The sequence below is a fragment of the Benincasa hispida genome, chromosome 9 (genome assembly GCF_027475165.1).
Source record: "Benincasa hispida cultivar pf3 chromosome 9, pf3_genome.v1.1, whole genome shotgun sequence".
In the NCBI taxonomy this organism is placed as follows: domain Eukaryota; kingdom Viridiplantae; phylum Streptophyta; class Magnoliopsida; order Cucurbitales; family Cucurbitaceae; genus Benincasa; species Benincasa hispida.
Window position 1 is genome coordinate 83,738,441 of NC_143486.1, and position 62,195 is coordinate 83,800,635.

General features: G+C 33.4%; 2 protein-coding genes and 1 long non-coding RNA gene across 3 annotated transcripts; 1 reads left to right on the forward strand and 2 right to left on the reverse strand.

The window, feature by feature from the left end:
- Positions 1-15,007: 15,007 nt before the first annotated feature.
- On the forward strand, positions 15,008-21,566 carry LOC120085496 (Pseudouridine synthase family protein). Its single transcript, XM_039041499.2, has 15 exons — positions 15,008-15,454; positions 16,609-16,922; positions 17,559-17,679; positions 17,836-17,956; positions 19,068-19,168; positions 19,556-19,627; positions 19,721-19,789; positions 19,879-19,959; positions 20,038-20,157; positions 20,239-20,313; positions 20,441-20,521; positions 20,693-20,766; positions 20,859-20,919; positions 20,998-21,053; positions 21,165-21,566. Exons 1-15 carry the CDS (start codon positions 15,296-15,298, stop codon positions 21,247-21,249), a joined length of 1,590 nt encoding a protein of 529 aa, XP_038897427.1. The 5' UTR covers positions 15,008-15,295; the 3' UTR covers positions 21,250-21,566.
- A 294-nt stretch (positions 21,567-21,860) lies between these two features.
- LOC120085495 (Prolyl oligopeptidase family protein) lies at positions 21,861-26,992 on the reverse strand. Its single transcript, XM_039041498.2, has 12 exons — positions 26,592-26,992; positions 26,184-26,403; positions 25,875-26,075; positions 25,705-25,775; positions 25,256-25,418; positions 23,994-24,587; positions 23,416-23,796; positions 23,239-23,314; positions 23,103-23,166; positions 22,607-22,742; positions 22,218-22,331; positions 21,861-22,123 (listed from the first exon to the last, which is right to left on the reverse strand). The coding sequence occupies exons 1-12, from the start codon at positions 26,870-26,872 to the stop codon at positions 22,058-22,060; spliced, it is 2,367 nt and encodes a 788-aa protein (XP_038897426.1). The 5' UTR covers positions 26,873-26,992; the 3' UTR covers positions 21,861-22,057.
- Positions 26,993-56,650: 29,658 nt separating this feature from the next.
- LOC120087341 (uncharacterized) lies at positions 56,651-58,392 on the reverse strand. The gene is made up of 3 exons (XR_016532513.1): positions 57,712-58,392; positions 57,588-57,618; positions 56,651-56,953 (listed from the first exon to the last, which is right to left on the reverse strand). It is a non-coding gene; the product is annotated as an uncharacterized LOC120087341 (long non-coding RNA).
- Positions 58,393-62,195: the final 3,803 nt, after the last annotated feature.

The following is a 62,195-nucleotide window of genomic DNA, read 5'->3' on the forward strand; positions in this document are numbered from 1 at the left end:
GAAAAAAGTCTTCAACCCAACCCAACCCTTAAAATTCGGGTTGAGTTGGGTTGGGTTATCGGGTTAGAACTTATTTTTTTAATTAAAATATGTAAATTTATTTACAACATATGACTAATAAGTAAAATCTCATAAAACTCAAATATTAAATACCAGATATCTATGATATTTATTACAAATTTTGAATAAAAACAAACATCATCACAATTCTAAAAAAATATATTAAAATTCACAATCAATCAATCCAAAGTAATTGAACTTTAAATTAAGAAAAATATACGTATAGTTCAGGTTGAGTTGGGTCAATTAGATTTTTTTTACGACCCAATCTAACCCTAAAAAAATGGAAAAAGTTTAACCCGACCCAATCCAAAAACAAAATTAACTTAATCCAACCTTTATATTTTGGGTTAATATTCTGAATTGTTCGAATTGTCCGATCATTTCAACACCTATATTGTAGTACCGATTACAATATCAATAATTTAATCTTTATGGATGAGAAGGCAATACGTCGACGTTTTACATTACCTCAGGAATATGGATTGGAAACACGATTCTCTTTGTTAGAGAGGTAAATAATACCCAAAAAAAAAAAAAGGAAAAACAAGGAAACTCACGCCATGAAGAAAAAGAAGAAGAATGTCCAAAAAGATGAGTTACCAAATCTATTATAAATTGGTTGAAAAATATTCCAACTCCTCCAAAGGACGTCTGCCATCTGTACCAATTCTTTTATTCTTTTTTTGTATTATTTTGTGCCCACAACAGAGGGCCACTGTGTATAAAATGAGAGGGTGATTATACCCAATATACAACAAGAAATACAAGGAAAAATTCATCCTAAAACCCCCTAAATAGTCATTCTTCAACTTGGTATCAGAGCTCCATGGCCAACACCACCCCTGCCGAAAGTTCTTCCTCCATTGAACCAGTGAAGTTCAGTACACCACCACTAAACCAACTATTCAATCAGCTTACCACCACAAAACTTGAACGAGGCAACTTTATGCTGTGGAAAACTCTAGCCCTACCCATTCTACGCAACTACAAACTCGAAGGACATCTCTCGAGGCAGATCCCTTGTCCTCCCATGTTCGTCCAAACAGCCACGATCAACAACGCCTCTGAAGCCACCTCCAGCTCTCAGGTGGTCAATGATGATAATGTAAGTCTATCAGTAGAGAGATGCCTAAATCCCCAATATGAAGCGTGGTTGGTCGTCGACCAACTACTGCTAGGATGGCTATACAACTCAATGGCTCCAGACGTTGCGGTCCAACTCATGGGATACGAGAATGCAAAATAACTTTGGGAAGCCATCCAAGAGTTGCTTGGTGTTCAATCTAAAGCTGAAAAAGACTACCTACGACAAGTTTTCCAGCAGACAAGAAAAGGAAGTTAGAAGATAAGTGAGTATTTGAAGCTAATGAAACTGCACTCCGACAACCTGGCTTAGATGGGAAGCCCTGTTTCAACCAGAGCATTGATCTCTCAAGTTCTTCTTGACCTTAACAAAGAATATAACCCGGTAGTCGTGGGGATACAAGGTAAACCAGGTATTTCTTGGTTAGATATGCAATCTGAACTTCTTTCATATGAAAAACGTTTAAAACATCATAACTCTGTCAAACTACATAGCTCCTTTGCCCAGAATCCCTCTGTCAATATAGCTTTCAATAGGCACACAAATGGAGCAAAGCCACAGTTCAATCCCGCATACAACACAAGTCGGCAATAACGAAACAATCCAAAAGGTAATAGTCCAAACCACAACCCATTCAATGGGTAAAATAGAGGTCAAGGACGAAACAATAACACAAGTCGACCAACTTGTCAAGTTTGTGGAAAATACAGTCATTCTGCCTTGGTCTGCTATCATCGGTTTGATAAGGAGTTTTCTCAGAACCCCGGTCAAGGCAGAGACAATCACGGATCATCTAGTCCCAATAACAATACCACTGTTGTATTCACGACCTCACAGGTTTCCAACCCCTTCATGGCTACACCAAACTACAACAACATCAACAATCCCACTAAGTATGGAGGTAATGAACTGGTTATTGTAGGAAATGGTGAAAAACTACATATCTCTCACACTGGTCAATCTTACTTGTCTGACGGACGAAATGAATTTATACTGAATGATGTACTATTTGTGCCTAACATTGCAAAGAACTTGATTAGTATATCCAAACTAGCTCATGACATTGTTGTACTTATTGAATTTCACACTGATTGTTGTATCATAAAGGACAAGGCTACGGGAAAAACACTGTTGAAAGGGGAGCTTGACAAAGGGTTGTATCGGCTGAAAAGAGCTGGCGTACTAAACGGCAATACAAAGAGAGGAGGACCGACTCAGTAAAAAAATAATCACCAGCTACACTTATTCTATTAGGAATCAGGATAAATGTAGTTGAGTCGAGAGCTACTTGGCACAGAAGACTAGGACACCCGTCAACTAAGACATTAGACTATATCATCAAAGAATGTAATCTACCTTTCAAATCTAATGAAGAAAATGAATTTTGTGACTCATGTCAACTAGGAAAAGTAAGTGCTCTGTAATTTCCAAACTTAAATCTCGAGCATCAAACAAATTTGAACTAGTACACATGGATGTATGGGGACCAGCCTCAGTCGCCTCAACTGACGGATATCGGTACTACATACTATTCTTGGATGACCACAGTAGATATGTATGGATATATCCCATGAGACAAAAGAGTGACACATTGTCTGCCTTCAATCACTTCACTCAACTCATCAATACTCAATTTAAGTCAGGGATAAAAACACTCCAGTCGGACAATGGAAAAGAATATGATAGAATTCATCGCATTTGTGAATCAAAAGGTATATTACTATGGAAGTCTTGCCCATACACCTCTGCACAGAATGGCCGAGTAAAACGCAAGCATCGACATATAGTCAAAACTGGACTCACGCTACTTGCACAAGCATTTATGCCTCTGTCATTTTGGTGGGAGGTGTTCTCCATAGTAGCTTACCTGATCAATGGCATGCCTACAACCGTTCTGCAAGGTAAATCACCCTTCAATGTAATGTTTGTCACTAACATTGATCTCTTCAATCTAAAAACATTCGAATGTGTTTGCTTTCCATATCTACGGCTATACCACAGTCACAAATTTCAACTACACTCAGAGAAATGCGTGTACATTAGACCCATCTCACACCATAAAGGATACAGATGCCTAAGTCCATCGAGCCGAGTCTATACCAGTCGACATGTGAAGTTTAATGAGAACGATTTTCCATTTGCATCCCCATCGTTTACCAAGATCGCCCAGACGACAGACCCTACAATCGTAGAGCTCCCATTGCTTACCAAGATCATCTAGACGACAGACCCCACGATCGCAGAGCTCCTATCGCTTACAAGGATCGCCCAGACGATAGACCCCATGATTGCAGAGTCCCGATCGTTTACCAAGATCGCCCAGGCGATAGACCCCATAATAGTTGAATCAATAGTTCCGAGCTTGCAGACAGTGCTTAACAACCTACCTCAGCCAAGGCCGACATCACAAATGAATCCTACACCTATGCCATTATCCGACCAAGCTCAAAATACTCACAACAACACACCACCTCCAGTCCATACACACTCCCATAATCCAATCCCAAATTTCTCCTCGTCTTGAGTACCGAACAGGTCTCACCATGTCCCACGAATCAAAACAGCCCAGACCAACATACAGCTCCACTATACCAACTATGTCATATCCTCTAGACAACTTGTCCTTGGCTAACTCACCACAAACTGCAGTCACCTCTCGCCCCTCAGTTGTTCCAACTCACCTCATGATAACCAGAGCAAAGGCTAGTATATTAAAACCCAAAGCCTAGATGACAAGCAAAGCCACTGACTGGTCTCAAATAAAGCCCACACGGATCCAAATTGCCATCGCAACCCCTCAATGGAATAATGCTATGGATGTGGAATACTCTGCCCTCATGAAAAATAAGACTTGGACGTTGGTCCCGCCTTCTCCGTCATACAATATAGTTGGCAACAAGTGGATATTTCGATTAAAACGAAATATGGATGGTTCGATACAACGATACAAAGCCCGACTCGTAGCAAAGGACTTTCATCAGCACCATGGCGTGGACTTCTTTGAGACATTCAACTCTGTAGTGAAATCATCAATGATTCGGGTAGTAATAAGTGTTAATGTATCACAAAGCTAGTCCCTCAGACAACTTGACTTCAACAACGCGTTCTTAAATGGCAAGTTGACAGAGGATATATATATGTGTCAGCCTCCTGGATATGTCAGTTCTCAACATCCAGACTATGTCTGCAAACTTGATAAGGCCATCTATGACCTAAAACAAGCTCCATGAGCGTGGAACACTACACTAAGTTCCGTCCTAACACAAAGGGGATTCTATCAGCTCGGACACTTCATTATTTATTTATTGATCGATGACGTCAGTAATCTTTCTACTTGTCTATGTGGATGATATCATCATCACAGGTAACAATCCCAAACTAATTGAACAACTAATCGAAACTCTTGATGTTCAGTTTGCACTAAAGTACTTGGGGAAACTCCACTACTTCCTAGACATACAAGTCCACTACACTGAGTCTGGTCTACTGATAAATCAATCCAAATATGTGGATGACTTACTGCATAAGCTGAACATGTCTGATGTGAAGCCAATGCCCTCACCCTGTGTACAAGGCAGAAAATTATCCAAGACCGATGGACAACCACTCTCCGATCCATATATCTATCGAAGCACAATAGGCGCTCTTCAGTACCTAACACACACGCCCTGACATCACGTATGTCGTCAACCAACTTAGTCAGTTCCTCCAAACACCAACTGAGATACACTAGCAGACTGCTAAACGAGTGCTTCATTATGTTAGCGGCACCAAACACTTTGGTATTTTCTTCCAACCAAGCCCGAACTTAACCATATCCACCTACTCAAACGTTGATTGGGCCTTCAACCTCGATGACATAAAATTTGTTGATGACTACTGCACATTTGTTGGAAACAACATTGTCTCGTGGTCGTCAAAGAAACAGACCGTAGTCGCACGGTCAAGTACAGAGTCCGAATACAAGGCACTGACACATGCCACATCCGAAGTCCTATGGCTTCAGCAGCTACTCTGTGAGATGGGCTTAAAGACAAATGACCGACCGGTCATATGGCGTGATAACCTAGGCGCATGAGCATTAGCAGCCAATTCGGTCTTTCATTCTTGGACTAAAAACGTCGAAATAGACAGTCATTTTGTTTGCAACCACGTTCTAAAAGGAGAGATTGCCATACGCTATGTTCCATCAGGAGATCAACTTGCAGATTGTCTCACTAAACCACTCAACAACTCTCAATTCTACACTTTAAGATCCAAACTAGGAGTACTTGAAGTATCCTCCAGTTTGCGGGGGGATGTTAGTGTTGGGTTTTATGTCCTAAAAACTCGCAGTTTGTAAAATAATAAACATTTTCTATTATCAATATACTTGTTATTGATCTCATAAATTGTATGAAAGTTTAAATCCAATAAACTAAGTTAATTTAAACATTTTCTATTATCGATATACTCGTTGGAGCCCATGATCTATAGGTCTGCGAGGTCCCCCTACTAGCTCGTAACGGACTAGCTCCAGAATAGCGTGATAAGTTAATTTGAATCGTTCAAATTAGAATTAAGGGAATTAGTGATTATATAAGATATAATTATATGTTTAATTTTAATATTAAACGGAATAGTAGAATTCATATATTTAAATATGATTTAAATTAAAGATGGATATGTTAAAATTAATTTAATATTTGATATTAAATTAATTAATTTTTTTCATTTTTTAAAAAGCAAATAGATTTTATAAAATCAAATTTTGATTTTAGATAAAATTGAAAAAGTAAAAAAAAAAGGCATAAATTGGAGAAAAAAAGGGGTTTTTCCATTATCCATCACCTAAGTAGCTCACACATGAAGCAATATCTAGGCCTTGTCTTCTCCAAGCATGAGCTGCAACTCATGCAACTCTTCTCTTTGCATGTTGATCTGCAATATAATGAAGAGATTGGAGTGAAAATCGGGCATGCAATCAATAGAGATTTTGAGAGAAAATTGGGTTTGAAGAAAGAGTTCTTCAGCTAGTTTTCTGCAGTGAGCATTTCTCCTTCTATCCTTGATTCAAGCTTGTTTTAAGTCACACAACTCAATGTAGAGCACCAAGAAAATAGTGGGGAAGATCTTGAGGTGGTCTACAACAAGATTTGGAGAAGATAGCAGCTGGTGAAAGAGCTTTGAAAAAGTTCTACAAGAGGTATGTCTTGAAACTCAGTTGTTTCTGCAAAAACATGCTTTATATTATGCCAAAAGTAGTGAATTTAAGTGTTTAGATGATCCTTGTGCTTCCTTTGCTGTTGATACAATCCTACAATTGGTATCAGAGCATAAAAAGCATTCAATTCGGTTTAGTTTTGGTTTGGTGGGTGTTTTATATGAGAAATATGAAACTGGTACACTGATATGGTTTTCTGAGTTTTGGCTATTTAATTCTCTTTAATTTCTCATTTAAATGTGTAATTGGCTTTTGTTTGATGAGCTTTTATGTGTTAGCAAGAGTCTGTAATTTATTTAGAGTCATTAGAGTTGAAATAAAGCTGTAAATCGAAGAAACAAGTGAAGAGGCCGAGTTGCAGTTCCAGAAAATCAGCCTCTATTCTTATCATCGTCGAGCTTTAGTAGTAGCTAAACAATCCATGCATTAGACGATGTGAAAAAATGCTAGACGATCGTATAGCAATGGGCGCTGGTCGTTGTGATGTTGAACGCTAGACAATCGTGTACCTGCAGGAGCTAAACTATGCATTCAATTTGCTATACAATAGCACTAAGCGATCGTTTAGCTTTGGCGTGGGAACTAAATGATACGTTGAATTTACTATACAATAGTGCTATGCGATCGTTTAGCAACGATGCACGCTAAGCGATGCAATGAAGTGCTACACGATAACGTTGAGTGATCGTTTAGATGTGGAGCTAAGCGATCGTGTAGACAAAGTGCTAAGCGATGTGTTGAATTTTCTATGCGATAGAACTAAACAATCGCTTACCTACGATGCTGAATGACGCGATGATATTCTATACGATGAAGCTAAGCGATCTTTTAGCTACGACGGATACTATACGATGAAGCGCTAGACGATGGTGTTAAGCGATGCGATGAAGAGCTATACGATAGCCCTGTGCGATCGCTTACTAGGATCGTTTACCTCTATGCGGCAGCTAAGCGATGCATCAAGTTGCTATGCGATAGCATTACGCGATCGCATACCTCTATGCGGCAACTAAGCGATACGTTAGTTGTTATGCGATAGCACTACGCGATCACATACCTTTGTGCGGCAGCTAGGCGATGCGTTGAATGCTATGCGATGGCATTAAATGATCGTTTGCCTTTTGCGCGCGCTAAACGATCGGCTTCATGTGTTAGACGATGGAGCTAAGCGATCGTGTAGTAAATTGTCCATGCTAAATGATGGATTTGAGCGATAGTGTAAGACACTAAGCGATTGTGTAGCTTCCTTCGGCATTAGATGATGAAACTATGCGATAGAAGGAAAATACTACACGATCGTGTAGCTTTGCTAAACGATCAAGCATTTACTAAATGATCAGGCAAAATGCAAGATGATGGTCGTCATTGCTAAACGATGAGACTTAGCGAAATGTTGAACATGAGCAAGGGCTTTCGGTTCGACCAGTTCTCTTGTGGTCTAATCCGGTTCAGCATTGAATGGTTCTTGGCTGGTCCGATTCAAACTTGGTTGGTCTGGTTCAGACGGTTCAGGTTCCAGTTTAAGCTACTTGAGTTCGTTTTGGAGCGGTTCAAGCGGTTCGGAAGCTATTTTATAATAATTAGGTTTTGTTTGCTTGTTTTTGCCAAAACTAAAAACCATATCAGTCTGTATTTTTATTTATGCATTTGATATATGTTATAATTAAATAAATCCTGTATGTGCATATAGTATGCCATTTAGATTTAAAATCTCACCATAGGAAGCATGTTACATGCATTAAAAGTATGTTATAATTGTTATAATACATAGTATGTATGTTAGGGTTTTTCGTATTTAATATAAATGTTATATTAAATTTGGATGTCTCATGTATGTTATGGATGAATAGCATGTCTAAAGGTTTATAAGTTGTTATAAAATTGGGTTAGACATTTAAAATCCATAAACAACAGTTGCATGCTCATGTAGGTTGACCACCTATTTTAATTGTTAAAACTTATAAAACCTAGGTTACAAACTCAACTGGTATATAATCCTGTTTAAGTCTAGGGGTACTTAAGTTGACGGTTTACGGAACACCTCCTACCTGGGGATTATGACCAAATTATTGAGCGTTGGTAATCGGTTTTATGAGCATACGTGAGTGATGTGAGATAATAAAATGGTTTATCATCTAGACATCATAGGTTAAAATCCAATTATAAGAGTTATACTTGGATAAACTACATAGACTTAGGATTGTTTTATTAGCCGAAAAGAACCTAAGTATAAATATACCCAAATAGAACACTTCAGTGGCAGTTTAATAACTTCTATATGATAGAGTTATTAGAAAACTTCAGTGGGAGATTAATAACATATATGATACGTTATTTTTAGCTCTCACGTCTCTAAGAGTTTACAATCCAGATTTAAGCAGTACTTCGTGTCACCCTAGGAGTGACCTCCCTTTGGAAAGTATTTTTTAGCTTAAATCTAGATTTCGGTGAATAAGAGGAAGTTGTTCAAATATAAGTCTATTATACGATAAATAGATTTCAACTACCACGTCACCACATAGTTTACACCGTGAAATTCATATACGCTTCGTGTCACCCTGGGAGTGATCTCCCTTCGGAGAGTGTTTTGTATGAATCAATATGAAGGTAAATGGAGGAAGTAATTCATAGTAAGTGGGTGAAGGATATGTGTCAATATATCCTACGATCTCCTCCATTAGTCTGAACCATGAGATTCTTATGTTGTGCCTGCTGGTTAGCTTTAAGCGGCCCTTTGCTAGTCGTTTAGCGACGGCTATCCCTACGGAGGGTTGTAACATAGGATTCGGAACAACACAGGCTTCAACAAAATGAATAGGGTTTTATAGTTCCGTCTTGGATATTGTCTTATATTTTGGAGGTAAGTTCATACCGTTTTATAAGATCTGAAAAAGGCGGGTCACACTTACAAGAATTACTAAGTTGTTAGTAGAGATCTTGACCGAAAATGATAACTAAACGACTATAGGAATAAGAGTTATTTCAGAGATAGTGTTTGGTCAAAATTGTTTGTTTTAGTGAAGGAGTATATGATTGCCCCTCGGTAGCACATATTCTGACTCACTAAAATATCGTTGCAAATAAATAATGGTTATGGGTACATTATTACTTTTTGCTAAAACTTGATTTTGGATTTAGTTACAATTTGCTAATTAGAATTTGTTTGAATTTTATCAGCATGTCGAATTCTAGAATACTCACTTCTGACTTATATAACAGTAAAATCAAATCAACAAACAAATTACTAGCGGTTGATTATACCAACAGAGTTTTAACAGAGGATTGTTCTCTATCTCCCAACTCATATGAAATTATGAATTATGTAGATGAGAATGCACAATTCGAACAAGAAGATAAATATGATCTACTTATTATCGAAGCATGTTTAGTGGAAAACGAGAAAATCTGGATAATTGATTCAGATGTAGCTAATCACGTATGTACTATCTCACAGGAAACAAGTTCCTGGAGGCAGTTGACAGAAGGTGAAACAATCTTTAAGGTAGGGACCAGGGAGATTGTTTCAGCTAAAGCAGTGGGAGATATGAAGTTATTTATAGGATATAAGTACATTTATTTGAAAAATAAATATTATATTTCTTCTATGAAAAGGAATCTAATATTTGTCTCTTGTTTGCTAGAACAAAATTATAAAGTTTATTTCGAAAATGGTGAATTATTCATCAAAATGGGAAATAAATAGATTTACTCTGCAAAATTAGAAAATAACTTGTCCATGTTAAAACCAACTAAGGTCAAAGCTGTTTTGAACATAGAGATGTTTAAAATTACCTGGACTCATAAGAAAAGGAAGATTTCTCCAAATGTCTATCTTTGGCACTTGAGACTGGGTCACATAAATCTCAACATGATTGAGAGATTGGTTAAGAACGGTCTTTTAAACAAGTTGGAAGACAGTTCATTACCATCATGTGATTCCTGTCTTAAGGGTAAAATGACAAAAAGATCTTTTTCTGGAAAAGGTTTTAAAGCTAAAGAAACCCTAGAGCTGATTCACTCAGATCTTTGTGGGCCTCTAAATGTTAGAGCAAGAGGAGGGTTTGAATATTTCATCAGTTTTATAAATGATTATTCAAGGTATGGGCATGTTTACCCAATGCACCAAAAGTCTGAAACTTTTGAAAAGTTCAAAGAGTATAAGGTTAAGGTTGAAAACCAATTAGGTAAAAAGATTAAAATGATTCGATCGAATCGAGGTGGTGAGTATATGGACATAGAATTCCAGAACTATTTGATAGAACATGGAATTCAGTCTCAACTCACAGCTCCTGGTACACCTCAGCAGAACGGTGTGGCAGAGAGGAGAAACAGAACCTTGTTGGACATGGTTTATTCCATGATGAGTTACGCTCAGTTACCAAATTCTTTTTGGGGACATGCAGTTGAGACTGCGGTATATATTTTGAACATGGTTCCCTCGAAAAGTGTTTCTGAAACACCTTACGAGCTCTGAAAAGGACATAGAGGAAATCTATATTACTTCAGGATTTGGGGTTGTCCAGCACATGTGTTAGTGCAAAATCCTAAAAAGTTGGAACATCGTTCAAAAGTGTGCCTATTTGTAGGCTACCCAAAGGAAACAAGAGGTGGTCTCTTTTATAATCATCAGGAAGATAAAGTATTTGTATCGACAAATGCAACCTTCCTAGAGGAAGATTATATAAAAAAACCATCAACCTCGCAGTAATCTAGTAATAGAAGAAATGTCCAGAGAAACGACAAACGTATCAACAAGAGTTGTTGATCGAGCAGGTCCATCAACAAGAGTTGTTGATAAAACTGATACTTCACATCCTTCTCAAGAGTTGAGAATGCCTCGTCGTAGTGGGAGGATTGTGCAATAACCTAACCGGTACATGAGTTTAACTGAAACTCAAGTCATCATACCAGATGATGGTTTAGAGGATCTGTTGTCTTTTAATCAAGTAATAAATGATGTGGACAATGACCAATGGATTAAAGCCATGGACCTTGAAATGGAATCTATGTATTTCTATTCTGTCTGGGATCTTGTAGATCAACCTGAAGGGGTAAAACCCATCGGTTGTAAGTGCATTTACAAGAGAAAACGAGACCAAACTGGTAAGGTACAGACCTACAAAGCTAGACTTGTGGCAAAAGGGTTTACCCAAAGAGAGGGGTTAGATTTTAAAGAAACCTTCTCTCCAGTTGCCATGATAAAGTCTATTAGAATACTCTTGTCCATAGCCACATTTTATGATTATGAAATATGGCAAATGGATGCCAAGACAGCTTTTTTGAATGACTATCTTGAAGAGAGTATCTATATGTCTCAACTAGAAGGGTTCATACAGTAAGGTCAAGAGCAAAATGTTTACAAGCTTAATTGATCCATTTATGGATTAAAACAAGCTTCTATATCCTAGAATATGAGATTTGACGTTGCGATCAAATCTTATGGCTTTGAACAAAATATTGATGAACCTTGTGTATACAAGAAAATCGTCAACAAAACTATCGCTTTTTTTGGTGTTGTATGTTGATGATATTCTACTCATTGAGAATGAGGTAGAATATCTAATTGACATTAAGAGATGGTTGACTTCACAATTCCAAATGAAAGATTTGGGAGAAGCACAGTATGTTCTTGGAATCCAAATAGTTCGGAATCGCAAGAACAGAACATTAGTTTTATCTCAAGCATCTTATATAGACAAGTTGTTGTCTAGGTATAAAATGCAAAATTCCAATAAAGAATCTTTACCTTTCAGGCATGAAATTCACCTATCTAAGGAACAAAGTCCTAAAACACCTCAAGAAGTTGAGGAGATGAATCGAAATCCATATGCATCTGCAGTTGGGAGTTTGATGTATGCAATGTTGTGTACTCGTCCCGATATATGTTATGTCGTAGGAATTGTCAGCAGATTTCAGTCCAACCTGGTCATGACCATTGGACTACTGTTAAAAATATTCTTAAGTATTTTCGGAGAACGAGAGATTATATGCTCGTGTATGGTCTTAAGGATCTGATTCTTACTGAATACACTGATTCTGACTTTCAGACCGATATTGATTCAAGGAAATCAACTCCGGGGTCAGTATTCACTCTGAATGGAGGAGTAGTTGTGTGGAGGAGCATCAAGTAGAGTTGTATTGCAGACTCTATAATGAAAGCTGAGTAAGTAGTTGCTAGCAAAGCAACAAAAGAAGCAGTATGACTCATAAAGTTCTTGACAGATCTGGAAGTAGTTCCTAATATGCACCCGCCTGTCACTCTCTATTGTGATAACAGTGGAGCAGTTGCAAATTCAAAGGAACCATGAAGCCATAAAAGGGGAAAGCATATCAAACGGGAGTACCATCTCATCGGGGAGATTGTACACAGAGGAGACATCATTGTCACTCAGATTGCTTCCGAAGACAATTTATCCGATCCATTTACGAAGGCCCTCTCGGCTAAAGTGTTCGAGAGTCACCTAGTAGGACTAGGTCTACGAGTTTTGTATCACTAGGGCAAGTGGGAGAATTTATGGGTATTCTAATGCCCTAGTTTATTGTATTTGTATATTTTATTCTCTCCATGTAAACTCAACATTGTATATATTTGTATATATTGATCCACCGGAGTTTTAGTTCAAGTGGGAGTATTGTTGGATTTTTTGTCTTAAAAACTCACAGTTTGTAAAATAATAAACATTTTCTATTATCAATATACTTGTTATTGATCTCATAAATTTTATGAAAGTCTAAATCCAATAAACTAAAACCCTTGACTATTGTATGAGTACTTAAACTTTATGTGGAGACATAAGAGTGGATCGGGTTTGAGTAAATAGTCAAAATGATCTATGGTACATGAATGAGGTTAGGTATCTTATTTTAGTAACACCATTGGATGCGGCCTACTTTGTAATTGTTACAAAGAGTTGTAAAGTGCTACATACGATGTGATCCTAATTCATACATGTTATGACATAAGGAGTGGGGGCGTCCTATGCAATGAGTTTGCATAAGATCAGGACCAAGAAATAAGTCACTCTTACTTTATAACGTTGTTTACTATTTAAGACTAACTATTTCACCTAAATGACCTAGGTAACTCGATCTTAATCCTCAGCCAACTATGAACTCCTATTTATTCGGGATTGCCCTTAGATTTGCATAGTTGAAGGTTGGCTCAACAGCGCCGGCTCAATAAGACTCTCACTTCAAGGGTAAGACCGAATAGATAGCTGGGGACATAGGGTGCAAGATGGAGTTCACGCCTACTCGATTTAGGGATAGGAGAAAGGTTGTTCTCTCAAGTACTGAATCCAGGTCTTGAACAAGGGGCCATACCCTCTCACTGGGTTGAGAGAGTTCGGTTTAGTGATTGGATCACAAACCAGTTGTTCATTAGAGGATCAGTAGGGACTTGAGGAATAAGACGTAATCTCGAGGGTAAAATAGATATTTGACCTAGCCGTTATTACGAACCACATGTAAAGGGTCGACTTGCTAATTATGGTTAAATAATGTGGATATAATATATCTATAGTGAGGGGAGTGCAACTATCGGTTTTAGTGGAGTGACTCATTAGTTAACGAATGAGGATTAATTTGGTCTAATGAGTTTAGCTAATTAATCTCAGATCGTTGGAGCCCATGATCTGTAGGTCCACGAGGTCTCCTACTAGCTCGTAACGGACTAGCTCTAGAATAACGTGATAAGTTAATTTGAATCGTTCAAATTAGAATTAAGGGAATTAGTAATTATATAGATATAATTATATGTTTAATTTTAGAATTAAACGGAATATGAGAATTTATATATTTAAATATGATTAAATATATAAAGATTGATATGTGTTAAAATTAATTTAATATTTGATATTAAATTGATTAAGTTTTATTTAATAATTAATTTATGAAATTAATTAATTTTTTCATTTTTTAAAAATCAAAATAGATTTTATAAAATAAATTTTGATTTTAGATAAAATTGGAAAAGTAAATACAAAAAACACACAAAATGGAAAAAAGAATTTTTCCATTATCCATCACCTAAGTAGTTCACACATGAAGCAATATCTTGGCCTTGTCTTCTCCAAGCATGAGTTGCAACTCATGCAACTCTTCTGTTGATCTGCAATATAATGAAGAGATTGGAGTGAAAATCGGGCATGCAATCAATAAAGATTTTGAGAGAAAATTGGGTTTGAAGAAAGAGTTCTTCAACTAGTTTTCTGTAGTGAACATTTCTTTCTACCCTTGATTCAAGTTTGTTTTGAGTCCCACAACTCAACGTAGAGCACCAAAAGAATAATAGGGAAGATCTTGAGGTGATCTACAACAAGATTTGGAGAAGATAGCAGGGAGCTTTGAAACTCACTTGTTTCTAAAAAACATGCTTTCTATTATTCTAAAATTAGTTAATTTGAATGCTTAGATGATCCTTGTGCTTGCGTAAAAACGAAAAAACAAAGAAAACCACGCCATGAAGGAAAAGAGGAAGAATGTCCAAAAAGATGAATCACCAAATATCTTATAAATTGGTTGTATTTCAACTCTTTCAAAGGGCGTATGTCATCTGTACCAATTCTATTATTTTCTCTTGTATTATTTTGTGCCCACAACAGAGGGCCACTCCACTGTATATAAAATGAGGGGTGATTATACCCAATATAACAGCAAAAAATACTAGGGAAAATTCATCCCAAAAATCCTTAAATAGTCATTCTTCAACTCTCTTCTCTCGATGTCACGGAGTAGCCGAGTACGAGATGGAAGTGATCTAACGATCGAGAATGAAGCGTACTGGCTACTGCGTACCGAACGTGCAAAGTAAAAACTACATATAAACTTCCCTTCCCTTCCCTTGCCGCTAATGAACTGAAAGCTTACTAAACTAAAACTTCGGCGGACGATTCTCTCTCTCTCTCTCTCTCTCTCTGCACAGAGTTGCTTTCTGGAGTTCTTCTATGGCCAACGAACAGGACGTAGTTCAAGCTGATCCTGAGGCCACACCACTTACTTCCGCCACTCAAGAAGCCATTTCTCCCAATGATGAACCGCAACTGCTTAACCATGCCCTCCCGCAGATGCCTTCTCACGCCACGATAGACCTGTTGTCGATTGGTGTACGTTTTCTTGTCTCTGAACCTTCGATTTCGTACTCTAGATTGCCGTCGTTACGAATGCGATCAATTACTCTCACTTCATATCATCTTAGTTTGCAGTTTCGAGCTAATTCTAGTCGTGTTTGAATGTGCTTGTTTATTTTGTCGATATCCTTGATTTTTCATTCTCTTCAACCTAAAATCTCCAGAGCTAAGAATAACCGTCGTTAGGAATGTTATCGACGAAACGATCACTTCATAACTTGATAACTTGCAGTTTGGAGGAAGTTTCTGGTTGCGTTTGAACTTTCAATGTGCTTCTATATTCAGTCGCTATTCTTAATTTTTCATCGCAACCTAAAAATTTCATAGTTAATTAGGAAATGCGATCGATTTAACTTTCGCTTCATAAATTGACAGATTGTAATTTGGAGGAAATTCCTGAATGTGCTATTTCATTCGATCGCCAACCTCAATTTTTTCCTCACTTGAACCTAGGATTTTATAGCGGAATAACTGACGATAGGAAGGCGATTAATATGACGATCATTACCTTTACCTTATATCTTGATAGCCTGTAGTTGGAGGAAATTGCCTTTGTGTTGAATGTGCTCTTTTATTCGATCGTTGTTCTTGATTTTTTACCTCACCGAGTTAGGGCTATTTATTATTGTGGCATCTTTAACAAGATTAGTCGTCTTTTATGTTTCCAAATTTCAGATTTCTGTGTTCTGTTTTTTCTATTTATACAGTAAATGCGTGCAAGTTGATTTTCTAGCTTTTTAAGGCTCCGGTTTTATATATACTTTCGCTTCCCATTTACCTATATGCAGTTTTACAAGTTCTAATAATAATAATAATAAGAAGAAGAAGAAGAAGAAGAAGAAGAAGAAGAAGAAGTAAGATGAAGATGATGAGGAAAAAAGAAGTAGATCGGCAGCAGCATTCTTTTTCTTTTTTTCCTTTTTAATAACTTTATTTTATTTTGTTGGTGCCTAATAATGGCCTGCAGCTGATCAGCATCTATTATTTTCTAGGATGCATTTGGCGGTGTTTTTGCTTTTATATTGGCATGTTTATATTGTTTCAAGCAATAATATTGGCATGTATTGGAATTGCATCAATGGTACTGTTCGGGATAGCCAGATGATGTTTGATCATTACCTTCCTTGCAGGTATGCATCCCCTGCATCATTCGTCTATCTGGCATTGAAAGGCACAATTATTCCTTTTCACTGTCAGTACCAATCTTAGGTTCTGATAAGGAGGCAATTGACGCTGACAATGATAGAAGCACTTGCTCACTATGTTTAGGTGTTTTACAGTTCAGTTACATTGATGACAAAGGCAACTACATAAAATTTAAAGGAGCTGATGATTTAGCTGTCTCGATTTCCGAGATGGTAAAGAAAGAGGGCCATCAGATTGATAGCTTTTCTCTTGAGGTGTCAGTTCCTTCGATCATTCTGGAGAATGAGAAGCGTGTATGGTAGGAATCTCTTGGTTACATATTTTTGTGTGTGTGTGTGTGTTTTAAATAATAATATAAATTTCGTTGGTATTCATTTTTGTTTATGGTTTTTGTATTCTAAACAGAAACTCTAGTTAACTTTTCATGAAGCTTTGTGCTAATATTAATACATTAGGAGAGTGGGATGAGAGAAAGTGCGTACAAAGAGATTAACCAGAGACGTGTGGGAAGAGATTGCAGAAACAAATTACTGAGAGAAAGTAAGAGCAAAGGTTAATGAAAAAAATTGTCTAGAGAGTGAAAAACATGTTCATGATTAGAGAATTATCTAGCAAGTGATTTTAGAAACAAAACATTGGATACATATTTTTTTTAGGTCTTAAATGTGGCCGATCTCTTGGAAGCCTTTTTAAAAACAGAAAGTACAAGTATAAGATTAGCAGAAATAAATGGGTATCGTATAAGTTCTAAAACACATAACCTTTCGAAAGTTATTGTTATTGGGTGATTTCATATGAGACATGACTGAAGAAGTTGATCCTCTTAAAACCTCTCTCGTTGGTGCTGGCAAGTGTTGCTGATGTTGGATGTTCAATAGTCCATTTTAATGTGTCAATTCATTTTGCAGTTATTATTTTAATTCCTGCATTGCAGGCTGTATTTGAAAAGAAAATATGGGTCTGAACAATGGTTTCAGGGCAAGCCTCCTCCTATATGTCTTTCAGCGAAGGATGCCTTAAAAATCTGTATAACAAAGCCTCTTGAAACTTTACTGGTGAGTGCAGCTGCATCTCTCCATTGTTTACTGAAGACAAGTGTTTATCTTATAGGAAGTGATGCCAGCGAGCCTTCCATCATAAAGAGGATATTATTATTTGGGTATTTGAAGGGAAAAGTTCATTCATTAATATTTTTCCATGAAGTTATGCAGGATTGCAAATCTAGTTCAAGTGGCTTGCGCATCCGCTTAACTTATAGTCATCCTAAAGCTTCAAAAAGCAATGGTAATTCCATCAAAAGAAACCAGAATGGCTGCAAGATGAGAAAAATCAGTAAGTTAATTGATCTTTCGTTATCAAATTATCAGTACTCTTCTGTATAGATTGAGTAAGGAGAAGTTATCTATTACTGCCATAATTTTTTTCATTCTCATCAACTTTATTGGATGCCAAGTTCAAATTATCTATATGTTTGGAAGTACGTGAACTTTAAATTCATATCAAAACCTATTGCGATACTATATAACTTAATTAGAAAGTGCAAGAGATTTGAGAAACATAGTAGTAGTCGTAGTCCATTTACTTAAATCACACTCAGACATATAGAAAAGGTCCTTTGAAACAATATTGTGATCAAAGAAAGGGTCACTTGAAGCATGCCCATATTTTCATCGTAATTTCTGAGTATGTGAACTCATTTGTGAAGAACTTTGCTCTCCAATCATCAGGATCTTGTGATTTATTGGAACCTAAATTTTTTTAGCTCCGTAAAAAACTTCTTTGATGAGCCTTTCAGGCCAAATTCTGTTTGTGATAGAAAGAAATTGGATCCCAAGAAAGATCAGGAGTAAAGAATATAAGAAATTTCTCTTTGGAGTTCAACAACGGGCCTTTCAAGCCTTTTTTTATTTTTTATTTTGCTAAAGCAACTATTGCAGTGAAAAAAAAAATGAGAAAAACAACTTCCAAAACTTGACAGCTTCAGTTTCAATGTTAGTGTCATTAACCAGACTAACTCCTCAGAGGAAGCACGAGGTTTGAAAGAAAGCCTTTCCTTAACTTGTGGAAGAAGTTAGTACTTTTGCTTTCTTTCATTAGTCATTTGGTGTTGGACATTTTTCTCCAAAGTAACTATTATAGTTAAAAATGTCTTATGTTTGCACAAAGTTGTACAGGGGAGTCCAATTCGATTTCATATGTTCTCTTCTTTTCTCTTTGAAGTCTTGTTATTTCTACTTCCTAAACCCTATAGGGTTGTTGCAATCAGTTCCTTTACGGCTTTACCTTTAGGAACTCAGAGTAGGGAATTGATTTGTATTGTTTACACGTATTAATTTTAAATCAGTTACCTTTGACAAGTAGTTTCCAAAAATTAAAAAGTTTCCTTAGATGGCTGTTGAGGCCAGTGATTGTAGCTCAGAAACTATTGATGATTCTATTGCAGCTGGCAACGATGAACCCTCAGATATTTCAAACTGTGATGCCAATTCTGTCGCTGATGACTGTTTCAATCCTTCACAAGAAGTTGAATTTCCTCAAGAAACGGTAAGTTTGTTTTATAATATTTAAAGGATTAAAAAGATGATGTCACTGACTGAGCTTTGGTCTGTATGTCCTTCAAGATATTAAAAAAATCATGACCTTTGCCATTTTATATCATTGGAAGTGTATATTGGGAAAAAAATCACGGAAAGTATACGGCATGATTTGGTTAAAGGATTTAAAGTCAATAAACTACTGGCTCGTGATGAAGAAAAGGATGGTGTATCTTTTTCTTTTTATCATTTTCTATTCTCGGTTTAAGGGACTCAAAAGATCAACTCTAAGTTGTTCGTAGTCATTTGATCCTTCGCATTCAGATCTTTGTTACATTTTTTATTGGTTACTAATAGTGTTGCTCTCTGTCTCTCGTCCCATATCAATTCTACATAGATCAAAGAACCATGCCATTTGGCTCTAATTTGTTATAGAACTTCAATATACTTGGTTGGCAGATACATCAAGGTAAGACACTTCCCACTTTTCACTTTTTCCTCCAGGAAGACTTGGTTGAGTACTCTGACTCATAACCCCCTGGATTATTTACTTTTATTGTAGTATTCAAGAAATGTGAGTCAAACACGGTGGGTAATTGGTGAAGAGAGAATGGGAGAAGCATCTGTCGAGGTAGTGATTATTTTCTTGGTGGCTGACTGTTCCATTATTCAACTGCTCATTGGGCTAGAAAAAGTTGACAGTATCATGGGTATCTGCAGGAAATTATTGGCAACAATATTCTTCCCCTCTGTCGAGGTGATAATTACAAGTTCCATGCTGCTGGTAGAGAGGATCTCGATGTACTGAAAATCTTATTTCACTTAAGTGACAAAGGGGATGCTCAGTACTTTTCAATTAAGATTTAATTTTCTTGTCAGGTTCGAATGTTGGGTTCAGGTAGACCATTCTTGGTTGAGATACAGAATGCACGTCTTCTCCCATCTGAGATGATTATAAATGAAATACAGTCGAAGATAAATAGCTCAGAAAATAAATTGGTAACACACTGTTCATGTTGTGTTCTTCTTCCCTTGATTAAAATAACTACAAACTTTATGCCAATCAAATTATTATTTCAGGTTGGTGTAAGAAATCTGAAAGTTGTAGGCAGCGAGGGTTGGGCCCTTGTTCAAGAAGGAGAAGCAGAGAAGCAGGTTTTCTCTATGATTTTGTTTATTACAATTTCAGTGTCTTTTTCAATTAAATGGAACGAGGCTTATGCTTATGGACGGTGGAATAAAAGGTTTGCTTTCTGTATTTGTGACTCTCTAAATCATGCAGAAGCAATATGCTGCACTTGTGTGGACCTCTCGCCCACTTGAGGATGACGATTTATTATCAATATCATCACTCAAAGATTTGGTGAGGAGTTCGGCAAGCTTGATGCTCTTATTTTGTAGCTCATTATTAATGCGTTATATATAAACCTGGATCCTTGTTTGAGATTTTCACAAGTATCTTCAGTGAGCTATCTGGGAACCATATAGGTCTTTTCATACCGAACTATGCTTATGAAATTATCTTCTTGTGCAGAAAATTTTGCAGAGAACTCCAATAAGAGTGCTTCATCGCCGTAGTCCATTAGAACGTGAAAAGATCATCCACTGGTTAGAGCCCTTTTCCAATTTTACAGTAATGCTATAATCCACTCATGCTTTCCAGTGAGGGTCACTAACGAAGTTCTCTTACTTCATTTTAGGATGAAGATTGAGAAGGTTGCCGAAAGTTCTCAGTATTATCTCCTTCATTTGTGTACTCAGGTATAGATAATTATGCGTTGAATCAGATGTATAACAAACTTTTAAAATAGTGAAAACTAACTTTTGTGTGTAACATAGGCTGGAACATACATTAAAGAATTTGTCCATGGGGATCTTGGTCGCACACATCCCAGGTACGAGAAACACTTATTCGCCGAACGTCATATTGGAACTTACTCTTGACAACCACCGTATTGAGTCCTAATTTGTCTTGACATCTATTTCGGATTTGCTTTCTATTACAGTATAGGATCCATTCTTAGTTGCAGAGCAGAGATTCTGCAACTTGACGTTACGGATATAAAGATGGACTACCATTTTGCTGAATAAACAGATTCATTTAGTAGGAGGATGATTTCCAGATTGTATTCGTTTCATCACTCCAATTTTGGTGCTCAAATGCTCACATGCTCACATGCCTTCTTCCCCGTCCATCAATTTGGTAATTTAAAATTTTGATTTCTTTTTAAGAACCTAAACTTTTTTTTTTTTTCCATTTTCGTTGAACATCATTGTTGGAGGTCCTACTGAATTTAAGTTATAGAGGGGAGAAGGTTATACATTTTGTTTTCAATGGCAATGTATTGTCATTGAGGTTAGTTTGTATATCTTTTGTTTTTTAAAGACTAGTTTTATGGTTTCTTTTCTTTTGTAGAGTTCACCGTCTTCTTTTTAATTATTTTGTGGTCCATAAAAGTGGTTGCTAAAATAACAAATAATCTTTATTTACATTTGAGATAATATATTTAACTAAATTTTAAATTAATAAAGTATTTTCTCATAAAACGTAATCCTTAACTTCGAATATATATTAGTTTTCTTCTAAAATATAGTTTGGCTCCAAGATGGGACGGTTTATGTAGTTGACGCATATTTGGCTACATAGCTGATTTATCCAGCGATAATTCTCCCTAGTTTCTTAAGACTAAACACAGAAAGTGTGTTGGAAATTCTTTTTGTTTCTTTTTAGGACTTGGCGGAAAACCACTAACATGGCCCGCTCAAATAAAGTAAAATTATAAAACGGTAACTAAGTAGAGCTTATTACGCTAGAGTTACAAATAAATCATAGGAAAGCTTAGACAGATCTAAGATGGTTTGATAAAATTATCTGATTGTTGTATCTAATACTAATAATCTAATCAATCCACGCTGCTGCCAACATCTTCGCCATGAACGCGTAACGATCTGATGCTTCATCAATCTGTAAATTTAACGAAAATGAGACCAGATATTTCAAAATGTATGCAAGTCAATCTTTACTCAAAAAGGAAAAAGAAATGATTTAAGATTTTTACCATTTTCTGGGTAGGACGGCCGGCTCCATGGCCCGCCTTGCATTCAATGCGACCAATTATAGGGTTGGTTTGAGGGCTTTTCTCCAAACTCGTGCATAGAATATATTGCATTGTCTGAAAATATACCGATAATAAGAAGGAAATGAAATGAAAGACTAAATTTGAACAAAACTGAATACTAAAATTTATACATGAAATGTGAAGTTTAATCCTAATTCATTATATGATGGCCAATTCAAACAAAAATAATGTAAAAAGGAGACAGAAAGCATTCAAAATTTCAAATTCGATGCATGAAAGTTGGTTTCTGATGCAATGATGATCCAGGAAAAAATTGTAGATATGAATGTGAATGTGAAGTAAACAAAGTTAGTTAGAAAAAGACTGACCGCCAATAACTTCAATGAATGCAATGGCACAACACGATCATCGTGATCAGCGGTTAGTAGCATGGTTGATGGGTACTGCAAAAGTCGATCAGGATGCTGCTCCCAAGGCCTCTTGACATTGTGGAGCGGGGAATACCTAGAAACAAAAGGGGATTATAACAAAATAGAAATAAAATGACAAACAAGAAAGAGGTATGCTTATATAAGAGCTAAAGTAGACTCAAATCTTTCCCCCACCAAGCTCAAAGCATTGAACTTTACTACTTGTGGGTGCAATCTTCCTTTTTGTGATGCTTTTATTTATAGGTTAGAAAACAGAAACATAATCAAGCCATATTAGGATACAACAAATAAGCAAGTAAATGAAGACATCGATGATTCTGTCACGAATCAAGTACTCAACAAGTGTTTCTTAGCTTAAAGACATTCAACTACAATAACAAGTAGCAACTAATGATATGTATGTGCATTATGCAGAAAATAAAATTTCACTCACTTGATTAGCCATTTGAACTCTTCCTCATTGTCCGAACAACCATAATCAGAAGTCCAAGCATGACCTAAAGACAATAACTTGGTTAAACACACAACTCATGAATGAAAATCAATGTTGCTGTATGGTGTAAACAAACCTATTGTAAACTTGTGGAATCGCAACATATCCATTACACCAACATGAGCCAATGCACAACCAAAAAGATCGGGTCTCTGCCACAGAGAGATATTCAGCACCTCGTTGAAGACTAGATTCGATATTAGATATGTGTATGTGTGTGTGTGTAAAATATGACTTGGAAATAGTTTCACACCTGATTAATACAAGCTCCAACGAGAAGCCCTCCATTGCTTCCACCCTCAATGCACAATTTACTGGGCTGGGTATACCCAGCAGAAATAAGATATTCAGCAGAAGAAATGAAGTCATCAAAGCAATTCTGCTTCTTTGCAAGAGAACCTGCTTTGTGCCATTCCTCCCCATATTCTCCACCACCACGAATGTTAGCTATGCAGAAAACAGCACCTAAATGCCTTGCAAGTACTGTACGACTCACACTGAAATATGGTGTTAGGTTAATGTTAAATCCACCATACCCATATAGCAAGCAAGGGTGTGATCCATCCAACACAATATTCTTTCGAGCCACAATGAACATTGGTATATTTGTGCCATCCTTGCTACGTACAAAAACCTAGACATAAGAAGAACCATAAAAGATCCTAGAGTCCAAGAAGAAAAGATGAATAGGAAAATATGAATTTCTGGGGATCTACATGAAATAATGTAATGAATGAACTAAATTGATCAAAGAAACAAAAGGCCAAACAACTAAGGTAAACATGACACAATTAGCTACATTTTCATTTTCAACTTATAAAGTACTCTTACCTGGTCAACATTGAATTCTGAACGCTCAAACCCAGGAACAACAATTTCACGGAATATCTTCATATCTGGAGTCCCAGTCTCTAAATTACACTGATAAATAATTCCAGGTGTAAGAAAGCTAGTAAACCCTATGAAAATTAGACTATCTTCACGCCTAGCAGAAATTCCATAAACTGAGCCAATATCGATGGGTAGCTGATGCAACAAGGAACCTGACTTCAAGTCCCTTATCTGCAGAACATATTTAACATCACTCAAGTAGCTCACTATCATTTGGTCGCCATTAACAGCACATGCAGATTCTAGCACATCCTTTTCAGATTCTGGAAGTAATTCTGTCCATACTGTAGGATCATTCAGATCAACCCTTACAAGCTTATATTTTGGAGCATTTTTATTCGTTATAAAGGTAAACAATGTATCATCGTTTGCAATGGCATGATACTGAGCATCAAAGTTGTCAATAAGTTTTGTAAAAGGAAGCAGGTCATTTTTCCCCTTGAAGCCTTCAAGTCCATTAGGAAGTGCTGATATGTTACAATAGTAAAATTTGTTGACTGGATCACAACCCTCCTCAATTTCCATAAGGACATACTGGAAATTAAATGGTATTAGTAAAGATGTAAATGCAAATGGATAACAATTAACAATCAATCAAAAAGGAAACATGTGAGGAAATATTTATATTGTACACAAGCTTGCGAGCTAAAGACCACATGAGGGGAGATTTGAACTGAAGCAATGATAAACTTATGCTCACGTGGTAATGGCATATATGTCTACTCTAGAGTTTAAAACAATGTTCTATAGGATAAATCTAGCATAGCAATAACAAAACAATTGTAAGTTCCTTGAACCTTAATATATCATCGAACCACATGCCATACCAACTATGGCTAAATGGCAAAAGAGTTGTGTTTAAACCTTCACATTTTTCTTTTAAACTGTAAATCTGTAAGGATAAAAGAGAGATGTTTCTTTGAGAAAAAATTAAATAAAACAGAGGCATACTAACAGAGTGACCGCTTATAGTGTATACAACTTACAAGATTAGGCTAAAGTAATATCATCTCAATATTTTAATGTTAAAATCTATAACAGGAGCCAACTTAAATTGTTCAATCAATAGTCAGGGGACCAATCAGAGAAACACTTATTTTTTTTTTACATAAAGGCCAAGTATGAATGGGGAGAGCTTGACATGAACAGCAAGGCCATAATATAAGCAGCAACGCAGAAGGCATGAAACAAGGGATTATTACCTTCCCATCATCAGTAACAGAGGCCGAAAAGAGGTATTTGGGATGGTCTTGATCTCTCCAACATAATACATCATCAGATTGATCACTTCCCAAGAAATGGTAGTATAATTCGTGATAAAGATTTGCATTCGTCTCAGTACCAGCATCTAAAGTTCCTACTTCTCTACAGTACCAACAACAAAACCAAAACATATAATCATTATCATTAATAAAAATACAAAGAAAAAAAAAGTTTGAACCGATTCTACAGACTAAACTACCTAGCTGCTGAACTAGTTCATCAAAAGAAATTGCGTCTCCATTCTATCTAAATCGGCAGTCTTACTAATTACTAATCCATGTATCATAACTCTTGACAAGAATCGTTGTGCAATAAATTCAATTAAACATAAGATCGATGATTGGACAATCCTGCCAGAAACCTAAGTAGCACTTTACATGTTACTCACTTGGGAGCAGGATAGCGGCTGTAGAAAAAACCTTTGCCGTCAACTGTCCAACTAATACTTGAAAACTTTACCTGAAATATTAGAGATGACATATGGACCACATTACTCTCTTCATTCTGCTGTTCCAGCACGCAATGGAAAAAAAATAAGAACAAACTTCAATTACGCACCCACGATAATGTATCCGGTTCAGTTTTCTTATCATCGATTCGCATGACCTTAATTGTCACCCAATCACTACCGCTTGAACTAAGGCCATAAGCCAAGCATTTTGCATCCTTGCTGACGGAAAGATTACTCAACGAGACTGTTCCGTCTTCGCTTAGCGCATTAGGATCCAGCAAAACCTCAGGCTCTCCATCCAAACTATCCTGAAATGTAGTATAGGAAGGAAAAGAAAAAGAAAACACACAATGCATGCATTAGCTAGCTAAAGAACGGACGGCAAGAAGATGAATCTGAATTAAAAGTCCACGCACCTGAACATAAAGAACGCTCTGCGCTTGAAGGCCGGTATTGTGAAAGTAGAAGTACTTATTCCCTCGCTTAAACGGTGGTTCATATCGCGGATGATCAAAGAGTTCAGTGATCTTCGCGCGAAGCTTTTCTCTAGTATCACACTTCTGAAGCACCGATTCCGTCAATTTCACCTGCTTCTGCACGAACTCCTTCACTTCGTCAGCGTCAGGATCTTCGAGCCTGCGAAGAAGCAAGTCTCAATGCAATAAGACTTCTAAGAACGCGAGAAGTATGGTAAAAGAAAAAAAAAATCAAGTACAGTGGCAAAACAGCGAAAAGACTCCACGGAAGAGCAGAGTAGAAACATGAAGAAGAAAACAGCGATTGAAAGCAAATAGAAAATGAAGAGGAAATTGAAGAGAGGTTACCATCGGTAAGGGTCGGCGATCTGAACACCATGATAATCCTCGACAACAGAGTCGTCCCTGCGAGCAGTAGGGTAGAGCAAGGGATCTAACATGGCAGAGAGAGATCCCATCCTGCGGAGAGAGAGGTTGAAGAAGGATGAAGAATGGTGAAGAGAGGGAAATGCAGAGAGAGATAAAACTTGGAGAAGACGAAGACGAAGAGGAAGAGGTTGGAGGCGAGGCGCGAAGAAGGGTGAGAGAGATAACGGGATATAACGAAGGGCGCAGCGGAATGAGCCCATGGTGGCAACATCTATGTCGACACGCTCTCCTTTTTTTCTTTTTTTTCTTTTTTTTCTTTTTTACTTTTTTTTTTTTTAATTTCCAAACAAACTTCAGTTTCCCCTTCTTGCTAACGCTAGATAGTCTCCGCACGTACTTTTCGCCTATGATACAGACCCTCGCTTTTAGAATATCCTTTTTTTTTTCCTTTTTTTTTTTTTTTCTTTTCCTTTTCCCCAATTCTCTTGCTTCAAGGATAAAATATCGTATATGCCAGTGGTTAGATACGTGACCATAAAAGTAGCATTTAATAGTTACGTAAATTTATTAGATATAGTTTATAAATTTTTCTGGTGTTAGGTACCAACAAAAATTTTACATGGTAAAACTACGTTTTAGGTTCGATTAATTAGGAGGGTTAAAAGGTTCTATTTTGATGTTAAACAAAAACGAAATTGTATATTTTCGGTTTAAATCTTGGAATAAACTAAAGTGTGTTTGAGATTGAGTTTGCGATTGTATTTGAGAAAATCTTAAATGCTTTGGTAATCAAATTATTAATTAATCTAAAAGAGTCACTTTTTGATTTCTAACTAAAGTATGAAATTCGATAGTAATAGCTTATAGATTTAGTTTTTCTTTAATATACTAATTTTTTAATTATTTAAATAAATATATTATAATAATATTATTTTATATTAATATATTTTTCACATATATTTTTTAATTTTAGTTGGTTCACTTTTTTTATAACAATTATTTTTCTTAAATTTATATCGAATTATTTAGATTAAACAAAGTTAGTTAAAATTCAAATTATATATATTATATAATAAACTATAAATTGATTATCAATGTAAAAATAATTAAAATAATAAGTCTATTTTGGTTCACATAATTAAATTAGACCAATTTATTATTAGTTTATCTAACACCGTAACTAGTTTTTCTAACTTAAAACTAAACTTTACCAAACACTATTTTTGTTCCTTTCACAACTGATTTTTCAAAAAGTAATGTAGACCGTAACCTAAAACAATCCCAAACTAAGCCTAAACCCAATTAAATTGAAACTTTTATTTTGATTTGATTTCTTCAATTCTTTTCGGTGTTTGTACTATCAACTTTGAAATCAAATGTTTGATTCTCTCACCCCATAGACTGTCCAAAAAAAAAAACTATGAACTTTAATCAGGTTTAAGTTTAAATGCTATTTTGATCTTTGAACTTTTAAAATGTCCATTTTAATATATAAGCTTTTAAGTTTGTTCCTTTTTTTTCTTTCTTAAGTTATCAAGTGTTTGTTGCACCCCCTTAACTTTGAATAACATAATATTTTGCTACTTACTTTAATTTTTATTTTTGTTGGGGTTGGTGCCTTAAATCTCATGGTTATCATAGTTTATACATTTTGTATATTAATTATTTATTCAACAAAATATGGTGTTATTTTATTCAACATTTAGATTGCATTAACTCAATCCAATAAACTAAGATCCAAGGTTATTTTATGTACTTAAACATGTATATGGTTGGTATACAAGTGAATAATGTTTAGGTAATAACCTAAATAATATGTAGTATATGAATAAGGTTAGGTGTCTCCTCGTGACACTATGAATACGACAATTGTTACAAGACTTGTAAAGTGTTACAAACGATCTGATTCTAATCGTTCATGTGGAGACATGAGAGTTGGAATATCATATACAAAGAGTTTGTATAAGATCGGACCGCAAAATGATTAGTCGCTCATTATAACGTTGTTAATTGAAGAGATTAACATTCCATAGGATGACCATAGTGTTGGGTTTTATACCCTAACACTCATGGTTTGTAAACAATAAACTCATTCTGTAAATCGATAAAGTTGTTTTGATTCAATAAAGTTGTTATTGAATATATGAATTGCTTATTTCGTTTTAGAAATAAATCCAATAAACTAAAAAATCCATGACTATTACATGAGTATTTGAACTTTATGTGGAGACATAAGAGAGGATTAGGTTCGAGTAAATAGTCAAAACGATCTATAATATACGAATAAGGTTGAGTGTCTTATTCTGGTAACACTATTGGATACGACCCACTCTGTAATTGTTACAATGAGTTGTAAAGTGCTACAAACAAAGTGATCCTGATTCGTTCATGTAGTGACATGAGGAGTGGGGGCATCCTATGCATTGAGTTTACATAAGATCGGACCAAGAAATAAGTCACTCTTACTTTATAACGATGTTTACTGTTTAAGACTGACTATTTCATAGCAATTACCTAGGTAACTTGACTTTAATTTTGAGCTAACTATGAACTCCCGTTTATTCAAGATTATCCTTAGATTTGCATAAGTGAGGGTTGGCTCAATAATGCTGACTTAATAAGCCTCCCACTTAAAGGATAAGACTGGGTAGACAGTTGGAGACATAGGGTGCAAAATGGAATTCACTTCTACCTGCTTTCAGGGATAGTAGAGAGGTTATTGCCTTAAGTGATGACTCTGAGTCTTGAACAAGGGGGTCCACCCTTTCATTAACCGATACAGTTTGTTGATTGGATCACAAACAAATTGTTCATTAGAGGATCAATGAAACGTAAGGAATAAGAGGTAATCTCGGGGGTAAAATAGCTATTGACCTAATCGTTATTACAAACAACCTATGAAGGGTTAACTTATTAATCATGGTTATATCGAATGGACACAATATATCTACAGTGAGGGGAGTGCAACTATTAGGCTTTAATGGAGTGACCCGATAGTTAACAAATAGGAGTTAATTTGGTGTAAAAAGTTTAGCCAATTAATCTCAGATCGTAAAGAGCCCATGATCTGTAGGTCCATTAGGTCCTCCTACTAGCTCACAAATGGAACAAGTCTTAGAAGGACGTGATAAGTTAATTTGAATTTAGGGAATTAGTAATTATGTGTGATATAATTGCACGTTTAATTATGGAGTTATACGAAATTGGAGAATCAATGAATATTTAAATATGATTTAAATATTAATTTCATGAATGGGGATTCATGGTAATGGAATTGTTGATAAACTAATTTAATATTTGATATTAAATTTAAAAAAAAATCAAGGTGTATTTACATTCAAGTAATGACTTTACAGAAATTAAGTTCCTCTTTAATTCGGGAACAACGTATACATCATTCAAAATGGTAAACCTATTCTATAAAGTCAATCGGAGGTCTCTCGCTGCCACAGCTGAGACGACGTGCCCGATGCCAACTCGCATCGTCATCTCACCAGCCTCAAGCTGCCGCCAGGATCTAGTCCCCTGAAATGAAGAACAAACATGGTCAATGGCCCTAGAGTCTATAATCCAGGCAGAATCATCATTCTCCACTAAACAAGTCTCCAAAACCAGTAAATCATATTTACCTTGTTTTTCCTTCTTCTTCTCCTTTAAATATCTTGTGCAGATCCGCTTCCAGTGCCCATCTTGGTTGAAATAGAAACACTTTCCTTTGTCAACTGGAACTGGTCACCTACCCCGCAGAGCGGCAGGTTGTGGGTTAGCAGGCGTTTTCCCTTTCCCCTTACTACCCTTATTATTCTTCCATTTTCCAGTGTTGGAAGAAAAAGGTGCAGACTTAGTTCTTGAGGTCAAACCTTTATGGAACTTTATAGATGATGAAGCAACATTTTCTTCATCAACTTTTTTCTCCTTACTTTTCAGCAAGGATTAAAATGTATGCAACTCGTTGAGGAGAGTTGTAAGGGTGTAGTCAAACCCTGTTCAGAACAGCGTTGCTAACAAAATGGAGGAAGCTTTCTGTCAACGTCTCCAGAATTATGCTAACCTGATTGACCTCATCAATGCAAGACCCGTTCATCTTCGTCACGTTAAAGTGGACCATCATGTTCAGAACATGTTTACGAACAGCGGTTTCCTCATTCATTTTGGAGTTGAAGATGAACTTTAGAGCATAATGGCTGAGTTGTGCGGACGGTTGTTCGAACATTCCCCCCGGAGACTTTAAGATCTCACGTGTAGTGATCATGGGCTCATTCTTCTTGGCCAAGATGTCGTTCAGGCTGGCCAAGATATATGCTCGAGGCTTCTCGTTCAGCTTCTCATACGCCTCTCAAACATTTTGAGTGGCGTTTTGAGGTGGAATAGGAAGACACTCCTCCATAAGGACGAACCTGAGGTCATCGATGATTATTATTGTGTTTATCGTGTTCTTCCAACTAGCGTAGTCTTCGCCAGTCAGTTTATCGGCAGCTAAAAGAGCTGCCATGTTTTAAAGTTTTCGAAAACAAGAACAAACTTAATGTGTCTACTTGCATTAACACTTTTAACACTGGTTTTAGGTTTTAGCAAAATAGTTCTATTGTACCCTAAGTGACATCTATTTTGCAATGATGTCCCGGTGAAGCAAGACAAAAATCACCGTTGGGGTGATCAAGTGCCTCTTCACTAGGATGTGACATTAGACAAAAACAACTCCTTGTAACTAACTCTAACAGTCACCATTATTCGGTCCAAAAGTTGTTAACAACCTCAACAATTTCGCGTAAGTGTAACCCCTCATTTTAGGCCCTAATTCTGCCCCAATGCACCTACAGTAGGGAAAAAGCAGATTAAGACAAAAGACTAAAGAAACCCTATCATTTTCAAAAGATTAAATAAAGAGTTGTGCAAATACAACCATCCTTTAGGGGGACACTCCCAGGGTGCCTTGAGGCAATGCACAAAAACGTTAACCAACCTAATAAGAGAGACCGTGGGATATGTTGTCACACGTCCCGTTCCCACTTACTATGAACATTCTCTCCGTTCACCTTGGTATTGACCTACCCAAACACCATCCTTTAGAGGGACACTCCCAGGGTGCCTTGAGGTCGAGGATAAATCTCACGGTGTGAACTTTTAGAGAGAAACATGTAGAGGTTTAAGTGAAGTATCATATATCCCAAGTACCTCCCACTAAATGTTCTACCTAGGGATTCATTAACTTAGTAAATTCGGTTACTGATTTTAATTAAGTGGATGTTTAATTTGCTAAAAGTTACTATTGCTTTTGACAATTAAACAAGTTTGATTCAAATCTCATTAAACTCTTTAACAACCTATCATCAGAATTGCATACATGCAACAAATTTATCTAATTCACCTTTTTAGGTAGGTTCCTAGGTAGGGGTGTTCCGTTTCTGTCAGCTTAAATACCTCAGTCTAGCCAGAACCCGCCTTAGACAAAAGATCCCTTATAGATAGATTTGGTACATATTTAATCTTTTATTATTCAATTTAATCTTATTAAACCGAATTAAAAGAATAAACTTAGATATCCAATCTCATTAGAACCGTGATCTTAGGTCTATTTCAATCAAATTTTAAAACTCTTTTAAAAAATGATTAAAGCCTAAGTTTGCATGCATGTCTTTCTTATTGATTTTAGTTCTAATTTCATTAATTATAACTCTTACAAAAAAGGAAACAACTAAAACCAACTACATTGCTAAGCTAGACTAGGTATTTATAACTTTTATAAATTAACCTAAGTGTCATGTTTTATGCAATGTTCATTCATTACTATATATAACTCTTATATAACTTGTAATGAACTAAGCATACATGCTCTCATACACCCTTATACTATAACACTTATAATATAAAGATGATGCATGAATATGCTTAATTCATGCATATATTATAACTCTTATATTATATGATACATGAAGATGCTTTAAGGTAATTTAATCATGCAAACTACTATATTATAACTCTTATAATATGAAGATGATGCATGAATAAGTGCATAACCTATGGTGAATTTCAAAACTATATGACATACATTATGACATATAATTAAACATACATCACATGTACATTCATTAAAAATTGATGGATCAGGACAATTAGACTAAAAAAAAGGGAAATACAAGTTATCTATTACATAAAGCATCGAGTCAATCGGTTCAAACAGGCGAACCGGGTCTTGAACTGCCCAGGCGAAGCCTCGATCCTTGATCGTGTAACAGCTTCTCGTGATCTTTGAGTAACGTTGATCGAGTATAAACGATCGTATAGCATGGATCGAGTGCCTTTGACTATGTGATGAAGCATGAAGGTCACGCGATTGAGCAGCGCACATCGAGCAACGCATGCCTAAATGATCGAGTAGACGACAACTATGCGATGAAGCATGATCATCTTAACGATCGAGGAGCAAGTGTCGAGTATCTTATACCGAGGATCGAGTAGCCAATGACTATGCAATGAGTATGTTGGCCTACTCGATCGTTTAGTGCGCGCGCCTTGTCATGCATCGAATATCATATACACAACGATCATTTACCCCGAGCATTTACACGATCGAGTAGTCAACGCAACACGATCGAGTAAACTCTTTACTCGATCGCGTAGCATCAGCCATGCGATCGTTTAGTAAATACTACACGATCGAGTAGAACTTTTCTACACGATCGCATAGCCAAATCTAAATGATCATTTAGCTTGGGCTACACAATGCGACCAACCTTTGGTCTTCATCCTCGAAGTGAACAGCATCTCCATGCATTGAAGATTCATCACGAACGACTTAAACAAACTAAAAACTTAAATACAAACTCGATAGCAAGTTAATTATGCCCAAAAACGTAGGGTCCCTTACAAACTAACTTTGAAATGTAAAAGAAAGCATTAAAATAGAGGCAATCATCCCAAAACATCTATCAATTCACAATCAACAACCACACTTAACCCTTAAATGCATTGTAGAAACATAAAACCCACCATGACTGTAAATTTAATTCAATACATCAATGGAATTTGGAATATCAAAACAACCTGGCTCTGATACCAATTGAAGGAACTCTAAATCTAGAGAACCAATGAGCGGAAGCAGATCGTTCCAAATCCCATTGTGAAAGAACAAGAACATTTACAATCAAACGGGACAGTTATGCATCAAAGATAAAATTACAACATGCTTCAAGGTTAAAAACAGAGGATCGAGTAAATATACCTTTGAAAAACCCTTTCTTCTAGTATTTCCTCGATCAATTAGCAAAGCGTCCAATAGCACGAACGCAACGCGGGCAATTCAACAACTCAGCACGAATTGGTAAATACTCGATCCTCGACCCTCGAACGAAACTCGACACTACCACTCGACTACCTGGTATTCTCGGTGTGAGAATTTAGGAGTTGTGGGCTTTGCATGGATTTAGGAAAAGGGAAGGAGGAAATGGACGATTGAATAAGTGGGAGAAGGAAGAAGTTTACCATATAGACTTGAGTACTCGATTGTTTAGTAGCGAGTAACTATCGTATAGAAAACTCGATCGATCGTATTTCTCTCTTTACAAGCTATCGTATAACTTGATCCTCTTTCGCACTGAAATGAAAAAAATGAAAACTATTTTCATTTTATCCATTCGGTTGCCATAAACGGACTAAAACCACCCACTAAGGTGGTTATTTGGAGAAAAACTAACAACAATTATCTCATAATCAATTTGTTATAAATAAATATAATAACTAATTTATCATATTATATTTATAACCTATAGTTTTAATATCACGTCATATGCAACATATAAACCATTATTCTTTTTCTCCTTTATGACATTTAATATAAATCATATTTATATTAATTCTTCTAATCAAATAATAATGTATCAAATATATTAAATCAATTATATCATATATAGTTGAACTAATTTAATTATATCATATATAATCAAATTTCCTCTTGTTAATTTGAACATTTCAAACTAACCCAAAAACTGATTCTCAACATGAATCCATTAAGCTACCAACGGACCTTTGAACCTATAGCTTGAAGCTCCAACGGTACATGAATAACTGACTAAACTCTTTAATCACGATATCCACCATCTGTTAACTGTCGGGCACTTCACTAAAGACCGACGGCTGCACTTTTCGCAGTACAGATATATTTTTGTGTCCATCGGATATAACCAATCAACAGTATGATGACCCTTTATAAATCGCTCATAAGTACAACTGGGCCAATTTGCCGTTTTGCCACTATAGTTACATCTAACTCCTTAAGTACCACTGATTCCTCTAATAAACTATCCATCACAGTCCTACTATGATTAAACCCTTCTCATGCCAAGAGAAAGTATAGCGCCACATTGTTCAAGCCCCAGAATCAGCCCTTAAGGGAGCAATTCATCTACATCCATCTGCTTCGGGGAAGGACTGAATTCTGTCTTGTGTAGCTGAGTTCCTAACTCCCTAATTAGACGAATCCCCAAAGTGGTAGATTTGATTCAGTGATCTGGCCATTCGCACCCATGCAAATCAGAGGACCGCCCTCATAGGCAGGAGTGCACAACTCACTCAGGATTAAGGTCATGTTACCTATGGTCATCCTAGTGAAATGAAAGTCTCTGTAATGAACGGCGTTATATAACAAGACTAAACATTTTGTGGTCTGGTCTTATAAAACTTCTTTGTATAAAGCATCCTCGCTCGCATGTCTAATGCACGAATGATCAAGATAAGACTATTTGTAGCACTTTACAACATTTGTAACACCTACAAAACGGGCTACACTCATAGTGTTACCAGGATAAGGTTTCCTTCCTTTATCCATATACTACAGACCATTTAAATTATCACTTAAAGCACGATCCACTTGTATGTCTCCACATACATACTTAAGTTACAACGATAATCAGAGATTTTAGTTTACTAGTTTGGGGTTAATGCAACTAAAATATCTCATATTTTATAGACTGAAGTGAATAAAATATCTCATATTATATATCACAAAACTATTTGTTCATACAGGTGTTTACAAACTATAGGACCCTACGAGATTTAGGGCACCAAATCCAACAGCTTCGTGTCACCTTGAAAGTGACCTCCATTCGAAAAGTGTTTGCTGAAGGAACTCTTATCAAAGAGAACCTATGAGCGGAAGCAAGATCGTTCCAAATTCATTGTGACAGAATTACAAGCATTCACAAACATACAAACTAGTTATGCATTTCAGAACAAATTACGGTATACTTTCATAAATTAAATACAAAGTAACGAAAGACTTACCTTTGAAGAACTATTCTTCTGTTTTTCTCTCGCTCCCATGAAGATCCTAGGACCAACAATCTCTCGCTGTCGCTGCAATCGTCTACCTAAATCTCTCGTTGTCGCTTAGCACATGAATATACTTCTCCACGAACAAGCAGCCTCTCGGACAAGAACACTCAGTGACCTTAGTATTCTCAGAGTGAGAATCCAGGAGGTGTGGGCTCTGTTGGATTTGGTAAAGGGAAGGAGGAAACAACGATCGCACTTAACGACCAAGCAAGTGGGAGAGTATCGTGTTTATCATATAGACTTGTGCTTGATATTTAGTAAAGGTACACGATCGTTAGGAAATCATGTGTGATCGTTTACACGATCATTTAGTGAAGCTCGCTTAGTAAAAAGCTACACGATCGTTTAGTGAACAGTGCATGTACACGATCGTTTGGACAAACACTTGAAGCTGTCGTGTAGTCTCTCGTGAGCTAAACGATAGGCAGTGTACTCGAATGAAGTGATTCAACAATTCTCTTCCAAAATGAAAAATTTTTCATTTTAACTTCAATTATGAAAACTGAATACAACCTCCCACTTTCACGCACGGTTATGGAGATACCACCAACAATTATCTTATAATTGTTTTAATTATAAATAAATATAATAACTAACTTGTCATATTCTATTTATAATCTATAGTTTTAATATCACATCATATGCAACATTTAAACCATAGTTCTTTTCTCTTTTTCTTGATATAAATCATATTTACATCATTTTCCTCCAGTTAATGTATCTCATACATCATGTCAACTATATCATATATAATTGAACTAGTTTAATCATATCATATATAATCAAACTCCCTCTTGTCAATTTGAACACTTCAAACTGACCCAAAAACTAATTCTCAACTTGAATTCATTGAGCTACCAAGGAGACCTTATGAATCTGTAGCTTGAAGCTCCAACGGTACGTGAATAGCTGACTAAACTCTTTAGTTACGAGATCCACCATCCGTTTACTGTCAGGCACTCCACTAAATACCGACAACTACACTTTTCTCACCACAGATATATTTCTGTATCCATCGGATAATCCAGTCAACAGTACGATAAACCTTCACATATGCTTGTAAGTGCCAATTTATCGTTTTTCCCTTGTAGTTACATTTAACTCCTTAAGTACCACTAATCCCGTTAATGAATAATACATCATAGTCCTACTATGAGTGGACATCTCTTGGGCCATGAGAAGGTGTGTGGCGCCACATTGTTCAAGCCCTGGAATCAGCCCTTAAGGGAGCAATTTATCTACTTACCCCTGCTTCGGGGAATAAGTGAATTCCATCTTGTGTAGCTGAGTTTCCAACTCCTCAATCAGACGAATCCCCAAAGTGGTAGGTTTGATGCGACACTCTGGCCACTCGCACCCATGCAAATCAAAGGACCGCCCTCAATGGCAAGAGTTCCCAACTCACTCAAGATTGAGATCATGTTACCTATGGTCATTCTAGTGAAGTGAAGTCTCTCTCATGAACGGCGTTATATAACGAGACTAAACACTTCGTAGTCCGATCTTATACAAACTCCTTTGTATAGGACACCCTCGCTCGCATGTTTCCATATGAATGATCAGGATCAGACCATCTGTAGCACGCCACAATACTTGTAACTATCTACAAAATGGGTCGCATCCATAGTATCAACAGGATAAGGTTTCTTTCCTATATCCATATACTACAGACCATTTTGGTTATCACTTAAGGCATGATCCACCTGTATGTCTCCACATACATGCTTAAGTTACAACGACAACCTGGGATCTTAATTTATTGGTTTGTGGTAAAGCAAATAAAACATCTCATATTTCATAGACAACAGTGAAGAAAATATATTATATTATTACATCATAAACGTTTGTACATTACAGGTGTTTACAAACTACAGAACCCTACGAGAGTTTAGGGTATCAACCCCAACAATTTCATAAATCGGGATTAAAGTGAATAGAGGAAGTTGTTCATAGTAAAATCAAATATACGATATATTTATTTTAATTCTCATATTTATTTGAGTTCTCACGTTCTTAAAGAGTTCATACCATAAGGTTCATGCAACACTTCGTGTCACCCTAGGAGTGAACTCCATTCGAAAAGTGTTTGCATGAGTTAATATCAAGATGAATAAGGGGAAGTTATTCATTATAAAATCAAATATACGATATATTGATTTCAACTCTCAGGTCCCTAGAAAGTTCACATCGTGATATCCGTGCAATGCTTCGTGTCGATTATACCTCAACTACTCTATTTGGAAATTGTTTGCATAGGGTCAAGATCAAGGTGAATAAGGAAAGTAGTTCATAGTATGTGGGTGAAAGATATATGTCAACGTGTCCTGTGATCTCTTCCATTGAGTTTGGACAATGAGATTCGTATGTTGTGCCTACTGGTTAGCTTTAAGCGGCCCTTGCTAGTCATTTAACGACGGCTATTCCCTCGGAGGGTTGTAACATAGGATTCAGAACAACTCAAACTCCAAAAATGGATAGAATTTCTTAGGTTCATTTCCAACCTTGACTCCCCAATTAGTAGCATCGTTGGAGCCGACCTTTGAGGTCTAAAAATGGAGGGTTACACTTACAGAATTACTAAGTGTTAGTAGTTTCTGACAAAAAACGGTCACTAAATGACTATAGGAATAAGAGTTCTGGAGATAGTATTTAGTCAATAACGTCTTGCTTTAGTGAAAGAGTATTTGACTGCCTATCGGTAGCACTTATTCTAACTCACCGTAGTATCGTTGCAGAAATAATGAATTTTAGGTACATTATTGCTTTGCTAAAACTTGATTGGGTTTAAAACAATTCATTAATAAAGAATTTGTTTATTTTTTCAGAATGACTAGTTCATTAATACAACTGTTGGCTTCGGATAAATTAATTGGGGACAATTATGCTATATGGAAATCAAATTTGAACACAATACTAGTGATAGATAATTTAAGGTTCATTTTGACAGAGGAGTGTCCTCCCATCCTTAGCTCAAATGCAAACCGAACTGTTCAGGAAATATACGACAGATGGACGAAGGCGAATGAAAAAGCCCGTGCCTACATTCTTGCCAGCATATTTGATGCCTTGGCTAAGAAACACGAAAGCATGTATACTACCAAAGAGATTATGGAATCTCTATGTGGGATGTTTGGACAACCGTCCTTCTCTCTGAAGCATGATGCTATCAAATATGTTTACAACTGTCAAATGAAAGAATGGGCCTCTGTTAGAGAACATGTCCTGGACATGATGGTCCATTTCAATATGGCAGAGGTAAACGGAGCTGTTTTAGATGAGAAGAGCCCAGTCAGTTTTATCCTAGCGTCTCTTCCGAAGAGCTTCTTGCAATTTCGCATTAATACATTAATGAACAAGATAGAATACAACCTGACTACACTTTTCAACGAGCTGCAGGCTTTTCAGTCCATTTTGAAAAAAAAGGACAAGATGCAAAGGTAAATATTACAACTGCAGAGAAAAGAGGATCATCCTCTAAAAGGTATGATGTTGCTTATTCTTCTAAGAATGAGAGTATTCTAATGAAAAAGAATAAAGGGAAAGGTAAAAAGAAAGCTTTTACTGGCCGAAAAGGCAAGGCCAAAGCTGCAGACAAAGGAAAATGTTTCTACTGCAGTGAGGACGGACACTGGAAGAGGAACTGCCCGTAGTACCTTGCAGAAAAGAAAGCGGAGAAAGCAAAACAAGGAAACTAGTTCATGAAAGATTACTTACAAAGAGATAATGATCTAGGTTGTGAACATGGGAAAGTATCTCAGAAAAACCAGTAGGAGATCTTGAAGTTGCTAACAAAAGATAAATCTTTGCACTTTTATTAATGTAATGGAAGTTGTTTTATCTTTCGTAAATGACAAGTTGCATAAAATTCTTTTGTTGTAAATGAAATGTTCATTAGTGAAAGATATATTTTATATTTGTTCTACCATAAAGGAACTTCTAAGTTAAAACCAATCAAGATAAAAGTCATTTCAAGTATTTAGATATTTAAAATGGCAGGAAAACAATAAGACAAAAGGTGTATTCTAGTACTTATCTTACATAAATTTTGTCATATAATGTCTTAATGAGATTAAGAAGAAGGTTAAAGGTGGTCATCTAAATAAGTTAGAAGAAAAATCTTTTAACTTTATGTGTATCTTATCTTGAAGATAAGATGAACAAAATTTTTAAAGAACCAAAGAACCCTTAAAGCTTATAGATTCATATCTTTACGGTATGGTGAATGTTGAGGCATAGTGAAGGGTATGAATATTATGGAAATCATTCAAAGTACAGTTATATTTACCTAAGTTTTAAGTTTAGAAAACTTGAAAGATTCGAGGTATATAAAACTTGTTAGGTAAAATAATCGAAACATTTCGATTAGATCGAGGTAGAGAGTATAGAGAATCTGAGACTTCCAAGACTATTATGATAGAACATGAAGTCAAATGACAACTCTATACTCATAGTTCCCTTAATCATTTTGAACATCATTCCAATTTTAAGGTGTTTCTAAAACTCCATATGAGATATAGAGAACTCATAAAAACATTAAATATATGTAAAAGATGTTTACATAGTTCATAAATTTGGAATAGATCGACACATGTGTTAGTGTCAAACCTTTAAGTGTTGAAATATCGTTCAAATGACATGCCTATCTATAGGCAACCCAAAAGTAATATACTTTTCAAGTAAAATAAAATCAAGTATTTGTGTTAACAAATGCTAAATTTTCTGAAAAAGTACACGTACAAGAGATCACCATGTATTATATTTGTTTCCATAAATGCAAAAGTATATCAATAAAAGTTATTGATTAAAGCTGACCCTGTAACAAAAGTTGTTTGAACTAGTTAAGGGTACCTCGATGTAGTGGGAGGATTGTATAACAGTCTAATCATAATTTGAGTTTAGTGAAAACTCAAGTCATTAGATCTCTGTGACGGTATCAAGAAACAATAAGTTGTGGAAATAAGGTGCATTCTCTATATTGTCTTAAAAGAAGTCCACTGTATACTAATATGTTTACAGCAATCCTCTCGGTTAAAGTGTTTGAGGATCACCTAGTGAGACTAGAACTACGAGTTGTAATATAAGGCAAGTGGGAAAAAACTCATGGGTATGTGATACCTAAGGATGGGTATGTGAGACCTGTGGGAAAACCATAGGTATGTGATGCCCTAGTTTATTGTATTTTTTGTAAAATTAAAAAACTCAATGTATTCATATGTATGTTACCACTGGAGTTTTAGTCCAAATGGGAGTTTGTTAGGTTTTATGTCCTAAAACTCGTGATTTGTAAACAATAAATTTATTTTGTAAATCGATAAAGTTATTTTGATTCAATAAAGTTGTTATTAAATATATAAATTTCTTATTTCATTTTAGAAATAAATCCAATAAACTAAAAGATCCATAACTATTACATAAGTCTTGAACTTTATGTGAAGATATAAGAGTGGATCAGGTTCGAGTAAATAGTCAAAACGATATATAATATACGAATAAGATTTGGTGTCTTATTCTAGTAACACTATTGGATGCAGCCTATTCTGTAGTTGCTACAATGAGTTGTAAAGTACTACAAACGAAGTGATCCTGATTCGTTCATGTGGTGACATGAGGAGTGGGGGCATCCTGTGCAATGAGTTTGCATAAGATTAGACCAATAAATAAGTCACTCTTGCTTTATAACATTGTTTACTGTTTAAGATGGACTATTTCATAGCAATGACCTAGGTAACTTGACCTTAATCCTGAGCTAATTATGAACTCCTGTTTATTCGGGATTATCCTTAGATTTGCATAGGTGAGGGTTGGTTCAACAACGCCGGCTCAATAAACCTCTCATTTCAGAGGTAAGACCAGATAGATAGCTGAGGACATAAGGTGCAAGATAGAATTCACTCCTACCCGCTTTCAGGGATAATAGAGAGGTTGTTCCCTTAAGTGCTAACTCCGGGTCTTGAACAAGGGGCCCTACCCTCTCATTGGCTCGAGAGGGATACAGTTTGTTGATTTAATCATAAATTGATCTGTGAAACTTAAGGAACAAGAGATAATCATGGGGTAAAACAGCTATTGACCCAACCATTATTACGAACAACCTGTGAAGGGTTAACTTATTAATCATGGTTATATCGAATAGACACAATATATCTACAGTCAGGGGAGTGCAACTATTGAGCTTTAGTGGAGTGACCCGACAGTTAACAAATGGGGGTTAATTTGGTGTAAAAAGTTTAGCCAATTAATCTTGGATCGTTGGAGCCTTTGATTTGTAGGTCCATTAGGTCCCCCTGCTAGCTCACAAACGGAACAAATCTTAGATGTAACATCTCGAATTTCAGGAAAATTTAAGTTGATTATCTAAAATTATTGAGTTTAAATTTCCCTTTCATTTGAAAAATTGGGGTTAAATCGAAATAATTGAAAAAATTTTATTGGTTAAATTGAATTTAATTGATTAGATATTCGAACTAATTATCTTGAAAATATTGAATTTTGCTTCCCTTTGATTTTGGATTTTAGGGCCAACTTAAAAATAATAATAATAATAAAATAGATAATTAATTTCATGTGGTTTTGAATTGATTTAAATATTTGGAAGGATTTAATTTGTATCAAATTGATAGATCTTATGCCCTTTAATTTTGGTTTTTGAAGCCTAAATTAAGATAATTTGAAAAGTTAATTGATTTCTAAATTTAATAGAATCTTTGGAGATTTTGGAGATATTGTGATAAAATATTTTATTTATATTTTCAAAATTTGAATAAAAATAAAATAATTGAGATTTTTTCGAAATTAAATGAGAGTGAAAATAGGTCAAAAATTGGGGAAAAAGCAATTCGGTTTTTTAGCGACAGCTTCCACAAAATTGTCAATTCCAGAGTTTTAACTGTTGGATCGTGCTCGAATTTGGTCAACCTATTCGAGACATATAGAGTTTCATTTTGAACGATTGGATCGTTGTTTAAAGCTCTGGTTTATTCGTAATCTCTGCGGAATAAAATCTACAAACTAGAACTTCCCCTTATCTCCCACTCTCGCAAACCCTCCTCATGCAAGACCCTCACTAGCAGCCACTAGCCTAAACAATTTATGTAGTCCGACAGCAATACACGTTGCCTATCTATGGCAGCCACAAGTCGATGCGCCGTCGGCCGCCATTGCCCCGATCTTTTCCGAAATTTTGAGGAAAACCTTGGGTAAGACTTATTTTTTCTTATAATTTGGGAGATGAAATCCACCCCTTTGATTTTTGGTTAAATTAGTAACCTCTCTTTGGTTTGAAACTTAGATTCAAGGTTTGGAAGTTTTGAGCCATCGAGTTAGATACCATTTTGTTTTGCAGAAATTTGGTGAAGATCGGTAAGTTTTGTAAGTTGTTGGATGGTTATTCTCTTGGATTGAGAGTAGTAGTGGGAAAATTAAGTTATTGATTTTAGATTTAATTCATGATCTAATTAAATCGAGTATTGGAATTTTTCTTGGACCAAACCACAACTTTAGGTTGATTCAAGTGTGCTAAAGAAGTTCTAAGGAGATTTTGTTTTGTGTTTTTTACCAAGTTGAGGTAAGTAATCTTACTACTGGAACTGCCCTAGTGTCCGACAATGATAATTATGATTTATTGAGGATTATTAGTTAGCATGATATTTATGTTTGTCTTCATTGACTGAGGTTTGAAATGACTGGAGTCAGGAATTGACAAATTTGATTTACTGAGGATATATTGATAGTTTGATGTTTATGTATGCTTTGCTGATATGACAGTTTAAAAAGGCTAGTTGCGCAAAGAGATGTTCGAATACTAGTATGATTTGATTATATTATTTTTATTGGAGATCCTGTTGAATATGAGGAGGATGAGATGCATATATATGTTGTAAAGCTATGACGAAGAAATTTATATGTATATTGTAGAATCATGATGATGAGATGTATATGTATGTTATAGAACCATGTTGAGATTGTAATGTCGAGATTGTGATAGTGATTTTACTTATTAGTTAGAATGCCCACCAGTTTGTGTTTCCTTCGGGATTCACCAGATATTGTGTTTCCTTCGGGATTCACCAAATATTGTATTTCCTTCGGGATTCACCTGTTTGTGTTTCCTCCAGGATTCACCAGTTTGTGTTTCCTTCGGGATTCACCAGTTTGTGTTTCCTTCGGGATTCACCAGATTATGTTTCCTTCGGGATTCACCAGATGCAGTGGGCATATTTAGCTACAGTAGGATAAAACTAAGTTTTTCATGTATGTGTGTGTCCCATGAGGACTAGGACAGTTTATATGTTCCACTAGAGGTAGGCATCTAGAGGACATATGTTATATGTTATACTCATCTTTCTCATGTTGTTGTTTTAGGTAATGGTAGAGATGCACCAGTGATGGGATGCACCGGTGATGGACAAGCGAAATTCGTGATCGAGCCACTAGGACTAGTTTTATACTTCCACTCATGAGATTTAGATTTATTTTCATGTTTTTCTTAACTTTCAGTTTTGATGTTTGAAACTTACTATTAAGAATCGTTTTCAGACTTATTTATTATCATTTATGATTTATGAGTACCCTATTGTTTTTTTTAATATTTGAACTTAATGAAAGCCTTTTGCACTTACCTTATTTATTTAGCATTTATTTCACTATAAAAGAGTGTCATTTTAAGTTTCATGCATGCATGTATTTAGTAACGACCTAACTTAAGTCCTAGGGGTCGGGCCGTTACATTAGAATAGCGTGATAAGTTAATTTGAAACGTTCAATTTTGAATTTAGGGAATTAGTAATTATATCACATATAATTACACATTTAATTATGGAATTAAACGTGAAGAATCAATTAATATTTAAATATGATTTAAATATTAATTTCATGAATGGGGATTCATGGTAATGGAATTGGTGATAGATTAATTTAATAGTTGATATAAAATTAATAAAATTGTTTAATTAATTATTAATTTTATTAGAAAAATTAATTATTGAATTACTTTTTGTAAAACTAATTATTAATTTTATTAGAAAAATTAACTATTGAATTATTTTTTTGTAAATTAATAAAATTTCACTTTTAATTAAAGAATTAAAATTAAAAATTATTATTTTTTATTGGTAATGGAATTGGTGATAGATTAATTTAATAGTTGATATAAAATTGTTTAATTAATTATTAATTTTATTAGAAAAATTAATTATTGAATTACTTTTTGTAAAATTAATTATTAATTTTATTAGAAAAATTAACTATTGAATTATTTTTTTGTAAATTAATAAAATTTCACTTTTAATTAAAGAATTAAAATTAAAAATTATTATTTTTTATTTTGAAAATTAGTTTCAAAATGAGAAAAAAAAAAAAGAAATTGAAAAAATGGAAAAATCCCAAATGTGGGATTTTTCTACTATTCAAGCTAGCACCTTAGTTACCTTATGACACCAAATTCCACCACGAAATTTGAAGAAGGAGCTAACTTGTGTTAAGACACTATAGTTGCATAAGATACTTGCATGAAAACACTCTTGATTGAGCTGCAAAATTCTAATTTTGCTGAGAAAGAGCTGAAGGTTGAAGAAAGGTCTTCAACAGCGATATCAGTCTCTTTCCTCTCTATTCCCAAATTCCAGCTTATTTTGAGTCCCACAACTTAATCTAAGGCTCCTAGAGAATAGTAGGAAAGCTTTAGTGGTGGTCCACGGCCAGAATTTGAGAGGATTACAGCTGATTATCAAGTTTGAAGAAGATCATCAAAGGTATGTTTGAAACCCTTTTATTATTTGATGAACATGCTGATTTTAAAGCTAAAATTGATGAATTAGAGTGCTTAATTATTCTATTTTCTTCTGTTGCACGTTTATAGAAACTAACACATAGGTGACTTGATCTTAATTCTGGCTAGGTTATGATCTTTTATCTCTTAACCTAAATAAACCTAATGTGTGTGTATGTATGTATATAATCCCCAAAATGAAATTTCAAAAATAAAATTTCAACCATTTATTCCAACTAAAAAAATCCACCAATAGAATTAAATTCAAACAAAATTCAAGTAAAATCCGACTTTTCCAAACCCTTAACTAATCCAAAACAAACCCCTAGTTTTTGTCACACTAATTGAAAATCGAATTATTCAAATACATTGACTCAATTTTGTCTCAACTTCACAATATAATTCAAGAAAATAAAATAAATTTTCCTTGAAAATTTAAGTTGTTACAGAGATCAAACCTTTGATCTGTATGGGTGAGAGTAGTCATATTCGCTGACTCAATAAGCCTACCATTTTTTAGATTTTTCGAGTAGGAAGTTGGGAACGTAGATAAACAAGATGAAATTCATTCACTCTCGTCTTTAGGATAAGTTGGTGAATTTCTCCTTTAAGTGTTGATTTCGGGTTCTGAACATTGAAGCCTCATCCTCTCACTGGTCTGAGAAGGATTAGTTTATAGTTTGACTATAAACTGTTTGTTCATCAAAAGGATCAGTTGTAATTAAGGAATTGGATGTAACTACAGTGGTAAAACGGTAATTTGACCCAGTTATAGTTACGAGCGATTCATGAAGGATCGACTTATTGTTGATTGATTATATCCATGGACACAAAAATATATCTACAGTGTGAATAGTGCAACTGTGGATCTTTAGTGGAGTGACTTATACTTAACAAATGTTTATTAATTTAATTTAAGAGTTCAATAATTAATCTTATATCGTTGGAGCTTCTAATTTATAGGTCTATAAGGTCCCCTTGCTAGTTTACTAACGATAAAACAAAAATTAATTAATTTTTTATTAATTGGAATTGTTCAAAGTAAATAAGGGAATTAATGGTATGAAATACAATTAACTAATATAATCTATATAGATACATTATAATATAAAGTTAATTTTGAATAAGATTAAAAATTATATATGTGTGAGAGATAAATGTTTGAATGAGATTCAAATATTAATTATATAAATAAGATTCATACAATACTATAGATTAAAATTAATATGAATGAGATTTATATTAAAACTATAGGCTATAATTAATATTAATGATATTCATATTAAAACTATATGTTATGTTAGAGGTTGGGATTTGAATATGATTCAAATTAAATTAAATATATGATTTGAATTAAATTAAATATATGATAATTAATTTATTGATGATTAATATTCGTTTAATTATATATTAAATTTGTTCTAATATATAATTTATTTAAATTCAAAATAATTACTCTCATGAGGTTACATTGAGTTAGTGGGAAGGGAGTTTTAACTTCCTCTCCAACCAACTCACTCTCAAGTAAAATGGGAGGGGAGGAAGGAGATTAAGTTTAAGAAGTGTCTATTCAATGCATAGGCCACTTAGAAAAAAAAAAAAAAGGTTTTCTTTGTATTATTCATCTTCTTCCTCAAGAAACCTCTCTCACACAAAATTACTTCTCTTTACCAAAAATTAAGGAGCCCACACATCTTTGATAATTTGTCCAGAGAATAGCGAGGCAATCAAGTGGTGGTGTCCCCTGTGCGTGACTTTTCAAGTTTTTCAAATTGAATTACATTGGCACGTGCGTTCATACACTTCTGTTATGGAATTTCATTCTCTCAACCTTAACCAAATAACAACGTAATTTCGAGTATGTGTACTAGTAAGATGATATAAGCACAATTTTTTAAAATAATAATAATAATAAATCAACAAGATGTAAAAATAATATAGTAATGACCAAGGGATTGTCAAAAAAAAAAAAAAAAAAAGGACAAAAAAAAAATTTATAATTTTTTTTTTTTTTTTTTTTTTTGAAAAAAAATGCACGTCAAAAATAGGATAAGTTTGAAATTTGAAAGTCTCGGAGACTAAAACGAATATTTTAAAAGTTGAAAAACAAAAATAGAAATAGGTTGAAAAAATCAGGGATTAAAATGAGATTTAAACCAAATAATTAGCCTCTAATTTTGTGTTTAATAGACATCTCATATATCTATCTATCTATCTAATTTGGTGCTATTAAATACTAAAGTGAAGGTTAAAAATTGTATAAGTAATTTAGAAACTAAATTTGATGACAAATTTTGTTATTGAATTTTTAGGATTGTGTCTATAAATTTTATGTGTACTTTAAAAAGTTTTTAATAGGTCATAACTTTCCATTATGAAGCACAAATACTTCACGTGAGGTAAAGAATCTGTATCAGACATGTATCGGATACCGATACTTCCATATACTTATCTGACACGCGATTTGATGTATCTATTTCTTCGCATACTTTTTTTTAAGAAAAAAGACAATCAACTCATCTAATATTTCCCAATCTAAAACTAGACAACCTATTTAAAAATTCACTACTCGAGTCCAAAACTAAAAGGAAAAAAATAAATAACGGACTAAACCTTAGACTAGAATCATATAATCTCCATCTTTACATTTGAATCCCCACAAAGTCCACCAAAATATAAACCATTTGGATATCTTCAACAATTCAATGAATAAGTTATTTATTTATCTTCATATTTCTCCCTCTAGTCTTCTCTTCTTTGCAATATGAGTCACTTTTCTATTGCATTTTATTAATTATTGTACTTCAACATCTTAGATGTTGTTTTTTTAAAAAAATTTTATTTTAGTGTTTGTATTATATTTTGTAATATTGTTATTAACTTGTATGTTAAATTTATCTATATCTTAGATTTTTTTTAAGAAAAATAAAATGTATCTTCAACGTATCAATATCATTGGTTTTTTAGAAATATATATATTAAAAAAATATATAAAAAAACGACGCATCCTTAGACATATCCGTATCTTAGTTTTTTTAGAAATTGACGAATCGTTGTATCCAATCGTAGTCGTATCATGTAGTCGTATCTGTGTATGTGCTTGTTATTAATATGCCTATTTGATCTCTATATATACATGTATATAATTTAATTCTTAAAATTTGATTCTTATATTTTAATTTTTTTTCTTATAAGTTTTGTATCTTGCAGGTCCATGATGATTTCACTACTCTAGCATACATGTGGCTTATAGTAAATAAATAAATAATAATAATAGAAGAAAGGACGAAAAAAATTTAAAGGACCATGTAGTCTAGAGTTTCTCTTATTTATTTATTTATTTTCATCTTGCCCCTAAGTCCTAAGGGAAGTGTCTTTTGATAATTTTAAGGCCAGTTTTGTAAATCTCATTTCTTCCTTTTTTTGAAAAAAGTTGGTAGAGATTCTTTGGTTTACCTACGTGGTTCTCCTCTACTATTTATGAGGAGGCGTGTGTATGAAGACTTTAGTTAGTTCTCAAAATATATCTTTTCTAAAAAAAAAAACTTTTTCATAAATACTCTTTATTCAAAAGACACTATGAACTCTATTAAAAAAAGCACTTTTGATCTATATACTTTTAGAAAAGTAACCATTTAACTTTTTAAACCTTTATTACTTTCCATACTTTTAATTGTGGGATTATTTAGCCACAAATTTTAATATGTAATAACTTATTTATACATTAAAAATTTAAAAAGATCAATACACATTGTAAAAAAATATTGTAAACCTCTAAAGAATTTTTCCTGTGCGTATAGGTCAAAATATAAACTACTAATTATTAATCAAATATGTTTATAAATGGAAAAAATTAAACCATCATATAACAAAAATTGACACTTGATTAATATAGAATATTGTGTTTTAATAATTTGTTATATATTTTAAATCATGAAGACTAAATTATTATTATTTTGAAAATACATATTTTAAATTTTCATAACTAAAATTTTGAGATTAAATTATTGCTTTCACGAAAAAATCAATATTTTTAACCTTTCTTTTTATTCTCCAAAATTTACCGTTAGACTACAAAAAGAATTTTGATGTCTAATTAATAAGGAAATAAGGAAATATTGTCATGTATCTTGAAATAAGAAAAACTTGAAATAAATGTGATTATTATTTTTTGCTTATATTTTATTGGAAATGAAAAAATTGTAGCCTTTTCCTTAATCCTAATTTGTTTCTTGGAAAAACTAATAAAACTTTATTAGGTTAAAATCTAATAACAATTGACTTTGAAATCCCAAAAAATAAATCAACTATTGTTTTTTGTATTCTTTTTTAAAAGAATTTAAAAGTATTTTCTTTAATGATTAACTCATTTGAAATCCATCGCCTGAAACCTATCCACAACACATTGAGGATGGGTGTTGTTGAGATTGATATTATTATTATTATTATTATTATTATTTTAAATATAGTTAAGTACCAAGAATCAAATTAATACTTCGGAAAAATGGTCGATTTATATCCCTAATTTTTTAGATTCTATTAATTTAAACTATGATCAAATAATCGTATCACTTTAAACTATAAACTTTCATGAGTATATCAATTTAAACATTTCATTATGTTCTGTTTGAATAAATACTATCTAAAATTTATAATTTTATCAATTAAGCCAATAAACTTTCATGAGTTAATCAATTTAGACTCTCTATTAAGATTTGCTTTAAATATTTTTATGCATCAATTATAATCATCAATTTTGTTAAATCGATATTTGAAAGAAGTCTACACGAGTAAAAATTGAATGCATAATTCGACGATATTTTTCAAACTAAATTTGAAGAATGGTATATTGATAAAATCCATGATTTAAATTGATAATGTCCAAAATTTATAGATATAAATTGAAAATTTTCCTAATATTTAATTGTCAAATAGCATAATTCGACGATTTTCCATACATTCCTACTGTACTAAGAAAAAAAGTAATATTTAATACAAATTTCAAAGATTATGTTATAATGAAAATAATGGATTGATAATAACCTTATCCCCATGGGCTTTGCGTGTCTATACTCTTAACGTCAAATTTGATGGTCACTTGATATTTGAAAGTAACAGTCAGCCAATGACATCATAAAAGTGTCTAATTAAATATCAAATTGAATTCGAGTATAACTGAATTGACATAAAATATAAATTAATTATTGAGAGACCAGAAGTTCGAATCTCTCCCTTTAATTCTTTATATAGATTTTTTTTTAAAAAAAAAATTATCAAAAATGTTTGACGAGTCACTAGACTACTAAACTTATGCACCATGTTTTCTATTTATTCATTAAAAAAAAACATTTCGTCCCAAATTTAAAAGAGGGAAAAAAAATCTCTCAAATTTTCACTAAATTACATCTTTAAACTTTTAAAACTTTTCTCAAGTGAAAATTTGATATAAAAGTTGAAGGATGCAAGTTTTTTTACTTACAAAAGTTTGAGTTTATTTTTCCTTTTACTTTTTACCTTTTTTTTTTTTTGGTCATTGCATCGTTATGTATGTTTCGTCTTACAATTACAAATTATTTTTATCCATTGTAAAAAAGGGAGAGACGTCGTGGATTGGTGATGGATTGTGGGAGTTAATCACAGGGTTGAGTCCTTAAGAAATTACGTCAGATTTGAAGTTTTTGTAATTGTAATCAATAATTGGAAGGAGATAAATTTTTCATATATGGGTGGTGTTAGAATTTTATTTATTTATTTATAACTAATTTGTGGTTAAATGTGTTGACAGTAACAATACGTCGGAGATATAAGCTTGTTCTATAATTATAGAAGCATTATAAATATCATGAAATAGATGTAATTTAGAGGATCATGCTTAGTGTCCAACGACTAAGTGTCACTTCTCCATTACTCCGTATGTTGACTGTGTATCATACAATAATTCATGCTTAGTGTCGAATTGTGTCATATCCTAGTTGTCAAAATCTCTATAAATAGCGGTCATGTGTGGATTTTGTAGTAAGGTAGGTTGGTGAGAATTTTTGTGAGAAATTGTAGAAGAAAAAAAATCCATTTTTATTTTCTTTATTTTAATTTTATTTTCCAGATAATGTTTATATTAAATATATTATATTTTCTTGGTATATTGTATTTTGATGGTGTATTGTTTTGCTCTCAATTTTACAACAAGTATTTATAAATTACAATATTCATAGTTTTGCGAGGTTTTTTATTTTTGTTTTTTTTTTTCCCTTTTAAGTTAGGGATCACAATTTCCCTTCCTTTTTCAAAGGGTTTCTATGTAGAAGGCCTAAAGAATTTTGTATTTCATAAATATCTTAAAATTTGATTTTTTTTTTTTTTTTTTAAAGATAACTTTTAAAGTTAATTTTGGACAATTATACCATTTTTCATTTATTTATATCCGACTTTTATATACTTTTTTCCTATTTTTTTTAAGATACTTTTATGATAGGGAGAGAAAATACATTTATTATAAAGAGAAAATGCATTTAATATTATTTTTCTCATTTATTAATTGGAAAGAGAAAATACATTTATTGTAATTTTTTTTTCAATTTCTAATTTGGAAAAAAATCATTTAATGAAATTTTGTTTTCTATTTATATTATTTTTACGTATCAACCTATTGGTGTTTTTTTTTTTTTTTTTACAGATTAAATGTTATTTTAAATATACCTTAGAAAATTTGGATGGACTCATGGTTATTTTAAATATACCTTATAACATTTGACAAATTCATGGTTATTTTAAATATACTTTTAGAACATTTTGTTAGGTATTTGAAAAATATTTTAACCAATATATGAAATATCAACATAAATCACAGAATAAACCAATATATGAAATATACCACAATATATAAATCTTCATAAATTTCATTTACACCACAGTACATATATTATAATACATGAAGTCTAAATAAAAATTTGTTATCGTTTATATCAAATAAACGAATACATATACACAGTATATATTAAATTTTATACATAAGTTAAAAATAGTACATATATATCATAATATATATAACAAAAATAGGAAAAAAAAAACTAAACTAAAAGTTAATCAGGTCCGTCATTCGCCTGCTCTGAGTCCGCCGTCGCCATTCATTTGCTCCAAATCCGTCATTGTCGTTCATTCGCTCCGAGTCTGTCATCGTCGTTCTTGTCGTCCTATGCTCACCCCGTTACCCGATCGTCCCATGCCATCCATCTCTGCTTGCAACTCACACCGTCGAAAGAGGAAAAAAGATGGAGAGAGAAGGAGAAAAGAGAGGAGAGGAAGAAATGACCTCGAAGTATAGTGGAGAGAATTATATATATAATGTAAGTAATGACAAAATTGTAAATAGTCACTGATATTAATAAAAATATGGAGACGTATAGGTGTTTTTTAATAACAATAATAATAAATGTTCACAACATTATTACGAGCCTGATTTTAAGGGCTTTTATGTAGATATTCCCTTTTAAAGTTGTCATTGCATATAGATGTTTGGGCTTTTATTGTGAAGCCCATCTGTTAGTTTTGGGCTAGGGTCCAACCATTTGAAGATAAATAGGCCGAGAAAGTAGAATTGGTTTCTTTTACATTTGGCAATTAGGGTTTGTTGTATTCGTCTTTTTTTTCCCCACTGAATTTAAGCCACGTTCACTCAAGTAAAACGTAATAAATTAATACTAATGTAAAAAGTTGGCTCATTTAATTATCTTTAGTATTATTTATTTGTGTTTTACATTTGTATGGAGCCTACTTCCAAATTTATAATAAGAAAACATAAACTGATTAACGAGTAGAATTTGCTTAATCCAATTGTGTCTAAAGATTACATCGTATCGTTACCGTTACTGTTATAGTTACCATTATTATTACCGTTCTAATGAAAAAACTATAAATTTTGACACATTTATTGTTACTGTTACCATTTATCGTTTAACTCTAAGAGGTAACGGTAACGACAATGGTAACAGAAAATGTGCCACATTCATAATTCTAAGTAAACAAGATCAAAAGCAATCCAATTACATTTGAGATTCAAATTCATTACAATTGATCCATCAATAAAATTCCATTACGATTACACCAATTTTAACTAGGATCAAGGTGGTTGTGCATATTAGGAAGCACAATTGCACAAATCATCTTTAAAACAATAATAATGTTCAAACAAAAAACAAGCCAATTAATATAACAATGCTTATTAATTGAAATAAACAAAAACTTAAAAAATAAAAAATAAAAGGTAGTCAAGGCACACTTTTGATAAGTGTTATCCTAAAAACAATTATTCATTCTACACGAGTTGCAAGTAAACTACAACGATTGTCTCACCATGATACGACTAATTTCCATTGTGCTCTCCAATTTAGAATGGGATGCTATAAATAAAGAAAAAAATTTATATTTATAGGCTAACTACTTAGTAACTTTCCACAATACAAATAAATACAAAATTGAAATATTTGTTAAATTTAATTAATTTGGTTGTTACTTAACCAAAATCAAATATAACTCATTTGGATTAAACAAACTATAAAATTAACTTTTATACATGTTAAGTCTGTAGAGAAAACATAATTTGATGTTTTCAATCTAATTTAAAGTTTCTAAAAATGATTTAATCTACACAATTAATTAATAATAATAATAATAATAGTTATTATTATTATTTAATGTTTTGATATTCAAGATTGTTTCACTTTTTCACGACATTATAAACATCCAACAAGCTTTGCTCAAATCATCTTGTTCAATGTAAAGGCTAAGGTTAAAGTTAAACTTAAATTCCAAAGGCTTAAATGGGTGGTTATGATAAATGTGACTATTAATTATTAGATTTCATATGAGATGCTTAAGATTAATTTCAAGTGGATTTTGATTATATAATTTATTGTACATAATATATATTTAATCAAAACTCTAACTTTGAAATTGATATCACAAATTTTATGTCAGCCGACTTATGCTCCTAGCAACTAATTTATATAACATACATGGAACATAATATAATTATTCTCGACAAAATTAACAAACAAAAAAAAGGGGAAAATAGAGTGGTGTTTTGCTATATAGAGATCAAAATTAGAGATTTAAGAACATATAACTTAATTAAAAGTATTTAACATTGTTAATCACTATATACTTTTTGTCACATGACAATTTTTTTAATCAATCCATGATTTCATTGAATCATTTGAAAAAAAAAAAAGTGTATTTTGATTAAATCTTAAATACTATATGGGATACATATTTTGAAAATAATTTTTTAATCAATATTTTAAAATTGATCTAATCTTAATTAATTTATTATTTTTAATCTTTAAGAATTGATTTTCACCGAAGTACTGGGGAAAAAAAGCATCGGAAGTTCGAATTTACATGCCTATCTTTAGAGTGAAATTTTATTTATTGAAAAAATAAAACATTTACTTAATTGGGTTAATGTAAAAATTGCCTACCCTTTCAGATTTATCCATGCCAACCATCTTCTAGTTCTTCATATAGTTAAAAATTAATGCATATCAATAAATAATAATCTGAAGACAATTTTATAGTGGATAAAAACAAATATTAGATTTTGGAAAAAGATAATTTAAAATATTACCATTAAATAGATCATGTAAATCAATGTAGTTAAAAAGATACTTTAATTAATACTTTAATCAGTTCTACCAACAACCGAAAACAGTTAAAACTTTTTTTAATCACTTTTAACATCTTTAAAATGAATGCCACACAGCCAAGTCAAACCGCTAACTAAGGTGGAAATCAAAATAAAGTAGCATCGAGAATTGAGATGCTTTCATTGTTCAGAATATTGCAAAAAGGCCTACTTTCTTTTCTCTCTAATTCTTTGTATTGTTCCATCTTCTACTCCCATCAATACCCTTGTTTTTTAAAACAAATTGTAAAATACTAATAATAATATGTTTTACAAAGTTATTTGAAGATTTTCAAAACAGGCCAAAAGTAGACTATTAATTTGGTAGTCACACTGCTTAACCATAAATTTTATAAATACTTTTAAACTAAGATCACGTTTACTCGTAATTAATGTTGTATGAATAATATCACAATCGATATCAAAAAATACATAACCCTTAGAGAATCTGAATCTGACGACTCTAGAACAGATTATATTACTTATGAAAGTAACACCTCGCCCACAAGATCCAACAGATTGTATTCCCGTGAAAATAAACCAAGCTTAAACAATGTTTGTGAAAAAAGTTTTTAAATGCATTTCGAAAAATAGACATATTTATACACTATATAAAACCATTCAAATAGTCATCTATCTCATTCAAGTTGGTTAATCATGGAAAGACGTATTCATTAAGGAAATAATACAACTCTACATAAATGATAATATGCTAACAAAAAAAAATTGAATTTATTTTTTTATGGATAAAAAGTATAAAAAGATGAATACAACCTATACTTTATTATAGTAGATTATTTTAATTTGGATTATAATCGTATGTAGTTTGTCCCTAACGTCCCTTTACTTGTTTGAGAAGATTAAAAAACCAATCTAATTCAGTTTTTTTTTTTAAAACAAGAAGATATAATTAAGCATTTAAACACCAAAGCATCTCTAAATTTATCAAATACAAGTCAATTTAATAACTTATATAGTACAAACTAATGAACTTCCTAAACTATGACTAATACAATTAAACAATATTTTCTTAATATTGATGAGTAAAGATTAAGAAATTACACATTCAAGTTACATATTGGCTTAGGAAAAAAAAAAAAGAATCACATATTATTAAAAAATATATATATCAACATTGGCCTCTGTTAGATTGTTTTTTAAGGCAATTAAGGAATAAAATTACAAAAGGTAAATTGAAACTTTCAAATTTTAGTAGTAATCAAGTAAAAAGTAAAAAAGTGAAAAAGTGAAAGACCACTGAGATTATAAATTAAAATAGTAATTTAAAATAAATTGGAGAGAGAATAAATACATTGGTTCCCTACGACTGTGATTGTGCAGAGAATTATAAGGCCAAAACCCTAGAGGAGCTCCAAAGCTTGAAGAAGATCACATCAGATCTTCATAGGCTCAAATTCCAATACCAAACACAACCCCTCCTTTCAAAAATATTTTCGCCGGCGGCGGGAGTAGAAACAAGCACGTGCCGCCAAGCGCCGCCGTGGAAGACCGACCGGAAAACGCACGCGCCGCCCGAGGAGTGGGTAATAACGGAAGCATCTTGGGCTGGCATAGAAAAAGCTTAAACTCTTTTGTCAGTGGACAATGATGAGGGCTGGCTGCGTAGTATTCAAGGCTTGGGAAATTGGGTAAAAATGAGATTGATTTTTCAACACAATTTTTTTTATTTAAAGAAAAAAGAAACCCAAGCGATTTAACCAACCAAACACAATGATAATAATAATTAAAAGTAAAATTAAAAACGAGGGACAGACAAAGCATGCATGAAGGCCATGAACATACCGATGAAATAATGATCTAAAAAAAGAAAAATCTTCGCTAATTATTGTTGGCCTTATGATAACAAATCATTCTCGCAAAACCCACAACCCTAAAAGGAAAATTTATTTATTTATTTATTTTGCAGAAATCAATTGTGAAAGTTAATTATTTCAATCATATATATACCTTCATCATTTTGGCCCCATGAGCTGGAAAAAAAAAGAAGAAAAAAAGAAGAAAAAAAAACAATCACTTCATTTTCTATACTACTTTTCCACTCACTCATAAAAGAAATCTAGAGTTTTGAGATTTGGGATTTGACCTAATGTTTCTTCAAACCTAGTAAGCCTTGATAGAAACTTTTTAGGGTTCTTTTTTCCCTTCTCCCAATTAAAAAAAAACAGAGATCAAATCAAACCTGAGAAAGAAGAAACCTCCATGATAGTGGGCTGTGGAAAAACAGTATGATGAGAGATCTTCAGAGAAGCAAAAGACAAGGACAATAAACAAATTGATAATAATGATGGGGGTTATTTATTTACCTTTGGAGTTGTATTTTTCAGCAGAGAAAATAAAAAAGAAGAAAAATGAAGATGATGAAAGAAAAAAGCATCATGAGGGTTGTAACAAAGAGAATCCAACAGAGCTCAGTTGGCAGTATGCCCACCTCCCCATATTATAAAAGAAAAGAAAAAACAAAGGAAAAAATAAACTGAAGCAAAGATTTGAAAGGGGAGGTGGACAGAATGCCAATAAACTCTATTGGGAAATCCTTTGCTAAAAAAAAACAAACCCACATGAAATTAGGTCTTGATTATGGCTTCTATGAACTTGAAAACTTCAATAAGAATCCACCATGGAAGTGATCTGAGAAACCAACCAAGACAAACCCATAAGCCCTAAAGAGAGAAAAATGATGGAAATGAAAGAATACAGGCAAAGGGAAGGAGATGGGGTTGTATTTAAGATGGAAAAAGAAGTGAATATACAGTAAGCAATTGAGAGAGAGAGAGAGAGAAATAAAATAAAAGAGTTATTAATTAATATGACAGAGGTGCATGAAGGATGAGAGAGAGGAGAAGGGTTTGTTTGTTGTTCTTTTTTTTTTTTTAAAAGGGCAAAGAAGAGAGGGGTTTAATGGGGAAATGGATTTGATTGGTGGCTTTGGGGTGCAAATTGGAAAATGAGAAGAGGGATCAAAGAGATAATGATGAGAGTGAGAGGGGGTTTTGTTTTGGTTACTTTTCTGCCAAATATACATTCTTATTTCTTTCCTCCATCAATCTGTCTTTTCTTTCTCCATTGCTAGTTTTTCTTTTCTTTTCTTTTCTTTTTTTCTCAATCTCAAATTGCTCAACAACTAAATTATTAAGGCCACTACCCACCTCTCCAACTAGAAACAACCATTTTTGTTTCATCTGATGCCTCTCTATTAAAACCCTACAAATTTTAATTACTTTATTATTATTACTCCACTTTATTTGTTGGGTTCTTCATGTTTCTACTTTAGGAGTTAAGTTTTTTTTTTCCTCATGTAGTTTGAGATTTCTAAAAATTGAACTCATAGGTTTAGTTTGAATCAAGATTAGATCAAATCCATTATAAACCAACACATTAAACATAAGTTAGCCCATTCGAAGATAATTTAGTGGATAAAGATATCAATTATTATTTATCATTTTAAAAGATTGTTTGTTGAATCTCTAATTCCACCAATAATTTTCATAATGGTCGAACAAAAAAAAATTAAATCTGTGTAACAGACACATTTTTCAAACAAATTTGTTCATTTCCATTCTCTAAGCCTATAATCAAGTTGAATTTGTCACTAGGGTTTATGTTTAGATTTTAAAAAGTGTATATATCAGAGAGATTTAAACTTATTTAGTTCATTGAGACAATCTAAACTAGTTTACTAGTCATTTCTAAGTTTAGAAATTTAAGACTAATTAACATTAATAAAATTGTTGAGAAATATATAAATGATTTAGTTTTATCATTCACCAAAAAGAAAGAAAATACTTTTAAAAATTTACAAATGTGTTAATAATAGTGCTTGAGTATCAATATAAATATGAAGAAAATATATTATTATCTAATTGATATTTTAAGATGTAGAAAGTAAGATCAAATACTACTTTGATAATTGCACTTTTTAATATTAGCTCATTTTTATCATGGTGCTTTCAATGGTTTATTTTATTCAATGCACTTTTAAATTTGGTACTTTTTAATCATTGTACTTCCAAAATATTTATTTTAATATTTTCTTTCAAAATATTAATTTTAGTCCTTGCACTTTTAATTTTGATTAATTTTGATCGTTGTCTCCTATAAAAAGTGACTATTTTGGTCACTTGAAAATGAAATGAAAGTAAAAATGAAGAATAATTTATATATATTTTTTTAAATGTAGATCGAAATGAACATATTCGAGTACATGAACCAAATTAAGGAACTTGAGTTAGAAATACAATGACAAAATTGAATATTTCAAAACTAGTATCTGAAGATAATAATAAACAAGATCTCCAAGAAGAAAAACATTGTGGTGAATCTGATCGGTGCTTGCCTTTGGTGTTTATGGTTGGAAAGGAACAACAAAATCTTCCAAGATAGAAAGAAACCTACTGGACATCTCTGGAAAGATATAATCTATTTTGCTGCCCGATGGAATACTAAATCTAATCTTTTTAGAAACTACAATATTGCTTCTATATCACTAAATTGAAAGACTTTCCTCTAACCTCTCCCTTTTGTAATATCTTTGGGACTCTTACTCTTGTGGAATTGGAGCGTGATTAGGACGTTAAGGATGTGTCAATCTAGTTGAGATGTTCGAATACATCTCTTGATCCCTTGACTTTTAATACTCCGTTAAAAAAAATAACAAATAAACAAGAAGAAGAAGAAAAAAAAAAAAAACACTTAAATATAGTGTGTGTTTGTAGGGTGGAGTGGAAAAAGAAGAGAAATGATGGGAATGCATTTGTAGGTCATATCCCTCCGCGCCTGATGAATGGTTTTCAACGGTTATGTCAAAAAAACAAATAATTATTAACTTCACACCAAACTCAATGTCCGTATCTCTATAAAGTTATTTTATTTTACTTACTTTGTGCAAAACTGCAAAGCCAAAAAGAAAACCACTTTTTACACGAAACACACAAACTACCCCTCATTCCCCCTAGGGTTTTTCATTGAAGCACCATCTAACTTTTTTCATACTCCTGGTTGACATTATATTTTATTCTCAGCAATAAAACAATTTTGTTACTAGTTTTAGAATACCCTTATATTTTGTCTTTGAATCACATCATTTCTTGTTTCATTTTTCTTTTAGGTAAATAAGCTTTATGTGGGTTTAGTTGATAAATTTGACTTTATTACCCAAAACTACTAGCTATTGGTTGGGGGGAAAAAAGAAGTTATTCGTTGACTCCAAACTGAAATAGTAGTGGTGAGGGCTATTTTGTATGAATTTTGACGTTATTTTTTCTGTTAGTGTTCGTGTCAGATTTATCCAAAGAGAAAAATACATTTTTGGTACTTAACTTTCAAAATGTTACCCTTTTATTATTGATATTTAAGTTTTTCTCCAATTTAATTCTAAAATTTCTAGATTGTAAATTTTTAATCTCAAATTTTCATTAAATACTCCCTTTTAATTATAAGTGTCAATATCTATTAATTAATTAAAAAGAATTATGAGGTGAAAATTTAAATTTAATTTCAAAAGTGATGAATTATAATAAAAGGTAATTAATTATAGTTCTTAAATTATTTTAAATGTATTAACATACACTACCACTAAAGACAAAAAAAAAAAGAGTTTTAGTGAAAAAGTGTAAATCTTGAAATATAAAGGTAAAATTATAACAAAATTTAAAGGTTAATGGTAAAATTGTAACATTTTGATATTGAAATACTAAATTAAAACTAAATTCAAAATTCAAACAACTATATATATAACATTTTTAAATTTAAAGACCAAATCAAACTAATCCCAAAATCTGAAGATTTAAACCATACTTTTCCCTTATCAACTTTTCCCTTATCAAAATGATGCACTGAAAGAAAATTAAAGGTTTTAAATAATTTGGAGAGAAATCAAAGCATGATAGAACTCTTTGAAAGAGACTCAAGTATTCCCATTGGCTATGAAAAACCCAACTACATATTGATTGATAACAAGCTTTGGAAATTCAAAGTTTTGTAACCTAACCTCTAGGTTGGCAAAAATCTCCGATTCCATCGGGATGGATCAAACCATAAATTATAATGGGGATGGGAGGGGTGGGGTGGGTATCCCCGCCTCATTCACGCCTCCGATTAATCTTTATATATATATCCTATAAATATATATTAATTTTATGAATATTTATAAACAAAGAAAAACTATCTCCCGACAAGAAATTTCTGTCCCCATCCCTGCCTTCAATTGGCGGGAGCGGGGATGGGGAGAAATACTCAGGGAGAACGAGGATGGAGAATCCCCTCGTCCCGTTCCAATCCCGTTGCCAACCCTAGTAGTCTCGCATAAACTTAAATTTAAAATTCAATTGAACAAGTTAAAAAAAAAAAAAAAAAAAAAAAAACTTTTTCTATTTAATTGTTGTTAAATTTCAAAACCTTTGACAAAGAAAGATTATCAAGATATTTTCAAAGAGACCATCTAATACATGTCAATATAAGTTGCACAAGTCTGACTATTGGAAAGAACCATAGTGCTAAAGGACGCAATACTTTATTGTTCCATTCAAATTGGATCATTAACTCAGTGAGAGCGGGGAAAAAAAACATTAATGATGATACACATTTAATCAACATCTTCAGTCAAAATCTAGAAGGTTTTTCAACATTCAAATTAAATGTGTTAAATACTTAAAAAATAATTCAAATTTAAATAATGGTCTATAGAAAATAAAACGTCCATATAAACATGCATTTCAAAGTCTCAATATTATATCATGTGAATACGATCTCAATTTCGTAAAATTTTTGATAATGTTATGCCAACAAAATA

Coding starts and splice junctions, on each gene's coding strand:
- LOC120085496 (XM_039041499.2), top strand. CDS start 15,296: ATGGCCAACGAACAGGACGTAGTTCAAGCTGATCCTGAGGCCACACCA. Junction 17,957..19,067: donor CTGCAAGATGAGAAAAATCA/GTAAGTTAATTG, acceptor ATTCTATTGCAG/CTGGCAACGATGAACCCTCA. Junction 20,158..20,238: donor ATAGCTCAGAAAATAAATTG/GTAACACACTGT, acceptor TTATTATTTCAG/GTTGGTGTAAGAAATCTGAA.
- LOC120085495 (XM_039041498.2), bottom strand. CDS start 26,872: ATGGGCTCATTCCGCTGCGCCCTTCGTTATATCCCGTTATCTCTCTCA. Junction 25,419..25,704: donor AGCCGCTATCCTGCTCCCAA/GTGAGTAACATG, acceptor TTGGTACTGTAG/AGAAGTAGGAACTTTAGATG. Junction 23,797..23,993: donor CAGAATTCAATGTTGACCAG/GTAAGAGTACTT, acceptor TCTTATGTCTAG/GTTTTTGTACGTAGCAAGGA.